Genomic DNA, 72,089 nt, shown 5'->3' with positions numbered 1-72,089 from the left:
ATAATGTTCTCCCACAAAAAAAGTGAAGCCAATATCAAAGAGATTAAAGGGGAAATGCCATTCACTGAGGCAGGGATTGTAGGTTACCTCACTTAACCCTCACAACAAGGGTGTTTGCTTTGGGGTTGTACAGTGTGAGTCCTGCAACGGCCCTGGCATATGTTGCTGTATCAAACTCTGTTATTTGTGGCCATTCTTTACTCTACCTAAGTGCAGTGGAGGGTGGGTGGGAGCAAAGAGATGACACCTGCTCGATGAAAGAGGACACAGCACATGGATTTCAGAGACTTCCCCAAGTTGACGTAAAAGTCCTTTGCCACTGGGGCCAGTCAATACGTAAGACGTACAATCGGCTGCACGCCAATGATTTGCCTCTCCTTATGGCTCTTTTTCAAGTGATCCTTCCGTAGTTCCTTTTAACTTCATTTAAATCTTTCTTTCTTTTTCTTTCTTTCTTTTTTTAAATGCCATTACTTTTTCTCTGCTGGAGAATCATTTTAAATCCACCCACTCGTCTATCCACATTTTGGACAAGTTACATGGAAACTTCCTCCTCAGCCACGTACAAAGTACATTTATGCTATTCCAGTTCTGAAGACAAAATAGATCTACTCTCTTTTTCTAGAACAAAAAAGAATAGGAAAAAATGAGCAAGTGTGGTAAAAGGTATGTTAACTTATCATGAATGAGAAATGTTGGAAATGCTTTCAAGTGAGAGAGCACAGAATGGACACGTTACTTGCCAGGTCACATTTACACACAGTTCATACCTAGAGGATTATCCAAGTTGTCACTGACCTTGGCAATGAGGCAAGAGTAACATTTTTTAAAGGATAAAATGTTCTTGAAAAATATCCCAGAAGAAGGAGATGGATCCCCATTTTTTTTTCATCACTCCCCATGGTACTTTGCCTATTTCTCTTCCTCAGCCAAGAAATAGGGAGTCTTATAGAAGAAAGGTAGGAAAAATGTCATCCCTGACTCTATCTCCATGTCTTGGATTACTGTTAATACTTAATAGAGACATCATGGAAATAATCTGAAAATGTGCATGTATTTTACTTCTCTTGAGGTTGAATGGCGGAAAAAGACTGTAAATAGAGAACAGAACGAGCCACAAAATTCTCAGCTTAATCCACTGGGAGAAATTTTGTGTGTGTGTGTGTGTGTGTGTGTTTTAATGTTTATTTTTTTGAGAGAGAGAGAGAGAGAGAGCGGAGGGAAGGGCAGAGAGAGAGGGAGACACAGAATCTGAAGCAGGCCAACAAAGGGCTTGAACTCGTGAACCACAAGATCATGACCTGAGACGAGGTCAGACATTCAACGGACTGAGCCGCCCAGGCGCCCCTGTGTTTGTTTATTTTAATGTCAGTGATCCACAGACCTATCTTGTTCATGAGAAAAGATTTCATGAAATGAAATAAACGAATGGTTAGTTCAATTAAACAATTAACGTATACAGAGATAAATAGGAATATATAAAAAGTACAAGTAGTGTTAACTTTATGATTTTCCCTTCTTTGTAAATTATGTTCTAAGTTTGAGGGGTTGAAATGTAATATTTTAAGTGAATTCACAGTGATCTTAGATTATAGTGGCATCATAAAATATAATGACCCAGGAAAATAAAAACTAAGAAATTATATGGTCCCCATAGATTTTTTTTAAGGTGAAAAATTTTTTTTTGAAATTCAGAAAATCACATGACTCTCATCAGTAAGTTGATTTCCTTGGATCCTTGCTGAAGTAGTCACTTCTATTAATTTTTTTAAAAAAAATTTGTCATGCCTTGTTCGAGGAAGAGATTTCATGGCTAATAACAATGCAGATTAGTGGCCACCAAATGATAGCTACCCTAAGAACCACCAAGTTGTTCAGAATGAATAATTACAAAAGGGTGTTTGATTAAATGAAGCCAGTTGACTAAAAGGAAAAGACAAAAAAGAATAAAGTGGAGAGATGCTATTTTTATTATCTGGGTTGTTCAGATACCCATAGGATCTCAACGAGTAGAGAATTCACCTCATTATTGCCATCCAAGACAAGTGAATAAAAGATGGGAGAGCTTATGCTAATGAGCTTTGGGTTTTTTTTTTTTTCAATGAAGGACAGATTCTTGAGACTAAATGCTTCATGTAGGTGCCCCATAGAACACCTTGGTTCCAACGATTTATTAGACAACTATTTGTGGAGTTGTGTCAGGCATGGTGGTACAAGGGGCTAAGAATCCAAAGTGAAGAAGGAAAAGTCTCTGATTTCATGGAGCTTCTGTTCCAGTGAGAGAAAAAAGTCTAGCATCTCTCTGTGAAATTCTTTTTTTTTCAATACATGAAATTTATTGCCAAATTGGTTTCCATACAACACCCAGTGCTCATCCCAAAAGGTGCCCTCCTCAATATCCATCTCCCACCCTCCCCTCCCTCCCTCTGTGAAATTCTAACGCACCAACGATAAAGATCCTAGAAGATTCCCAAGGGGAAAAATATGACAAAAGGGTAATAATCTCACTGGCTTCCAGATTCTTTTCAATGGCCCCAAATACTTGAACATATCAGAGAAATGCCTCCAACATTCTGAGGGAAAATCATTTTGAACTGAGAATTCTATGCCCAGCTAAAGTAGCACTGAAAGATGAGCTCTGCCTTCAGGATTGTACAGGAATTCAAGATTGCAAGAAACACTCCTTCGTTCCTGCTGTCTTTTTCATTCAGTCTGAAGGTTTTCCTATGCTGGTCCCTAGAACTTCCCTGAAAGAGAGGCTATAGCATTTTGTGTCCTTTCCTACATTAAAAAACAGTCTCACTTTTAGGTATCAAAATGTTAAGTCTTAGAGTTTTGTGTCACACCTCGAAATTTCTCTCCCACATCCCACTCCTCCACCTCCGCCACCAATTCAGCTCTGACTCGGGTGGACTTAGGGAGCAGGCGGGGAACGGTGTCCTTTTTTCTCCCTCTGGTCATTCTTCCTCCTGTGCCAAACACTCCTGCTCTTTTGAAAACTCCAAGTTGAGTAAAGGAAAACTAACTGGGGTGATACTGTCTGATAACAATACATGTTGCTTCCTGACTGCGACAGACTATTTCTCTGCTCCCATTAGTTAAAGTGACAACATTTATGTGTGCTTTTACGAAGAGAACCAGAAAGTTAATCTTATTCCGTGAACAACACTAGTTCACCGGCACAATATATCAGCGCAACAGCAGATTCTGGTCCGGGGCTTTGCAGTCTGGAAGACCTTCACATTTGTACTCACTTGCCCTGCACATCCCTGTGAAAGGGGCAGACCAGATCCTATTATTTCTATATTATATAATAAACCAGCTTTCAGCTGGTTCTATGACCCGCCAACAACCACAGACAGGGAAATACGGAGCAGAAATTTAGCTCTGCACTTTTACACTGCAAATTTTCTTTCCATTTCACAAATTTTCCCTCTTTTCACCTCACAGATCGGTATTCATATGTCATATATCATATATCAATATCAGCGACTGTCATATCAGTATTTTCCTTCACTCCAGTGTATTAGTGAATCTCTAAGTGGGTTTACCCTCAAATCCAAGAGAAAAGAAAACATTAAGCTCTGCTGTCTTCTTTCTTTCATGGTTTGAAGAAATGCCTGAAAACTTCTTACAGAAGCCCTGGAGCATGGCATGTTCATCTAAGTACAAAATGTACTTTTTATGGCAAGTACAACAATGTCCAGGATGTAATAAGTCTTTGACCTAAATGTTAACTCTAAGGAATTACATGTCTTGCTTTCTTATTCAGTGTATATTTGAGTAATAATATTTATTACGTGTATAAAGCAGTGTTCTTTACATGAGTGATTCACTCAATCTTTACAGCAACCCTAGGAGGTACTATTAACCACTCCCAGCTTACAGACAAGCGAACTGAACAGAGGCATAGAGAAGATAAGTAACCTTCCCTACGTCACACAACTTGAACCCAGTCAGTCTGGCCCCAGAACCTGCCGTCTACTCCGAACTGGTTCATTTTGTCAGCTCTCTATTCATGCTTTGCTGAGACTGTATCTATCCGTTAAATCAGACATGTATGAAAATTTGCTCACTAATTAATCTGGCTTGCTGATGGATTATTAAGGGGACCTGTGAAACCATGAAATGAACTTGGTCTTTCGCAAAGTGTTACATCACCAGCCTGCTTACATCATTGCCGCCTTTTCTTATTTGCACCTACTGCCCGAAATGCACAGAAACAGAGTCTATGAGTCAAAAGAATCTGAGACATTATTTAACCCAACATCATCCCATTATAGAAATACGTACTCCACCTTTCCTATAGCATCCAGCCACGGCTATGGGACTCTGAGAAGATGGAGATCTCTCATTGTAGAGCCAGATCATTCCATGGCTAGACCACGCTATTTACTGAAAAAAACATCCTTATACCGAGTCATCATTTTCTTCACTGTAACTTCTACTCCTCTTCCTAGTTCTGCTCTGGAAACATGAAAATAAGCACAATCTTATTGCAACATAACAATTCTACAAAAGGAAGCCCAGGATGGCCTGACTTCCAGACCTGTTCGTTTTCCTATGAATGCACAGAGTACGATCCTCAATATCCACAATGTTCAATAATCACGGCTGTCCAGCCATGACAAGAACTGTTTTGTACAAAGCAATGCCTCACTCTTCTCTACATAATTTTATGTATCGGTCCTCAGTTAAGGCACATTAAGCTGAATGAGTTATCTTGGTGGCCACAATCTGCCACTGACTAATGTTGATCTCAGAGAGTGGTTTTTAGAATGAAATGACTTCATGGCCTACAACGAATTAGCTCAGGGCCTAACAAACAGGAAATACTCAGTAACTGGTAACTAGTTTTATGACGACCTGAATTGCATGATTTGGAATTTGACTCATTATTTCACCACGCTGATCCTGCAACATATTAATTTTTCCTGACATTTTGTCATTCTGAAATGTTTAAGTATGCCTTATACGGCTTCATCTGAGCTGACAACTAAGACAGTGAATATGTCAGGGCCAGTGACCAAGCACAAAGACCTGCTCTCGGGAGGGCCCTCGCAGGCCCAGGCTTCTTCCCTGAAAGCATCGGTGGTTAATGGGGCTTTCACCTCATGCTCAGTCATGTCTAAGAGAGAAAGAGAAACATCTTATAAAGAGAGGACCAGATGCCATAGAGGTAGGACTCAGCTTTGGGTGGACCTTCGAGCACAGCCTACTCTCCCTCACACCGCTCTGGTTCTAACATAGCACTGATGTCAGCGTGTGTGTGTGTGTGTGTGCGCGCACAGACACATATCAGACAGCAAAAAGTATTGAAGACAAACGAGCTAAGGTTCATTTCAAAAGGCAACAGAATAAACATAAAAGAAAAGGAAACAGCAAAGACAGAAAGCAATAAAATGGAGTACGATGAATGACAGAACTGAATCCGTTTTCTAAAAAGAACAAAAATAGGCTAAATCCAAATAAGACAGATGAAGAAATAATTGCAAGATTAAAAAGAGAGAGAGGGACCCCCAGGTGGCACAATCAATTGAGTGTCTGACTCTTGATTTCAGCCAAGGTCATGATCCCATGGGGGTGGGATTTAGCCCTGTGTTGGGATCTGAACTGAGCATACAGCCTGCTTCAGATTCTCCCCTCACTTTCTCCCTCTGCCCCTGTCCCCCATTCATGTGTTCTCTCTCTCTCCATATATATGTGGAGAGAGAGAGAGAGAGAGAGAGAGAGAGAGTCTATATATTCTCTTTCTCTCCATTTATATATATATATATATATATATATACATATATATATATATATATGTATATATATATATATATACATATATACCCACACACACACAGAGAACAAGAAAGAAAATATATAGAGAGAGAGTCAGTCTCTCCCTCTCTCTATATATATGTATATATATATATATGTATATATATGTGTGTGTATATATATATGTATATATCGAAAGAGACAGATAAAATCAAAAATATAAGTAAAAATAGAATATTAAAATAATACTTGTTTTGCTGTAGCCACCCAACTTATGAAATCTGCACTGATGCCTTCCATACCTTCTCAAATTCCCAAGGTCACTCCTTCAAGAATCAAGGTCAGCGAGATCCACATCTTCTTTGGCTGCCAAGGGAGGGGAGAGAGGAAGGGCATGTCTTTGGAAGCAAGCTTCACAAACTGGCGGGGGGGTCCCCCAAAATGAGGAAGGGAGTACAGGTGTAGCACAGGATGAGGAGGCCATATGTCTACGAGCCTTTCTTTGTGACAGCTCCATATCCACATAGGTAATTTATCTCATATTTATACTAAAAAAAAAAGAAAATCCCTGCCTAGAACACAACTATGTCTTGTACTAAAACCAAAATCACATTTATGTCCTTTTACAGAGAAACAGCTCCAAACATCATGAGTTATTGTGTCTGACAGATTCTGAACTGAGTGTCATAAAACAAGAAAACCAGCCCTGAATGGAGTTGCTTATGCTAAGCTCCACGTCACCAAAACAAAACAACTTAGTTACAGTTTTAGTTGTCCCCAAAAGGGAACCTAAAACCAGCCACTCGGGAATGTGGTGACCGGCACTAGCCAGGTAATCTGCCTCAGGGACCCCTGTCATCCCCTGAAGTCGTCTTGTAGCGACCAACCTGATTTCCTGCCTACACTAACTTCCCTAACTTCCCTTGCTCCCATTCCATTCCCTCATTAAAAGCCTTTGATTATTTTTTTCAATATATGAAATTTATTGTCAAATTGGTTTCCATACAACACCCAGTGCTCATCCCAAAAGGTGCCCTCCTCAATACCCATCACCCACCCTCCCCTCCCTCCCACCCCCCATCAACCCTCAGTTTGTTCTCAGTTTTTAAGAGTCTCTTATGCTTTGGCTCTCTTCCACTCTAACCTCTTTTTTTTTTTTCCTTCCCCTTCCGCATGGGTTTCTGTTAAGTTTCTCAGGATCCACATGAGAGTGAAACCATATGGTATCGGTCTTTCTCTGTATAAAAGCTTTTGATTTCGTAGCGCTCCTCAGAGCTCCCTTCTGCCTGCCAGACTGGATGCTGCCCGATTCAAATTGAGTTTTGCTCAAATAAAGTGCGAAAAAGGTTGAATTTGCCTCAGTTTACCTCTTCCCACTGAACAACCGAGCAAGGTCAATCCCTCCCCAAATTCCTCTGCTTTCTCGTTTTGACGGTCTTCCAAAGACTCCGTGGTAGACCTAATAACAACAGTGGAGGGACTGAGAGGAAATAAAGAGGGAAGTAATGAACTCAGGTAAATACTCTTCTCCCCCGAGTGCTGTCACATTTGGCGTAAGAGATCGGACATGGCGAGTAATCCAACCGACGCTGCAATGTGATGACCGATGGGATCAAAAGGTGTGTTCTGATTTTTGGCTTTACCAGCCTTTTGGTGGCCTTCACGAGGTACTTTGTTAGCTTGGTCTTTGAATTTCCCTGGGGTCCCAGCTGCCCTTTGAGCTGAGAATTGAGAAATTTCAGCCCCCCGTTTTATGTTTTCTCTACTCCGCCCTGTGTCGCTGGAAGCAGGTCACTCTACCTCGAGGGTAGAAATTCCGCATGTCCTTCCTCTTCTGTGATAGTACCTGTAGCTTCCCAGGGAACTCGTATGACACCAGCACCTCCCTCCGGGTGACAACGTCCTTTTATCTCAGCGGGCCACAGGCCGCAACATTCCCTCCCCTGACCGACAACAGGATTTTTGTGGTCCCTCAGCCTCAACTGAGCTCCTGCGTCTCCTGCAAACTTTCCAACCACCCCCCCACCCCCCGCCACCTCCTCCACGTTACCCTGTGGGATGTCGCCTACACGCCTCGCCTCTGGTACCAGTTTCTCTATTAGCCAGAATTCCCGTCCACAAGCAAAAGAAATGACTCCGGCTAATTTAAGCAAAAAGTTAACCAAGCTGGGACAACAACCACAGAAAACTGCCATGAACTCAGGGAAGACCCAAGGCCGAGATCACCCACGAACAGTTTCGTTAACATGGTGATCTTAGGCGCTACACGGCATAGCTCTGATCTGGCTTTCAGTGCTCACTTCGTGTCTTTATCCCCTTGTTTTGGTCACTGAGGAGAAGGGAAAAGTTGCTCTCCCTGCTTCAGTTTCTGTAGGGGATTGATGGACCCTGCCTCCAGCATGCTTCACATCATTGTCCAAATGTGTAATGGGGGACTGAATGACACACACGTACTACACCATGACCTTGTCGGTCAGTCCCGTGTGGCACCAGCGTGTCTCTGGCATAAAACTTATTCCCGTGTGAGTAGTCTCAGTTCCTCTACCTCCGTTCTGAGACATGTGTGTTTTTGCCTCCTAAGTTTCTTGGAGATTTGTTGTGATAGGTTAGTAGGCGAAGCAGAGAACTGAAAAAAGCCAAGAGGGTAAACTGATTCACCAAAGAGGTAAAGAACTGATCAGAGAGGAAAAGAGAGGACAGAGGAGTCAGAGTGCAGCTGATATCATTTCCTGGAGACAGAGGGAGAGGAAGAATGGAGAATTGGACACTGGATATTTTGGGGAGAGGAAAACAAGGGAGATGGGTACTATGATAAGGAAGCTTTTGATGGAGGGAATCTTGGGGGTGTAATTCCTTCTTTTCAAGAGAGTGAATGAGGGCAGTTATTTTTCATGTTTTCTGTTTCTCATCTAGTTCTGGAGTTGTGGTTATACGTCTTCTTGATGAGATAACAAAAAGGCACAGTTTTATTCAGGTTAACATTTAAATCCTCTTTGTCCTGGGGTGCCTGGGTGACTCAGTGGGTTAAGCGTCTGACTTTGGCTCAGGTCAGGATCTCACAGTCTGTGAGTTCAAGCCCCACGTCGGGCTCTGCACTGACAGTTCAGAGCCTGGAGCCTGCTTCGGATTCTGTGTCTCCCCACCTCTCTCTTCCCCTCCCCCGCTCATGCTCATGCATGCTCTTTCTCTCTCAAAAATTAAAAAAAAAAAAACATTAAAAAATAAATAAATCCTCTTTGTCCTATTTAAAACCTTTGGAGTTGTGTCTACTTGGTCTGAAGTTTGATTCTTTTCATGGAAGCCGTGTGTTCTCGTTGTCTGCTGACAGCTCCATACACTTTTCTGGGTGAGGTCTTTTTTTCAGAGAGCTGCCATCACACTGGAGATTCAGGATGTTGTTCAGTTTCTATTGCAATATATTTCTTATTTCCCGGGTGTTATGTTTCACTTTGCTCAATCTCAAATGAAAGGAAATCTATCCACACTCTGGACACAGGTGAAATTTCCCCGCTGTCTGGTTCGGTGACACTATAAACTGATAGAGGTCTTGAAAAACAACCAGCCTGTGCTACAGGGCTCACACCAACCCTGGACAGAGAGCTTTTCTCACACAGCCTAGAGGTCTTGCTTGTGACAAACTACAGTCAGTCATCGTTTTCTTTGGCCGTGCTTTGACAGTTGGTCATTTGCCCAATTTTTTTTTAAACCTTTTTAAAAGAGATGCAGGGGCCGGCGTGGGGGGGGGGGGCAGGGTCTGAAGGAGGGACAAGTGTCTGAAGTTTTCTAATTGGTATAGACAACAGCGAGCAGGCAGTGTAGATGAAGGGATGGTCTTTCTAAACGATTTTGTTTTCAGTCTAGAGAGTTCACAGTCTTGCAAGTTAAAAGCACTGTGGCCCTGCAATCTTACTGACTAATCGGCTCTAGTGAGTTTAGAGTGAACTGAAGAACTTTCATCACTCTAAAATAGTTTGATTGGGATTCTTAGTTTTTGATACTATGAATTCTCTGTGCCTTCCTAAGTAATTTAGTGGGTCTTTAGAAGAGACGACATTGGGTCCACTGAGACGGACACCATTTGAAATGGCCTCAGTGATGATTTATTCACATATCACCCGCCCCCTAAACAGAAAACAAATCTATTGAGGGCAGGGATTGTGTCTTACTTTTCCTCGTGTTCCAGAACCTTTAGCAAAATCTGGCTTAGGGACCATGTTTACTGTACGTGCAACATACTCCCCAGAGAATTTCTGAACCAAAATTTTTGTTCTCATTTCCTCACCTCCCTCTTCTCACTACTGCCTGACGTTGGTCCTCACCTCCCAAATCACATAGCTGTAAGGCACCGAACGTCTTCCTTCTTGCCAAATCCAGTACCCTCTTTTGTGCTCGGCCACATGATGTTCTGATGACTACATTTGATGGCCATTCTTCCCTCCTTCAAATGACCTTCCTTTGGTTTCCAACACCACTTTTGCTTGGTTCTTCATTCGCTCCCTCCTCTTTCCCCAACGGTATCTCCGCTGCTCGATTGCTTACTTTTAGGGCTTCCGGGATTGCATGCTTGGTCCTCTGCTCCTTCCGCTCTCCTTTCTGCCCAGGACTCTGCCGAAGTGTTTTCTTCCCGTTGCTTCAGCTCTTTTTTAAGAGAGATCCCAATGGATCCTGATGTTCCTTCCTATCTTTATGAGCTCTGCCTCTATCCTCAACTCCAGACTTGTATTTCCCACAGAGCTTTTTAACCTACATATTTCACTGGAACTGCACTCTCACTATGCCCAAAACCAGATGTATTACTCTTCCCAGTACCCCTCAAATTTACCAGAACTCCCTTTCTTCCAATGTTTAAAATGCAGTTAATGGCTTTTCTCAATCCCCGTAGGTTTCTGAACCAGACCTTGAAATTATCCTTGGTTCTTCCTTGGTCTTGTTCTGGTACTATCCCCACATCCAATCTCTTACTAAACTTAGTCAAGTATATCAAACTTTCCTCAGAGGTGCCCCCTGATTTCCATCTCAACACCGCTGCTTTTCTTCAAACCCAAATCCTTTCTCTTTCTGTATAGTCCATGGATCCCTCCATCATGTCCACTTTATATGCCATCAACATTATAATTCTGATCACAGTGTATCCTCTCCTACAGCATATAGTCCAAAACTTCTAGCATGACACCAAAAACTCTTTATAATGTCCTGCAGTCGATCTTACCAACTGACCTACTCAATCCACCCTGTTGGTGTGCAGCCTTATCCTTCTCTGACCATTCTGTGGTCTCTCACACCTTGTTCCACCTACCTAATGCTGTTCCTTCTACCTAAAATGACTTGTCCTTGCCCCTCCCCCTTCTGCTAACTGGCATACCCAATGTGAAATTATTCTCTAACTTTAGCCTTGGACTTCCCTCATAATTCATGATTACGCCACATCCCGCTATCTTTTTTTTTCTTTTTTTTAAAGACGGTGACTAAGATTTCAACATGAGTCTGCATTTCCAGCGTGGCATTGCAACACCCATCATTCTGTGGCTATCTCTGAAATGCTGTGGGTCCGTGAGAAAGTGAGGGAAGCATTCTCTGGATTTCAACACAGTTGAGTTTTTCTAACAATATTTTACATAGCTCTGCACCTTAATTTGCTGACTGGATCTCCTTTCAACAAACGAGTAGAGAAGAAAACTTTTAAAGGAAATCACAATGGTTCTTTCCTTAGATGTTTTGTCTAACAACCCTTTTGAAAAGTGAGGTAGATGCTCCATTGGAAACACTGGAATCCACATCTAGATTTGCCTTGATGTGGATCAGGCTCTTTCTTCACCTAAAGAAAGGATGCTAATGAATCATGTGGTTGCCTCCACATGGAATTGTTTGAGGAAATATTGAGCTTATACACAAAAGAGTTGTTTTTTTGTAATGCACATGTGGGTACTATAATTCATTAATTCAAACATAAGGGGAATTATATTTCATATCTACATGTGATATATCAAACTCACAAACACATACTCATAAGGTTTTCAAGAAACTATTCAAAGCTTTCTAAATCAATCATAAATCCTAAAATTAATCATAAGGGGACCTGTGCCATATAAGTATTGAAGATTGTGAAAAGGTAATATATACTTTCAATCTATAATTTCAAAAAGACTTTCTATGCAACTAACCTGGAAGTAATAGTTCATTAATTTGATGTTAACTTATAAATAGCTGGTTTTAGATCCCTCCAAGATGGCATGTATTAACCCAAGAGGCAGAGAATGTGGAAGAGATTGGGGTCTTTGGTATGGGTAGACAATATCACATGGAAGGGAAACCAGGAGAGTACACTTTTATCCAAAGAACTTCTCCTACAGACCTAGCTACTACATACAACCAGAGTTTCACCCCCAGGGCATAAACTTTAGGTGATCAGAAAGAAGAGATCTGGCGCATTCCAGGACCACGTCATTATGATAAGTTGAGACTTGTCAGTAAGTTTTCCCTTCCTTGTTCAGAGACACTTCCTGTGCTCACAACTTTACATGTGGGGCTGATATGACTCTGCTACTTTGACCTTGGTTGCCTCCACACTAGTATCACTAATTTGAATTCCAAGTGGAAAATTTAGAAAATACCCTCTAAGGAAAGAGAAGACTCCAATATTTTAAATGTTTCATCATATTATATAATATTCATTATTTATTACATCCTGATTTCCTTTTGGCTGAGCGGCTCCAGACAATACATTTTTTCAAATATTTTAAAATTTTTCCTCAAAGTTCCAGTTTTAGAACTCTTAATCAAAGTGTCCTCTTTGCCCAAAAGAGAATGAATCTAAAACTAAAATGTGGTACTTATATGATAACTCATAATCTGCAAGGAGAATCTAACTTTCCTTACCTTAGGACTGAATTTGAATCCCAACTCCTACAGAGAGTTAAAATAAGGGTCTCCTGGTTGAAGGAATATGGTTCACTCCACTCCTGCAGCCATGCTCAACACTTGTTTTGGAAGCACTAAGACAATTTGTAAAACAGAGGGCATCAAATTATTAGGTTGGCTACAGTTTCCAATCAGTCCGTGTGTATCACAGATCTGTTGGTGAACTCTACGCTCGAAACATTTTGTGTGTGTGTCTCTCTACATTACAGTCTATTTATAGATTTATATTTCTGTATTTAATTGAAATCTTAATGGTAATAGTTCCTATCCTGGAAAGGTAAAATGTATGCAGGTCATCTATCTACTACTACCCTATATATCTCTACATTGTTGGCTAGGAATCAGCCACTATCTTTGTTTAGGGTTTTATGGGATTTGAAGCACTTCTTCATTTCCTACTCTGTTCATACAGTTGACTTGTAACTGACATTTCACATATTCAAAGACCTCTATGGCACTTCGTTAAGGTTTTTAAAAATTGTGTGGTTCACTTGTTTTCCTAAATTTTAAAAACAACTCCAAAAGAGCTATGTAGTCCAACATCTACCTGTTGGATAACATTAATACATTCTAAATTGAAAAAAAAAAAAAGCAAATTGATGTTATAACTCTGAAGTAAAAACTATAAAACACAACCAGTTAACAGAATATTCTTTTTTTCTGTCTTCATGCTAGCACAAAGGAAAAAGTTCTACATGAACTGAAGCCAATGCATAGATTTTGTGAAGAAACACTTAGACACAAACCATTGAAAACAAGCTCATGGTTAATCCTTTGCCTTCAGTTACAAAATAACATGAAGAATAGGGCACTTTCATGACTATTGAGTACTCATTTTCTCCAAACAGTTTCTCTTCCCATCAGCCATCTGTGGAAATTCCTCATCTGGTCACCATGACTAACCATACTTGAGGTGATTGACTCATCTCAGATCTAGTCAATGGCTATGTATGAGAGTAACTCATCAGTCCATAAGTGTAACACACACTCAACCAAGAAACATGAGTCTCGGATTCTAGTGAGTCCCCACTACTTACCTGGATGACCTCTGATAAACCACTTAAATTTTCTGGGCCTCATCGTAAAAACAAAGGGTTAAGGTTAAGTGAGGGAGATTTTAAATACATGCATATCCAAAAATATGCATGTCAAATATATGTCAGGTCAAATATAACCAATCATCTGTTAGGGTCTCATCCTGAATAAATAAAAGGTAACATGAACAGACCCAAATAACTGTATAAATTTATTCTAGGAAAACATAGCCCTGCATAACAATGGGGAAAAGACAATATTTAAGATGCTATGTTTGGGTGATTAATACTTTCTTAAAAATAACTTAATTGCATTGCTAGCTTACTTATTAGGCCAAAATAATTTCCTGATGGCCCACAAGTGTAAATTTTTAAAAAGCATAAAATCCTCAAAGAAAATATTGAAAATATCTTTATCATATCTGTGTAGGGAAATCTTTTCTAGGTGTGCCACAAAACTTCATAGAAGGAGATATTGATACATTTGATCATAATAATTTAGAAATGCCTGAATAAAACCATAGACAAAGTCAGAAATAAATAGAAAACCAAGATAAATATGGGCAATACTTATCATGTGGGGTTAACACATCACATAGGGTTTCTTTAATATGTAAAGCTGGTGACAATTCAATTAGTAAAAAATGAGTATGTTATTTTTTAAGTAGTTAATCAAAAAGATACAGTACACAGAAAAAACTATACAAACGGGCATTTGCAAAATATGATATACACCCAATCTCTCTCAAATTCAGACAAAGCATTTGGAGTTAAGGATTGAATCACTGTCATGAGTCTTTTTGTTTTTAAAGAAATTTCATTAATTGACTCCATGTTGAAACCACTGAATTAGATATTGCCTAAAATCCACTGACCTCCGAAGTTATGTGTGTTAGTCTTGCGTGTGACCCAACCTATTTTACTCTGCCATTTTCCCTCCCGGACCAGGAAGCATCCAACACTGCAGCAATCATAAAAACAGCCCTCTTCGTTTCTTAACCAAGAGGCGGTTGTGGCTGGAGGGTAAACAGTCACGTCCTGGGATTGAGACTCGTTCAAATTCATGCTTTCCAAATTGGTGGCCTCGATTACATTTTCAAGAGTGTTTGTTTTTTGGGTTTTTGGGGTTTTGTTTTTTTTTTTTGGATTTCCCTCTCACATGTACTTCAGCTTTTTACTGTGAATGACTATTTCCACTTCCGTTTTCCTCCTACTCAGACTGTGGCTTCTTCGTTTTTATGAGATGACCTCATCTCCTTAACTCACAAAGGAAATAGAGTCATTCTTCCTGGCCAGCATTCTATCCCCAAATGCAAATGTCCAAGCATCCTTAGGCCGTTTTTCTCTTTCATTTTGGTGGCAGAGGGAGATGTATGTTTTTTGTACAAAGGATGCACCTCTATCTATGCCCTAAATCTCATAACCTCTTTCTATCTCAGGATTCTGCATTATTTTTTCTCTCCTCTTCATTATATGGTCAATCTTTTCCACTGTCTTCTTCTCTAATCCAGTGGTTCTCAACAGGGAATAATTTTGCCTCCCTCCTGAGGGATTGGGCAATGTCTGGAGACATGTTTGATCGTCACAACGGGGTCTAGTGGTATCCACCACATACAGGCCAAGGATGTTGTGAAACCTCCTATGATGCACAAGACACTACCTGCCCTACCCCTCAACACACGTGCACCCAATACACTGGTATCTGGTCCAAGACGGCATCAAAACTGACAGATCCTGGAGCCTCTACACGTGTTTGATCTTCCTTCCTCCCTCCCTCCCTCCCACTCTCTCTCCCTCACCCTCTCCCTCTCTTCATTTCGTCCTTCCTTCCTTCCTTCCTGTCCCTCCCTAAGCTCCTACTTTTCTTCCTTCTCTCCTTCCCTCCCTCCCTTCCTCTTCTCTTCTCTCTCTCTCTCTCTCTCTCTCTCACACACACACACACACACACACACACACACACACTTTAAACACTTCTCCTTGACCCTTCATCTCCCTCTAACTATTCTTATCTTTCTCTTCCTTTTTTCTTGGCAAAACATTTTTTTTAAAAAATGACCAAAACCTATTGTTATCACTTGCTTATATCTCTGCCACTTAAGGCAATCTGGCTTTACTGCATTCATTCTAGCAAAGGTCACTGACGACTCCACGTTGCCAAATCCTAAAACAAGTCTCAACCTTATCTCAGAATATTTCTCTGAGGCACTTAGGCTTTGTTCTTTTTTCTTTTTTTGACAACTTCCTCTTTAAAGCTCTCTTATTGAACAAACTGAGGGTTGATGGGGGGTGGGAGGGAGGGCAGGGTGGGTGATGGGTATTGAGGAGGGCACCTTTTGGGATGAGCACTGGGTGTTGTATGGAAACCAATTTGACAGTAAATTTCATATATTAAAAAATAAAAAAAATTAAAAAAAATAAAATAAAATAAAGCTCTCTTATTATTCTATGTGTTGTCATACCTTATGTCCCCAGATCTTGGTATGAGAACATTTTCATTATCCTTTGAATGATTCTACATCTTATTTTTGACATAAGGATATTTCTTCCTCTTCTGTCTCTTATAGTCTTCTCTTCTAAGGCGATATTTTCTATTTCAAGCATACTGTACTACCACCTAAAAGCTGATGGACATAAATATGTAACTATAAACAAAACATTTCTATGGAATTCAGGTCAAATATAACCAATCATCTGTTAGGGTCTCATCCTGTATATCCCAAGGCATTTCAAATTTTATATATGGAAAAATATATAAAACATAAATATTTTTATATCCATATATATATTTTTATAGTTACAAAAATGTTCATTTTTCTGTATATTCGATATCATTACAAACAGCACCATTCAACCAATTTTCCAAGCCATACACCTGGGAGTATCCATGACTCTTCATTTACTATCACTCCTTACAATCCAATCAGTAACAAGTATCTTAAATTTACATCAGTGGAGCACCTTGCTGGCTCAGTCAATTGGGCCTCCAATCTTGGCTCAGGTCATGATCTTGTGGTTCATGGGTTCGAGCCCCATGTCGAGCTCTGTGCTAATAGCTCAGGGCCTGGAGCCTGTTTCAGATTCTGTATACTCCTCTCTCTCTGCCCCTTCCCAATTCGCGCTCTGTCTCTGTCTCTCTCAAAAATGAATAAACATTTAAAAAAATTTGTTTTTATTTACATCATTAATACGTCAAACGTGTGCTCTCCAAATATGCCACTGTCAGTGCCTTGGTTTATGCCCTGATCATTTCTCACTTGGGTAACTGTAATAGCTACTACTAATTGATTTCCCTACTTCTAGACTGTCTACCCTGCTCCAAGGGTCAGGTTTTAAGTGCTTGCTCTATCATGGCCTCTCCTAAAACCTTCTCATAGTTCTTCGTTGCCTGAATCAGACTCCTGAGTCATTTTACAAAGGACATAACGTTTTACTAATCTGAGCCTTGCCAACTTCTTAACCCTTGTGTCTTTCAACTCTGCTCCTTCTGTTTTGTGTTCCAACAATACCAATTGCTTGCACTCTCCCACACTTGTCAAATTGTTTCCTGTCTCCTTGCCTTTGAAACTTTTATTCTTGGTGCTAGAATCAACTGGCATGTTCCATCTCGAAAACTTCTATTCTGCTTTCAAGACTCAGTTGTCCTTCTAGAAAACATTCTTTCACATTCTTTGAAAATGAATTGCTCTCTCTCCTCATTGCCGTTTTGCTTTGTATCTGCTTTAAGTGTTACCTTTGTTACGGTGTATTACAATTTTAAAATACACATTTCTGGGGTGTCTGGGTGGCTCGGTTGATTAAGGGTCCAACTTCAGCTGAGGTCATGATTTCACGGTTCATGGGTTCGAGCCCCACATCGAGCCCCGCATCGGTTCATGGGTTCGAGCTGTGCTGACAGCTCGGAGCCTGGAGCCCGCTTCGGGTTCTGTGTCTCCCTCTCTCTGCCCCTCCCTTACTCGTGATCTCTGTCTATCCAAAATAAATAAATGTTTTAAAAAATGAGTAAAAGTAAAAATAAAATATACGTTTGCTTCTACTAAATCGTAGCTTGTTTAGGAAGGATCTGTGTCACAGTTGTCAATGACATAACACTAGAGCTTAGAAGAGTACTGAGGACTAGGCCTTCAATGGATGTTTGCTGAAGGAGGAAAGAAAAGTGGTAAGGACTATAATTTTGATTAACAAACTACAACACACAGCATATAAATAGTTTAACCTCAGCGTCAGAAGCATTTATGGAGTACCTCCATGCCCGTGGGGGTACATTAAGCACCATACAAGGCTTTCTAATGTAACTGGTGACGCGTGTTTTAGGCAAATATGAAATCAGTAACTACTACTTGATATTGCTGAGTGTGATGCAGTTCGATCACCAAGGTAGCACACGCCAGGAATTCCCACAGCTGTGACATTTCCCTTTCTCTGGGGTCTCGGTGGACCTTTCCTTTCTTCGGTTAATTTTGGCTCTTTAAAAACAAGAACCAAATGTCTTTCAGCTTTTTCCAAGGACGCTTGTCCTAAGGGGTGTCCTCATATAGAAGGGTCTCGTGGTCAGTCCCATGTGTGCCACATACATGTCCTATCTTTCTGTTGGAGATGGAGAATATACATTAGCACAGTAAAAGTTCTGAGAATGTTTTGTAGTGAGAAAATCTGCTCTATTTGTTGAATATAATATTTCACAAACTCATCTAATCATGGAGCCTTTTTCATGCCTCATCTACAACAGCTCGTGTAACTGGTGTTCTCTGCAATGAGCTTTGGGGAACACTGGGTGGACGGGTGGTTTAAGAAGCACCCAAAGTTCACCCCATTCTCCAGCCACTGTTCCTCCCCCGCTCCATGGGCTCAGGTGGGCACTGGGCTGGGAGTGACGGCTGGGGGATGTACGTATAATAATTCCCAGAATCCCAAATAAATTCCATATTTATTCAGAGTCACTTAGCCCAAATTTGCTTAATCACCGTGGAAATTATTCCACACTTTAAAACAAAAAGTTTGGGGGGCCTGGGTGGCTCAGTCAGTTGAACGTCCAACTCTTGATTTTGGTTCTTCTCATGATCCCAGGGTCATGGAATCAAGCCCTGCATTGGACCCTGTGCTGAGCGTGAAGCCTGCTGGAGATTCCCTCTCTTTCTATCCTCTGTCCCTCACCCACTCATGCGTGCACGCTTGCTCTCTCTCTCTCTTTCTCAAAAAAGTTTGATATTCCTTTTTCATAACATATCATAGAAGGAAAATAACACCATTATCTTGCTAGGAGAAGTAGTAGGCAAAGAGAGGTGCCTTAAAGTCACTTGAAAGGGTTTTCATCCAAATCAATTATCTGGAAATAAAGTGAATAAGAAGCTAAGGAGCCTGTCTCTTAATTAGGTAGTAGGACAGCAGGCTTTTCTGTCTCCTGGGGAACGTGTACCATATAGGTACAACAAATTCGTGTGCTGAAACGAATTTAGATAGCTGTTAACTCAGCCACTTAATTTCACCAGCGAGGATGCTGAAGCCCAGAGAAGATAAATAACTTATCAAATATTATTTGTATACGCAGAGGGGTGGAAAACACAGGGCTCGTGATGTTCATTTCAGTGACTTTCCTGCATTTCACTTCCTGCTAATGAATTTAAGTCGAGGGAAGGAGTCCAGGATTGGAATCAAATGAAATGTACGTGGAGAGTTTCACACTGCTTATAAATGTTGTCACGTTCATTATCGCATTTGACAGCCCCGTCTACACTGCAAGATGGGTCGGGCTGTCCTTGTCTCCTTCTACAAGGAACTACAACCTTAGCGCTAAGTGAGACATTTCCTGTTCCTGGGAGAGGATGCCACCTTAAAATCCAGAGGAGCTTAGTTGTGCTTTCCAGGGATAGAGCCAGGAATAATTTTTGTAGACCAAAGACGGGGTAGATGCTCTTCGGTCGAAAGTGTGGTTCAGAGAAAATTGTGGCAAACCGGAGGCCCGTTAGCCTCTTTTCTGCGATTGCACAGTACAGGCAGACTTTCCAAAAGTCCCATGGCTAAAAATACACACTTGCAGAAACCCAAAGTGTTTAGTTTGAAGCGACTCTAAAGTAAAAACAAGTGGTCTAGGACACACAGAATGCCTCCAAAGCCACCCTCTGCAAGACAAGGAAAACACGATCGGCCCTGAAATGGAGCCATTCTCTAAACAGCTCTCACCAACTGGAACAGAGGCCTCGCTACATGCACACAATTAGAGCTTCACGGAAGATTAGAAGACACTCTACTGCAAACAGCACTCCCAGACCCCGAAACCAGGCCACTACTATGTAAACATTTTGCACCACTTTGTAAACAGATAAAAATATCAAGTCAGTTTGGTGTAAACAGACCGACAGCAGGAGAAGCCAGCATCCCTCCCGGATGGATCCTTCCCTGGGCTCTGTGGACAAGCAGAGATACAGTATTAACGGATTTGGAACTGCTTTGGGCTGTTCTCATTTAAGTGACTACTTTTTTGAAACCTGGCCCGTTGGTTGAGAAGCTGGTGGCAGGGTGAGGATACATTCGGGGTGGCCCCCAGCAAGCTGCACACGGTCGTCCGGAACTTGTAGTTCTGCCTCTCGGAAACTGGGAGCCCCTCACATTGTAATTTACAACAGGAGCCAAGCAGTGTGGACATGAAAACCACAGATGACCGAGCTCTCAGGCAAGCAGTGAGGACAATGAGACAGGAAAATGAGGGAAAGCACAGCCCGGACATGAGCTAACCCCATACGCTGGGGTCAGGACACGTGACTTACGGAGGCGCTACTCTGTTTTGGCGAAGTATTTCCTTCCCTTCTAATGTACCGCAAATCCTACCCACCCCGCCTTTCTGCCTTTACACTTACCAGAGGCAGAGAGGAAAGTAATAATGCACAGAGAAGGGTTGACCCCCTCCAACCTGTATGGCATTGAAAGGAATGGTTGGATTGGAGTCACCTTCCTGTTTAGTGTCTTTGAAGATCTTTTTCATTTACACCTGTGATTAAATATTTATGGAGTTCCTTTGATTGCCTGTCCCCCTACTAAGTATGTAAACGGTGAAACAGATAAAACGGTTTCTGCTCTCAAGGAGAGCACTTTATATATTCAAATATATTTTTTTTTTAATTTTTTTTTTAATGTATTTTATTTTTTATTTTTGGGACAGAGAGACAGCATGAATGGGGGAGGGGCAGAGAGAGAGGGAGACACAGAATCGGAAACAGGCTCCAGGCTCCGAGCCATCAGCCCAGAGCCTGACGCGGGGCTCGAACTCACGGACCGCGAGATCGTGACCTGGCTGAAGTCGGATGCTTAACCGACTGTGCCACCCAGGTGCCCCTCAAATATATTTTTAACTTGGGGAACATTTAAAAATATATGCCCATTTAGAACCCCTTCATCCTGTGATGACAGGCACTAGAAGAAAGGCAGATCAAAGACATATTAAATATCATGCAGCACTCACACTCACCCATCAGTATGTGACTCGGGTGATAAACTGTGAGTTTTCCAGAATTACGGACCTGACCCTCTTGTGTCCGAGTTCTCTTGGCCTCGCATTCAGCTACAGCTGTAGTGACAAACTCCATGGGAGCCTCCGCCATCTTTGCTCAGGTGGGGCTGGGCAACGCCTCATCTCAGGCACCTGCTACTCTCTCTGGCTTCCATCCCAGGGTCTTCTCAGACCATGTGGCCTGGGAAACCCACAGAACCATTGATGACCAGCAGGACAATCCTTAAAGAATGGAGGAGGGAGACTGACAGAGAAGTGCATTTTTTTTCATCCTTCAGACAGATAGCTCTGAGATGCGTGCCATGAAGTTTCTCAGAAAGTCATGGTGTAATCATGTGTCTGTGTCACATGCAGTGATGACCAACTCAACAACACATCCTGTACTGATATTCCCTCCTTCCTGGTTTCACTCCATCTGTCCCTCACTTCTGCTCCTTGGGAGCACTCTCTCTATCAAAGGTTGATCTCAGGTCTGCTTTGGGCGACAGCCAGATTATAACAGTGTGAGGGCTTTCTCATCACTTAGCTGTTTAATGGTGTTCAGTGCAACTGAAATTGTTTGCTTTCCTCAGTGATCCTTCCCCTGGACACATAATTTTAGGAATCTAGAGAAGATGTCATTCAAAGATTATTTACTATCTTTCACAAAGTTTCTCCTTTAATTGACACCTTCATTATTTACACAGAGCTAGATCTAAGCATTGATCAAAGAAAAACAGGAGAAAGAAAGAGAGAGAGAGAGAGAGAGAGAGAGAGAGAGAGAGAAGGAAGAAAGGAAAGAGGGAAGAAAAGGAAGGAAGAAAGGAAGGGTCAAAACAGATTTGTTAACTCTTTTAAGGAATCTGAGAACCCATGGCATTTTGGGGAAGTCATTTCTTGGGATTACATTTTGGCAACAACAAAGAACTCTACAATGTTATTTAAAAATATGCTTCATTTGTTTTCATTTACCTTTCTGCTTCCTCATTTTCCAGTTTCTACCACTCTTCTTTCTGTCAGCTGTGTGGTGAGAAACAAGGCAGAGAATCAGGGCTGGAACAGAGGGAAAGGATTGGAGACAGAGTCCATCTGAAGGTTGGTCCATGCATGCACTTGGGGGGCAGGGATCATGTCAGGCACACACGCTAGAGCTAAAACAAAACTTCCTTTTGTGTGTTTTTAGAAAGCTCATAAATGGAACATACTACATATGTTCCTGCAAATTCGATTTCCCACTTGTTATTCGTGGAAACTATCTATCTACTCTGTTCTCTTACAGAACAGCATAAATATTCCTTAGTATAATGATGCTACATTTTACTTAGTCATTTTTCCTGCTGAAGGATAGTTCAGCCTCTTTGGATACGCATCAAACTGACAGTTATTTCTGGGAAGGGACTAGGATTGTCCTGGTAATCAAAGGAAGATTAACCTGTGTCTATAAAATTTTAAAGTCTTACAAGCAGAACTTATTCATTACTTGAGAAACTTTAAAGTAATAATTTTTTAAAACTCTCATGCAGTTTACATGAAGAGGCAGGTCAACAGATGATACAGGAAAATGTCTTCCCTATTTTCACAATCTCCACAGATCCCTTGCTGTGCTTTGGGACAACCCTTCCCTTTCTGTACTTCCCTTTAGTCCCAACATTTGCATCTTGTTTTTGGTGTTAATCATAATCTAATTATGTCTATACAAGGATAACCACGCAGAACACCGTTGCCTCCACCTTACCTGCTCGCTTACCTGCCATCTCTAGTCCCATATCTGCCCCTACCGTAGTCTGCGAACCACATGCCCCACATGCCCTCTTCAGTTGGCTTCCTGTTCAGTTCTACCCTTTGAAAGCATGGTCAAGAGATCAGAAAGCAGGAGGAAGAGACAGGTTTCTATTTGTGGTTCCCACAACACTGGACATCGCTGGCATCAGTGGTTGGCTGTTGCCATCGGGGCAGAGGGGACGGGCTGGTGTCAGCAGCCTCAGCTGGTGTCCGCAGCTCTGGAAGTGCAGAATCTCTCAAAAGAGCTTCAGGTGCAAGTTCAGGAGCTCTGACCTGGGAACGTGAGCAGATTCCTGATCTCTGCATCTCACTCCTTCCTTGGCATTCCCTTGGCACCCCCTTCCTTCTCTCTTTTCCTCCTCCAGTCCTTACCAGTCCTTTGTATCCAGCCCCCTCTACTTGAAATACTTAGCATGGTTTTGTTTTCCTCACTGGACACTGCCTGACACACTACTGTTAGCCCTACCAACCTCCAATAGAGTTTTTGGTATAGAGGTATTTACCTAAACTATGCTAACTTCTCGTTGAGACTGGACTTTAAGCCTTGACGTCAGCAAAGAGCAATACCTTTTGAATTCACTCAGCACATGCTATAATACATGAGATTGATTGGAGCTTAGAAAGTAATAATGGGTGCCCCAAAGCAGAGAATCCTATTTTATAAGTGTAAAGAGGGAGCATGTCAGTAAAACACAAAAACATCAGGATGTCAGAGAGAAGTTTTTGTCCATCAACCAGATGTTTTACGCCCTTGATGCAAAGCGTCTAAGGGTTTGGAAACACCTAGATGATTGGCTAAGACTTCCCAGGTTGCTTGACATTATGTGTCCACAGCTTTGGAAAGATCTCTGAGACCTGCAACAGTTTTAAGAGTTGTGTTTTTAGCAGATGGGAGCAAAGTGCCGAAAATACAGCATCATATTCTCACCATGTGGATCTCCATGGCAATCAGCCTATTGTGATGCTTTTAGGAAGGACAATGACGAGCCCTCTGTGGTTTCGGAGATAAGAGGTCAGCAGCCCATACTGTCAGAATCACACAGCACCAATGGAAGGCACATAAAGAATGATCAGAATACATATATTAATATGCCACAGCTAATATTTCTGCATGGTTTGTTTTCTCAGCAGTATTTTGCTATCTAGGGACCCAAAATAATGTGCTTTGCTTTACAAGTGAGACATGATTGATGCTTTACTGGGACAGACTTTTCATAATGCAACAGATGTCTCCTGACAAGAAAGTTATTGGTAGAAGCAAACTGTGTTATTACAATAATGTTAAGGTTCAGACTTAAGCAAAAGATCCTAAGAGAATGTTGCGGAGGGCGGTGGGAGAGAGAGAAAGCAAATACGAGCAAGAGAGAGAGATACAGTTTGGTCTGAGTCAACATCCTTAGCCCACCATATTGACGTACTCTGTGATCTATGCAGGCAGCACAGAGCTCTCCGGAGGCTAACATATGCAAGCTTTAAAAAGGCCAATCTCCGCACACATTCATCTGTCAATATCTTAGCAGCAAGCACTTCTCTTTATTCCAGAATCTCTTAACTTGAGCATAGCAAAATGGTTTTTACTTGCAAATTAAAGGTGATATTTCTCCCATCCCATCATGGCAGATTCATAGAATCCCGCTAGGTACAGAATATTGAATCACTTAGAATTTTATTCTTGCTCTAATTTAACTGCAATATTTTTTTTCATCATTATCAATTTGTACAGAACGTAAGTCTAGGAGAATTAAGAGGACAGGTTTTAAAACTAACAGGCTTTCTGGGTAGAGTGGAGCAGGAAACAAGAGCTATATGCCTCCATAAGAAATGGAAGCTCTACCCTTAAAACAAAATAAGAAAAAAATCCAAGAGCTTAGAGTTTAGTGTGTAAGCTGAATAACAGATCCAAATGGCATGAATTTACTTCAGAAACTTGATTACGTAGTTTCATGAAAATCTGCTTTTACTCAGTTGAGTAAAATACCAGATACAATTATGAAGATCTTTAATATATAGCGATCATCCTATTCAAGCATGTTACCATATAGGTGTATGGTTCCAGGAGGAAAGATAGTGGTGTTTTCTACCCTATGGAAAGTCATCCATTGCTTGGTCTGTGATCTGCTCTCAGGATACTTTTCAACAAGCTAACATTGTTTGCCTCAGGATACTTTTCAACAAGCTAACATTGTTTGCCTCTCTCTCTCTCTCTCTCTCTCTCTCTCTCTCTCTCTCTCAGATTCATGGCCTAATTATGTCCACAAGTCATCTGTCCCAGGTTGACTGCTACAGGCTACTGTTCTTAGTTTCTGCCACCATTCAATGTAGTCGGGGTTATATTTTAGGGAAACTTGATCACATTTTTCCTCCATACCCTGCTTGTAATCATTCCATTTCTCATCACACTGCAGTGCTTTAGAATTACCTGACCCCCTTCCTCTTCTGCAGATGTCCTGTCAGGCCAAGGCCAAGCAGCACATGACGAGGATGCCTTCAGTGACGCATGAATGGTCTTGTCTTGCTGTGCAATACCAGTTCATAATCGTATGTGCCAAGCCAAATAAACCACTCCCAGAAATGCTTTCTTTAGGATTTTGTCAATCAAAACTCTGCAGTCACTTAACAGATTAAACATGTTCGGGATTGGTAGGCCTTCAGTTGTCTGGGTAATCGATGCCAATATCTCAAGCACCCACGAAAGCATTTGGAATCAATGACATGTCTTTCGACTTCTTAGTTGATTAAAACAGGATTTTAACACACTCTGATGATGAATTTGGGTCTGGTGTCTCTGGTGACAGAAACCAGTCTCAGTGTTGGCTTCTCTAGTTAATAAATAAGCTTTTAAAACTGTATTATCTTCTTGAACACAGACTATTAATATGTAACAGATTATGGTAATCTCTCAAGGACTTTGATGATAGTCCTAGCATATTGAATGTTAAGTATTTTCTTCCAGAGGAATGTAAACATGTTATACACTGAAGTATGGAGAGGACGAAAAACAGATTGTGGGGTTTCCTCCAGGTATCTTTCTGTGAACGTGAGGTTTGGAAGTTGCTTGAGAATGTAAAAACGACAACAATAACAGCAAAAACCTTGTATCTTTACAACTTGGAAGAGTTAACAGAATGTGCTGAATTAATCAGGTCCCACAGCCAAATACTGCTGTTGTAGCTCACGTGACATCTTAGGGTGTAATGGTAACCCTCGTTATAATGAACAAAAAATTCAGGAGGGCAAAAAACATAAAAACATGCACAGGGATTTCTCTGAACCCTTGCTACCAGGATGGATGTTAAATTGTGCAAAAGAACAAGAATCTTGACGTGGGTGGATTTATACTTTACAAATTGTACTTCCAGCCAAGAGGGAACTCTTCTCATGAGAAATGTGGACAGCGTCCTCTTTGCCGCAGGGAGGCAAGCAGACGGACAGGGCTGAGAAGGAAGCTCGCCGAGGCAGAGTCCTTGGAACACAGCCATTCCCATGATAATGCTCTCCATTTGGCAACCAGCACTCTCCAGAGCACTTTAAATTTGTATAAAATGTTATTAATAAATGTTTAATATTTGAGGCAAGCTGAGCAATTGCATCAACAGAGATGGAGAGCCTGAAAATAGTTATAAGGGCGCTGGATGCAAAGAGATTAATGTATTGGCTGTAGAGGACAGACAAGAATCCGAATGGAAGAGGCCAGAAGGCCAGGGCCATCTCTCAATCATGATGACAAACTTATTACCGCGAGGTCCCAGTGAAGAGGAAATGGAAACCCTATCAGAATGACATGGTGTAGCCTTTTGGTTCTCTTTCTAGAGTGTAAGGATAGACCTCCTCAGAGAACCTTTTTACGTATTTTTCTGTAGTCCTTTGCACCAGGAACCTGGAAATGCCTGCTCAGATAGATCTGCATGTCCCTGAGTACCCTTTATGTCCTTGAGAGGATCTTTTGTAACCAGGACAGATTTTAATTTGGTTTTAAAAACTAATATTTGATTTACTAAAATCAAATTAAAAATTTTAAGTTTCTGAAATCCTTGAAGTTCAGCTAGTAAATCATTTTATTGTAGTCAGTAATCTGGTAAATTTTAGAAGCATCAACAGAGGCATTTTAGTAACAATGTTTAATTGCATCTATTAGTTTGTGTACTTGATTTTCTTTTGAAATACTTCAAATGCCTCATAAACAAAACCTTTTAAGTACTTAAGCATCCTCATAAATCTAATAAATTTGACTTACAAATACAGTGAGCATCAAGTCATTCTAAACTTTTAACACTGTTCAAGAACAATAGAAATTTCTCATACTTTCTAACTTAAAGTCACGAGGCTAAGTCATTTCTCCTATTATAAATTGAAACATAAGTCAAATCTCCTACATTCTCTAAAATGCCAAATTCTGTTACTATAATACTTAAATGTCACATAAACCGAGGTAATTTCCAAACTTACCACAAAATTATGAATATTTTGCACTTATCTTACAATTTCTATACTACCATCAGGCTGGAATTTAACTATATGCCCAATGTACTACTTAGGGAATAAACGGAGTTGATGTTCAATTAGAATACACTGATGCAGAAGAAATTATTATTTATAACCAGTCTCTATTCCTACTGTATTAGCATCCATTCTGATTAGCTGGTTCCAGAGGTTTGGTAAACTAGGTCTCCAGACCTAATGTCTCTGTTGCGGCATTTGCCAATTTCTGTGGTATACACACTCACCAATGGGTGATTTCAAAGTACCAAAGACTTAATAACTGGATGATCAAATTCCTGAATATTTAATAATTGGCTCTCGAGAGCCAGTTTAAGGAGACCAGCAGAATACTGGTTGTTTTCGATGCTGTATTAGTTTTTAAATACTTTGATTCTCACTTGTGGGCAGAAGTTCAGTTGTATGACAGATACTTCAAGACACAGTTCAGATATTTATGTATATAATTCCCATTATATGCAAAGGAATGCATTCCTCTGTCTGCACACTGCTCTTGGAATATATTTCAACAAGCTAACATTGGTTGTCTATCTCTTAGATTCATGGTCTAAATATGGTCATAAGTCATCTGTCCCTGATTTCTTTATTCAACTATATATATTATGTGATAATTACTGGTGGGAACATAAAAAAATGCTACAGCCTCTTTGGAAACGGTTTCCCAGTTCCTCAGGAAACTACACCAAATACAGCTAAGGGTTATGTGTACTTGAACACAAAAGGGCCAGGAGTGACATCCTGTAGTGCTGCTTCTCAATCACAGCCGCAAAGATCCCTCCACTATCCGTGATTATCACGATCAGGATCTTGGCTCCCAAGTGTGCAAAACCAGATAAGAACCATCGTTTAGTAATTGCTAGCTTCAAGCTTATATTGTCCTCTGTAGACCACAGTCAAGGTCATTTTTTTTTTACAGTAAGGACAAAATGTGTTAATTGACAAAAATCAAAATTAGCCATTGCTATTTAATATGCTCAAGGGGTGCCTTCCTATGTTATCCTTGTTGCCAAAGGTATGGAAAGATCACTTTGATAATTATCTCTGGTTTCTTCAACAATGATTCTTCTAGCTCATTAGTGTCTCAAGTTATAAATGAAAAGCATCTGGGTTACTGATCATCCCCTCATTCTTTCTTGTTAGGATTATGCACAGTTACTGGACAGCCACTTATAGCCTGGGCACCATTAATAACATGTTTGACCTAGTTATTGTCCTAACTCCTTTAGACCCTTTCCTCAAAATGGAAGAGATAAAATATGGCACAGGATGATAGCGAGTGCTAAGCTAAAATATAAAATATAAAATATAAAATACTTAGCACATGGTAGATTCCCTAAAATGTAGGCAATTATTATTTTTCAAATGACAATTTGAATGTTCTGAGAGAAATCTCTGCCAAATATGGTGATTTATCACTGAAGAAAAATAACACTCTTTTTTTAGGAAAAAACAACAACAACAACCCACCATGTCCAGAATTTTTCTTAGTATGTCTAATGATCCATCATATATAAGTAAACAATCATATTTGTATTAAATGTGGCAATAGCTTCCTCTTTATTTCAATTCCTGTCTTTTTTCCTGGTGTCCCGTATTATGGGATTCATCTCTTCTGTGTTGAGTGGGGTTTTCCTGGTCTTCCTCCAGGGATCTTGGTTTGATAAAAGTGGAAGATGATTAGGACATCACCTTTCTTCTCTCTTTCTCATTTGAAGTAACTCTTGGGCCCCAACCAGGGGTCTGAGGACCTGTAGCACTACAGGATGTCACTCCTGGCCCTTTTGTGTTCAAGTACACACAAGTACACATAACCCTCAGTCGTTTTTGGCACACCATGAGCAGAGGGCTTGTGCCTTATGACTCACTTTGCAAGTAACAGCATTTCTGAGAATTTCCATATCGATGGAATATTCTCTTGTGGGTTTCTACATTGAAAACAGTCCCTGTTCTTCATGCATGGCATATGCCAGTGTCAACCAAGGTAGCCTCATTAGTAAGACAAATTATTTGATTCTCCACAAAGATCTAGACATCGGGTACAGAAAATGCAAGAACGATCTGAAAATTAGCATGTGTGAGACAGTATCTATTATCTGTCTGCCTACTATTTTTTAATCTCTCTATAGACATATCCCCACATGTAAAATACCTTCTTACAACTGCAAACACAAGCAGGTGTGTGTTTGTATGTATTTGATGCCTGATTTATATACAGAGGCAAAATTCAGGAGAAACAGAAATTTTTAAAGAAAATTAAGGGCTATATTGTATTATTCAAGGGACTGGAATTCAGACATTTTCTTTCTCTGAAACATGTGGTGTTTTCGCTTTTATCCATTGATTCCACGTGGCTATCCTTTCCTAGATAGCCAAAGAGTGAAAATACCAAACTGCTTTCAACCAAAGCAGATTGAACAAATACCCATGAACCATACATTTCTAACTCAAGAACTACAAAACTGCTAAATCAAACTACTAAGTCAAGAACTACAAATTTCCTTTTAATCGGCAATAGAATTTGACTCAAATTCCTGCATTTGAAACAAATTAAAAAACTCATATCCCCCAGAATTGCCTGATCTGCCAATGTCAGACCTATGACCTAGTCAGCCAAAGAAAGGGTCATCTTGGTAGGAAGTGGAGTCCTGGTGGCTGTCAGTCCCACGGTTGCAGGAGAAAGAGGCACGGGGACCTCATGCCATTCTTCCGGAGTTCGTGGGTCAGCAGTGTCTGCAAGGCATCAGACAGAAACACAGAGTTAAAGGAGTCATTTAATTCACAATCTCAAAATGACAGCAAATTATGGATGAAAAATCAAATGCTCTAATCATGTATGCCATGGCTTTCTAATTTCATAGCTTGTAAGTATCAGAAGAGAAACAAATAAATGTCTAAGATAATGGCTACATACACTGACAGACAAGAAAACATCGGTAGAACTTCCAACACTGAGTAAATTCCATATTGTAACCTAGATGTTCCTGGTATGCTAAAGTCGACATTATCTGCAAAAGAGAAAATTATAGCTGAAAAAAGAAATTCATGTACCTAAAGGCATATTGGTACAGCATCAGTAAGGCAGAACTAACCTTGAACTTGAAGTCAGGGTGTGATCTTCTGGAGAGTGACTACGATTCTGAGAAAAATAAGAAAACTAGTGTATGTGGAGCACATTCTCCAAGCCCTGAGCAGGATGTTATATATATTGTTATGCTATTTAATCATCTTAAAACCTCTGTGAGTTACATAAATTACCGCTATTTTATAGCTGAAAAGAAGTTCCACATGGTTATTGGCTGTGTTGGAAGAGAATCAAAGAACAGATTTCTCAACCTGTTTAAGTCATTTTTTTTTGGTAGGCAGAAAAGATTTTCATCTGGGCCCTACCACATGACATGTTTAGTATTGTCATTTTAAGATAATTTCTAGTACCTTGATGCCCATCTTGCACACATATTTGCTAAAAGCTTAAAATCAAATGCACTTCGCTTTTTATGTTGAAGTTAACACATAACTTGGGAATCCCTACGTCTCTTGGATAATGGTATGAAAACCATTGGTTTTAGTTCTCTGAGTCAGTGATTCTGTGTATTAGCAGAAAAATAATAAATGGAATGTTTTCAAATAAGAAATATAAATAGCACTTAGCCTGTATATAAGAAAAGCTACTGTTAATTAATAATTTATAATATCAATAGTTTATATATGATTATGTTGAATACCTTAGCAAATGAGAATAAGCATCCGGGTGGGAAACCAGTTTTCCTTACTCTCAGATCCCTTATTCTGACCTAAGAGTAAGGGGAAATCAAATCTCAGTTATATAATAAATCCTTTAAGATATGATGCCCTGGTCACATTATCAGAAAGAATAATGTCTTATATGAGCCAACTTATTTTCTAAAGGCCTTCTATGACTCATAGTTTGTATATGAGTCACAGATGTCACATTTCAATCAGTTGATTGCACAGAGATTAAGAGAGACAGAGTTTATACAATGATGTATGTCAGTTATTTCTCAATAAAACTGGAAAAAATTATTATTTATTTGTTGTTTACTTTTTATTTTTCGAAGTGGGGGCAGAGGGTGAGGGAGAATGAGAATCTTAACCAGGCTCCATGACCTGTGCAAAGCTTGGTGCAGGGCTCCACTTCAAGACCATGAGATCGTGACCTGAGCCGAAATCAAGAGTCATACTTTAACCAACGGAGCCATCCAGGCGCCCCATGGAGAACATATTTTAAAGAGACAGAGTTAAGGTAAATGAGGGGCAGTGAACATCAAAACTCTCACCCATCGGCTTGAAGGGGCAAAGAAAGGAAGTGATTACCAGATGCCTGTCAAGAGCTGTGCCTTAGGGGGAGAAACGCAGCTGTGGCCAACCCATGACTTGGCCTAGAGGGAGAATAAATACCGCTACTTTTCCCTTACCTTTGTATTTCTTGTTGTCCTTCCTACTGGCCATGCCACCTGGAAGGCAGAGGAAAGAATGACTGATGTGATCAGTAGAGATCGACTTCTCAGGGTCCAGGGCAGTGTGCTGAAGGGTGGAGAGCACACTGAGTATCCAAACAAATGCTTTTCTAAGAGTAACTGACTTGTTCATTCTTTGATGCTTTCAACGCATGCACATTTGTGAGCACCAATTACATTTGAGATGTAGTATTTTACGTAAACTTTGATATAGGAAGAAGAAGGAGAAGGAAATGCATAAGAAATGGCATGTTCCCAAGGAGTTTAGAGGATAATAAGAAAGGTATGTGAAGAATGCAGGGCAGAGAATGATAGAGTATGGAGTTGTTACAGGAACTGCACGTAAAGGAGGAAGGATTGAAGCAATTGGAAAGGGTTTCGCGGAAGGCACAGCATTTGAAATTGGGCCTGCACGATGGGCAAAATGTAGACAGAAACAGGTGATGAAGAGATATCCCACATGGAGGAAAATAGTAGGAACGAGGAGGGAGCAGGAGGTAAGCCTTGCCCAGGGAAGTCTAATTGGAACTGAGTGCTCCTTTCATGAAGTCATGAGCAATAAAATCAGAGACAAAACCAGACAAAACCAGAATACCAGCCCAGTCCCAAACACATCCATATGCTCACGTGCACACACCCACACGCTTACTAAAACAAGGCTCTGTTAGTGCAAAACTTCAGCCAGTCATTTCCGCACAAAATGCAAATGCGGTGAAAGTGAATTATATAATCTTATATTAGCGTTTCCTCTGATGGAAGACAAAATCCACTATGCACCCTGAGCATGCCTTCCTTTATTCTAACTTTATTCTAGCAGGGTTTCCAGGGCACGATCGCAATTGGGATAACAGCACCATCTAGTGTGTTCCGGTCTTACGTTAAGCTCAAGGACTTCTGATCTGTTTCTAATGTTATTCGACAGAATCATTACAAAAGGACCAAAACAAGAACTGAAAAAGCCCTCCCATCCATTGTTGGCTTTAAAACGTGCAGTTTAATACATTGGGATTTGTTGCAATTTACAGTGTTTCTAAAGAATCCCCCTAAAAGAAAATTTCCCTGCGTCATCAGTATCTGAGATGAGAAAAGTAGAAAAAGTCATTTCTCATCACCTTGGGGTTTGTCCAGTCTGGCAGCTAAAATATAAAGAACAATAGTCATTAATTTTTAGTGGAGAACAAATGGCACTTTTATGTCTACGTATAATTTTAAGCATATAAATTAAACAATGCATATCACATACATTAAATATCAATGATCGCCGTTTAATTGCAGAATGTAAAACTTAATATAAAAGCTACAAGGACTATTTATTTTAGTAATCAGAATATGAAGATGACCTTTGAGCCATCCATCATAAACTAACTCTGGAAAATAATCAGAGCGTGAACCCGGAAAACTGACACTCAGGAGAATCTTGATTGCGTCTTGCTGCTCCCGGTACCAGGAGAAAACCAAGAGAATGATGGGAAGTGGACCCAAGCCCCAGGCTGAGGAGGAAGCACAAAAGGGAAAATGAAAAACAACAGTAGGGATTCAGGAAGGAAGGAAGGAAAGTCACACTTCCCGTCTCCCCATTTCCCATCCTTTAGAAGTCTAAATTTCAACATCAGACCTGCACATCCACAAAGTTTTGGTTTTTTTTTTTTTAACTAAGTCAATAGTTCATTTGTTTATCATCATTAAAAATATAACAGAACAGCCAAAAAGAATATGCCTAAGCAAATAATACTCAACAGAGACAACGTCCACCCTTCTGCTGGCTGCTCTACAATGTACCCAGACAGAGTTCAAGGAAAGAACACAGACTGTCCTTTGGTGCCTCTCCCAACTATGCTTGTTGCCACATCGGAGAAGGGCGGATACTGACTCCAGTGAAAGCCAATCCAGCATTTCCTGAAGGTGACGAATATGGAGACCGAATATCTCACGTGGCGAATGTGGAGACCGAATGTTAACAAAGAGCAAGGGTACGGAGGCTGTATTTCCCAGGGCTGTATAGATCTATGCTTCCAGGATCACTGAATGGACAGGAACATGCCCTTCATTAGAGTAAGCTGCTGTGACCCACGTGGACAATGGCTGCCTCGGTTACGGCCTCACATGGCCATGTGTTGTCATCGGTTGGATTAACTGGGAGAAAATTTCCACTTTCTCAATCAAATACATTTGAAGCACATAAACATGCCTTAAAGGTCACAGAATCTAGTACTCCACACATTTTCACTCTAGGGGGTCCAGTCCCCAGGCTTCGCTTCAGGGGACACACCAATCTCCTGGGGAGTTTATTAGCAATGCAAAGCCCAGAGCCTCATTTTCAGACCCACTGAATCAGAATCTCCTTGGGTAGGGTCAAGGATTTGGTATTTTCAACAGGCACACCAGGTGATTTTCAGGGGAAGAGAGGCTTTTATGAAAGCAATGTGAAACCTGTGTTTTTTTATTTTCTCGACCAATAGAAGATTCTTCTGTTTACTTCATGCAACTGTTGTTTGCTCTTTGAACAAGAGGTCACATATATCGATAGATTAATATTGCATAATTGTTAGCAACTGTCTTGTGATTTCTCATACATTTACTCTAATCAAGTGTTCAAAGTTCAAAATCTGAAATCGTCCATTTGAAACTCTGAAAGCATTTCTTTTACTAAAAACTACATAAGATTTTAACAAAGATATCAAGTATTTTATCCAGGGCCCACCTGGATTTTCCCCTTCCTAGGGCCTCACTCCTCTCCAGTCACCAAGAACAATTAGCATTCAACTGCCCTCAAGGGTCACTTCATTCCTCTGTGTCTCTCTTCCTATTGCTGCCTCTAGTAGAAGGTTCTACTCTCCTCACACCCCTCTGCCTAGCAAACTTCAACAATCTCTAAAGACACAGATCAAATGTCACCTTTCTTGTGAATCCTTTCATGAGTTCCACAGGACTGACCACTTCCGACCACATCCCCTCCCCGGGGCCCCTGAACACAGAGAACATTGAATTGCGTCTATCTGTTACATGTCTCTCTACAAACCAAGCGATAAGCCCTTTGAGTCAATCAGGATGGTTTCTTAGTCATTTGACCGTCTAGTAGCCAGCCCACAGCAGATAGTGTTCATAAACCATCAACAAGTGTTTCTAGATTAGATGCAAAGCCAATTCTAAGCACCTGGTCATCTTGAAATCTGGAGCAAAGTGAATTTTTTTTCTAATGTAGTAGTTTCAAGTATCGTGGAAAAACACCAAGTATCTCAATAGTGAAAAAACCAAAGTCATTTGGCCTCAATATCATTTACTTGAAAACAGTTCCTTGCTTCTTAATCGATTTCTAATTTAAAAGGATATATATTTGAGGTAAATAAAAATGCGTGTGAAATGGTAGAGAACGTAGAGGCAGCGTCTCTCAATTTATTCCCTAATAACACTCATCTGAGATTCTTTAAGATGCTTTATTTTGTGTTCTTTCATGTCTAGATAACAAAGTTGCTCAGAGCTGCTGCTATTTGGGGGATAAGAAAATCTATCACCCCCTATTCACCATTTCCCAGTCAGTTATAGGAACCTCCAGAATTCTTGTTTCTTTTTGTTTTTAATTTTTATATTTATTTATTTATGATTTGAAAACCAGAGAGAGCAAGCAGGGGAAGGGCAGCGGAGAGGGAGAGAGAGAATCCCAAGCAGGCTCCGCACTGTCAGCACAGAGCCAGGCACGGGGCTCCAATTCACCAACTGTGGGACCCTAACCTGATCCGAAACCAAGAATCGGACACTTAACCGACTGAGCCCCCCAGGCGCCCCTCTTCATTGCTTCTTAGAACAAGAAACGTACCAGAAATGAGAGGAGAGATCTCTCAAGAGCATGAGTAGGCCCCAAAGTCTGCCAGACAAATACAGCAGAGGGCCTACCGTGCCATGTGTCCTCCAGATATTTGCTGAAATAAACCTAAAACACTTCTAAAAGTAAAGATATTTTTTAAAGAGTAGACCTATTTGTTATAGATGAACACGCAGTAAAATACTGTATAAAATTTTCCATTGCAAAGTACCATGAGGGCTTTTCGCAGTAAATGAGTCAGTAATAAAGACTAACCAGAAGGGGTAGTCAGCAAAGATCCCCTGTCTGTTTACATTGTTAGAAACCACACGGGACCTTGGGTTTTGAGGCACAATAGCACTGATTGAGAGAGCGTTTTAAAAAGCACACACGTGGGGCACCTGGGTGGCTCGGTCGGTTGAGCGTCCGACTTCGGCTCAGGTCATGATCTCACGGTCCGTGAGTTCGAGCCCCGCGTCGGGCTCTGGGCTGACTGCTCAGAGCCTGGAGCCCGTTTCGGATTCTGTGTCTCCCTCTCTCTCTGACCCTCCCCCGTTCATGCTCTATCTCTCTCTGTCTCAAAAATAAATAAACGTTAAAAAAAAAAAAAAATTAAAAAAAAAAAAAAAAGCACACACGTATGCTGCACTTCATCTTTTACCATGGGGAGTTCCCATCAGCATGTAAGAAAAGAAGAGCTGTCTGTACCTTACATTGTGCCAAGGATGAGACGATTACCACTTCTTGGCCTCAGAAACGGACTCGCTGCAGCAGGAACATGTGCACTCCGTCATCTATTTATCACTTACTTATACCTGTAACCGCAAATAGAAACACATCTGAGATGAAGAGACGTTTCCCTTGCAATTGTTTCTAGTGGCCCAGACAAATATGCTATAATCACCAGCAGAATTCACAAGCGTCTATGCCAGTCACGGTGAAGCTTAAGTTTATCAATACTAATCAACTTGAAGCAAGAAAAGATAAAAGTTAGTGATTTTATGATGAGTAGGTTTAGCATTTTCACATTCGTATTATCAGCCCTCTGATGTCATTGCAGAAAACTCGTGGGGAAAATATCACTGCTTAGGATATGTATCCTATAAGAGTAGTTGGGGTGAAGGTTTTTAAATCTATTTTTCATGTTTCTTTATTGCGAGCATATTGGGAATACGCTCTACTTACAAAAGAAAGAAATATTTTTTTTTTAAATTTTTTTTCAACGTTTTTATTTATTTTTGGGACAGAGAGAGACAGAGCATGAACGGGGGAGGGGCAGAGAGAGAGAGAGACACAGAATCGGAAACAGGCTCCAGGCTCCGAGCCCTCAGCCCAGAGCCTGACACGGGGCTCGAACTCACAGACCGCGAGATCGTGACCTGGCTGAAGTCGGACGCTTTAACCGACTGCGCCACCCAGGCGCCCCAAGAAAGAAATATTTTAAAAGGTAAGTTTCCTGAACGCTAAGTGTATCAATGATAGTTACTTTAGAAAACGAGAATCATAATTCAATGCTGGAAAGCAACTATAGAGTAGCAAGACCAATGATTAACAGTTTTATAGATAACCCTCCAATTATATCTCTATTGTACATATTATATATATTTATCAATTATATATTTATATATATAATACATATTATAAATCATCATATATAAATATATATCATATATAAATCTGTATACATATTATATATATTTATCAATTATATATTACATAATATTTATTATATATATTATAATTATATATGATAAATATAATATAAATCTATAAATACATATTATACATATTTATTAATTATATATTACATATTTATTATATATAATTATATATATGATAAATATAAATCTATACATATATATTTATCCATTACATATATTACAGTATACATTATAAATTATTATATATATTATAAATAAACATATATATAATAATATACAATGTTTCAGTTTGCTGTCTGTATAGTATATATAATAGATGTTAGAGATACCTATAAAACATCTATATCTCCTCATATACAGAAGATCACGTGCCTTCCTTTGGCCTCACCACACACACCCTGTGTCTTCTCGATTCCTTCAGTTGCCTTTTCACAAAGCACAACACTTCGGGTTCTGCTCGTATGCAGGGTCATACCATATTTATTTACTTATGTGATCCCAGTGGCCTGGATGTGTCAATGTTATCTGCTAGTAAGCTAAGTGTCCAGGTCAGGGCTGGACAAAAACATGCTGCACATTGTCTATAGAAGTGTGGATTCAGAGAATGCCCCCTTCCCACTCCATGCTGTACCTTGACAGGCAACTGAATTCCAGTGGGCGTATTCTTTTAGCCACTCTGAATGATCTTAAAAATACAGCCCCTTGTTTGAAAAATATAAATAGAAACATACAAATACAAATGTATATGTATGTATGTATTGCTCTTGTTTGGAAGTTTCCCAAAGATTTGACACGGAATTCACAAGAGCCCTGGCTTCAGGCTACATTCAGACAAAGCAGCTTCTGCCTGTTGTAAGCTGTTATTTTTATTTCACTTAACAAAATTTTTAATGCTTGTTTATTTTTGAGAGAGACAGAGACAGAACGTGAGTGGGAAGGGGCAGAGAGATGGAGACACGGAATGTGAAGCACGCTCCAGGCTCCGAGCTGTCAGCACAGAACCTGACGCGGGGCTCGAACCCACGAGCCGTAAGATCATGACCTGAGCCGAAGTTGGACACTCAACCAACTGAGCTACCTAGGCGCCCCTCATTTCATTTTAAATATGAAGGGGAAGGGACATCAAGGGAAAAAGAGATAGGAACCGAGGACAGGAAAATCAGTGATGCTATGTAACTGGGCTCTCACATTTGCATTTGCTAAGTGAAGGGCCTAATCAGACTATGACTTATTGCTTCACTATTGTTATTTTAGATCCATAGTTATACGTCAATTCTTAATCTGTCATCCATACAGGATAGGTTCACTGAAGACTGCCTGGTAAGTAATTTGATCTTTGTGGAGAATTATTTGTATAGGATCAGATTACAATAATTAATAAAATACTTAGAAATGTTTTTCCAAGCTTGTTAAATAGTTTTTGCTGTGAAATGGTCCACTATCACTAAACATCCTCCTCAAATCAGTTCCATATTCATTTATTTTTCAAATACAAATACCAATATCTCTCAGTAAGTATGAAAATCATCAAATTAATCAAATTAGATTGGAGCACAATAACCCCAAAGAGCTTTATAATAAGAAGCAAATGAGATCTCATTTTTTTTTATCCAGGATAAATTATATGTAGGGACATAATGAGTTCCGAGAATACATTCCATAAAAAAAAAAAGAAAGAAAGAAAAAAGAAAGAAAGAAAACAGAAGAGCTAAACTTTGAAAGAGACATTTAGTATAACACTTAAAATCATTAGTGATCTTGTGACACTCCAGAGTTTAAAAGAATGTATACCCTTTAAAGAAATAGATCTTTGTATTCATAATGACAGTAAATGGCTCGGATTAAAAATCTGCCTGTAGCCCCTCATTCCAAAGGGTGTTTGGTAATTCACAAGCCTGACAATTTCCAGAGTGCACTGTATTATAATGGTACATTGTGCACTAATCCAAACTCAAAATTTCCCACATAAACTTAAGCTTCTGTTCTTTGCCCTCATCTCATTTTTACAGAACAATTATCTTCGACAAGAAGTAGTATATCCACTTTTTAAAAGACATTCCTTGTATTGTATACTTGAAAGTTGCTAAGGGGGTAGATTTTCAGTGTGCTTACCAAAAATATATATATAATTATTTGAGGTGATGGATGTCTTAACTAACTTTATTGTGGTAACCATGTAACTATCTATAGGTGTATTGATCACATTGTACACCTTAAACTTACACAATGTTATATGTTAACTCTATCTCAATAAAGTTGGTGGGGAAAAGAAATTCACACATGGAAAAGTATAGCCTTCCATAGAAATCAATCACAATGTATAACATACCTCTCTGACAAAGATTTATTTTCATCCATATCTCACATGGTACAATTGTGAACCAATTTCCTAAAAGAACATGGCTTAAAGGAAAGGCTGGATCAAAAGCCAACATGCTTGAGTTATCGGGAACACCAACCCATGTAAAACAGCACGGCACTTGACAAGAACAAAGATTCATTATTTATTAAAAATAAAGATCTTTCACTTAGAAAATTATGCCTTTAATTTCAAGATGAACAAGAACGTATTAAAATATGAAAGGCAGTCATTTGACATTTTAAGGTAATTGATTTTCTGAAAATTAACATGAAATGAATTGAATAAAAACTGAGCAATAACTTTCGGTTGGCCAGAATTAGGAGTATACCAAAATGAAGAAAACAGGCTTCTCTCAAATTTTCTTCATCTAAAGTATGGCTTTTCAATCTTTTGATCTATGACTCTCAACAAATACAAAAATTCCACACCTTTCTTTGATGTCATTCAAAACTCCAAAGTATATCACAGTCTATAAATTCAACACAAATCCAAAACACATATCATTTTAATATTTTTTTTAATTTTTAAAATAACCTGAGGCATAAATTATACACAATATGATGGACACATTATAACTGCATAGCTGTTGACAACTTTTGGCAAATAACCCTATAATCACTACCCCATTCAAGATTTCCATCGTTGCTAGACTTTCCCTCATGCCCCTTTGCAATCAATCCACTCCATTTTCTGCCCCAGGCAACCACTTTCTGATTAGTCTGGATGGATTCGTTCTGCCTGTTCTGGAACACCCTATAGAGGCACCTGGGTGACTCAGTCGGTTGACCATCCAATTCTTGATTTTGGGTCAGGTCGTGATCCCAGAATTATAGGACTGAGCCCCCCATCATGGGGCCTATTTAAGATTCTCACTCTCTCTCTCTCTCTCATAAAAAATAAAATAATAAAACAATAGAATACCCTATAAATGGAATCATAAAGTGTGTATACTTTTTACTCTGGCTCTTGCTTAGCATAATCTTTTTGAGAATAACCATGTTGTTGCTTTTCTTCCTTGTTACTCTTCAGAAGCATTCTATTATATGTATATATAATACAATTTTTAATCTATTCATCAGTTGGTAGATAATTTCCAATTTGGGGCTTTTATAAATAAAGCTATCATGACTGGTCCTGCACAAATCTTTTTGATAATTGCTGTGGTTGATTTTAACCTTATAAGCTTATTTATTTTCCACCTGTCCCTTATGTTTTGGGTTCCTTTCTACCCTTCTTTAGAGTTGGCCAAATAGTTTTAGTGACTGTTTTCTTTACTGGCTTCTTAGTTACCTTTTATTTTTTACTTGTTATTCTAGGGCTAACAGCATGCATCATTTTAATCACCGCCCCATAACAGTATACATCTTATCAATCTTACTTAAGGTCAGTATGACACCCCTTTATATTTCACACTTTAAACTTCACAATTCCTTCTTCTCTATCATCCCTCATGACACTCAACACAAACTTACCCCTTTCTGCCTCTGCTCTGACTTCCCACTTCGCAAATGTGCCTCCCTTGCAACAGGATCATTCTATTGGTTTGCCACTGTGCCCGTTTTCAACTGTCTTTCTTTTCTACATGTGTTATAAATATGAGTCTAGAGTATTATTGATTTTAAAGTATGTTATGTGAAGAAAGACAACACAGCCATCTCTATTCCCCCACTAAATTGTCATTTTCAGTTCTTCCTTATTGTTCTTTGTAGATTTGGATTTCCAGCTGTTACATTTTCTTTTGACCTACAGGACAGCTTTTAACATATCTTGTGGTCCGGGTCTATTGGTGGTGAATTTTACCTCTTCTTCCTCCCTCCTTCCTTTCTTCCTCCCTCCCTCCCTCCTCTCTTTCCTTTATTTTCTTTCATTCTTTCTTCCAGTGCTCCACAAAACCCTTTAGAGTCGCCTCTCTGCACATCTCCCAGTGCCCCACTCCATAGATTTAAGCTGCTTGAGACGCCCTGACCTCTGATCTCTGCCTCCTCTTTTCACTGGAGGACCATCATTCTCTCCTCAGTCTTGAGCTCATTGCCACATAGGGAAGAGTTGGGGAATCACGGGAGCATTTGGTCTCTCTTCTTCTACGTCCTTGAGGTTGAGAGTTACGTGGTTCATTTGAGATATTTCTTCTTTTTTAATGTAAGTGTTTAGTGCTCTAAACTTTCCTTTCCATATTACTTCTGTTATATCCCATAAGTTTTGGTGTGTTATGTTTTCGTTTGCTTGTCTCAAGATATATTCTAACGTCCCTTTTCATTTCTTCTTTGAGCCATTGGTTGTTTAAGAGTGATGTATAATTTCCACCTATTTGTGACTTTTCCAGCTTTCCTTTTCTGTTGATTTCCAGATTCATTCCATTGTGGTCAGAAAAGATACTCTATGTGATTGCAATATTCTTAAATTTGTGAAGACTTGTTTTGTGATACAACATGCACTCTATCCTGGAGAATGTCCTGCATGCACTTGAGAAGAATGTGCATTCTGTTGCTATTGGATGGAATGTTCTGTATATGTCTGTGAGGTCTGTTTGTGTATAGTTTTGTTTCTTTTTTTTTTTTAATGTTTATTTTTGAGAGCATGAATGGGGGAAGGGCAGAGAGAGATGGAGACACAGAATCTGAAGCAGGTTCCAGACTTTGAGCTGTCAGCACAGAGCCTGATGTGGGGCTTGTACTCACGGACCAAGGAATCATGATCTGAGCCGAAGTCAAATGCTTAATCGACTGAGCCACCCAGATGCCCCTATAGTTTTGATCTTTTTCTTTGATCTTCTGGCTGAATGTTCTATCCATATTGACAGTGGAGTATTGAAATTGCCTACTCTTACTGTAATAATAGATATATTAATAACTATATATACTAATTTATAGTAATGTAGTACTATAATAATAGATATATATTAATATATAATAGATGATGCTCTCATTTCTTCCTTCAGTTCTGCCAATATTTGTTTCATATATCTAGGTGCTGGGATGTTGGCTGCATATATATTTATAATGTTTATACCTCCCTGGTAAATTGGCCCTTTTGTCATTATTTAATGTCCTATTTTTGTCTCTTGTGACAGCTTTTACTTAAAGTCTATTTAGCCTAATATGACCCTGGCCACCCCTGCTCTCTTTTAGTCACCATTTGCATAGAATATCTTTTTCCACCCTTTCACTTTCAGCCTATGTCTGCCTTAAATCTAAAGGAAGTCTCATGAGGACAGTTGGATCTTGTTTTTTGTTTTTTTTTTTTTATTCTTTCAGCCACTCTATGTATTTTGATTGAGTTTAATCCATTTACATTTAAAGGAATTATTGATAAGGAAGGGCTTACTATTGTCATTTCTTGGTTGCTTCCTGCCTGTCTGGTTGCTGGTTTCCAGATTTCTCACAAAGGGAAAGGTGCTGAATTGCTGTCTGTGGAAGAGTGACTCTGGGACTGCTTATCAGCCATCCCGCCAGTTTCCTGCAAAGATCCACTTTTTATTAGTCGGGATTATTTCAGGTTTGCAGCGGTATTCAAGCTGAAGCTAGCTTACATGAAAATAACAGGTGCAAACAACCAAAAACTAGTGGCAATGAGCTTTTTAAGGAAGGTAAGGTTTAAATAATAGAGCTCAGGGCTCTATCTTTTTCTCCACATTCAGGCAGTTTCGCTCCTAACACTGAGCAAAGTTGCCTGTCAGTTGAGCAGCCTGAATGAAAAGCTCCACCTGGAAATTTCTCTGACTGCCATGCCTGCACCTTGTGTCTTTCCCTGGACCAGTCACAGTTTCCAGGAAAACGAGGTGCCAGCAGTCTGAAACCCACACCACCGTGCGCTCACTGCAAGGCCGGCAGTGATTCCAATGACGTAATGAAACGGATTCCCCGCAGAAAATGGGCTTCCATTTCCACGAAGTGGGAAGACCCAGAAGCTGCAAAAACAAGATTTTCTGCCTATCCCGCTTGTGAAGACGAGCGTTACGACACAAAACTGCTTAGGGCATCGTTATCTATAATGTCTAAAACCTTAAAATACACTAAAATACCCAGTATTGGGGATGGCTACTGCATGGTGACACACGCCTGACCCCTGAACTATGTAGAGGTTAGAAGCACTGACCCCCATGCGGTCAAAAATTCGCATGTAACTTTTGACTCCCCCCAAAATTAACTAGGAATAACCTACTGTTGAATGAAAGCCTTACCAGTAACATAAACAGTCGATTAACCTCTATTTTGCATACTATATGCATTATATATTATATTCTTACAATAAAGTAAGCAAAAGAAAAGAAAATGTTATTAAGAAAATTGTAAGAGAGGAACATGTGGGTGGCTCAGTCGGTTCAGCGTCCGACTTCGGCTCAGGTCATGATCTTGCAGTTCATGAGTTCAAGCCCCACATTGGGCTCTGTGCTGACAGCTCTGAGCTTTGGATTCTGTGTCTCCCACCCCCCTGCCTCACTCGTACTCTGTCTTTTTCTCTCAAAAATAAACATTTAAAAAAAAAGAAAATTATAAGAGGAAGTACATTTACAGTACTGTGCTGTATATATATAATAAAAACACCATATATAAATGGACCCATGCAATTCAAACCCATAATGTTAAAAGGACAACTGTATTCATATGACCATCAAATTTTGCATACAAAGAGTTTTATTAATGTGGAGAAATGTGTTAATGTTAAATGACAAAATAAGGATACAACTCAAAAGACTCTAGCAGAGCAAAAGGTTGTAAAACACATAGGAAAATGTCTAGAAATGTTACAGTAGAAAGAGTAGATACATCTGGGTGTAAAACAAATTTTTCCTCTCCTTTTGTTTGTATTTCTCTATTCTTCTAAAATGCATAGATTTTATATTTCGAAGATAATCAAAATTTTAAATTAAGTAGAGACACAAAAGAAAGTTGTATGTTTACCAGCATTTATATTTGAAGATGTGTCTTGAAATTAGGATTCCCGTATCACAGGGGGAATTACGCGGTGTGATAAATGCTTGAAAGTAGAGGTTTAAACCAATTGTATTTCAAGCAAGTGAATGGAGTTTTCATTTCTTCTGTAAAATGGAAAGACTGTATTAGGCATTCGGGGATTTGGAATGCTTTCAACACATGACACCAAGACGCCTTTCTTAATTTTCTCTGTAAGTAGTGCAGGCTATATTGGCACCTCGTTTAAGAAGCTGGGGTGTGTTCACTGTTATATACAGCCTATGGTCAAGTTTTAATAGATGTAGAAAAGGATGCCTCCGTTCATTAACTCCACGGGGCTCACATTTGGCCTAGAACTTCAATAAAACCAAGAAATAAATGAGACTCTGAAATAAAACTGCATGAACACTGGAAAGGTATCTGTCCATGATGCGGCACTAAATAAAGTAGGATTTCTTTTAACTGTACCTGCTTCTAAGTGAAGTTAGAACCCATGATTCTTAGGGTGTGAGAGACTAATTTCAGAAAACACCTTCCATCTGGATTCTTGCTGTTACCATTCTCGCTATTTTAATTAAAAAATTTTATATTGATCTGTTTACTTATTACAAGTAGCAAATATATTTCAGATGTAATTGTTAACACCTTAATTACTCTACTGCGAACGGATGCCCCCCACTTCCCCCTCTGTTCTTTGTAGGCAAGCGAGCTTGGCACGCTGCCAGTAACAGGCCATGCATTTTCCTGCACGGTACCGTCCAAGTAGAAAAGAGGCAAATAATTATGAAAACATATACATATTAATTTGGCAAAGGAGTAGAATCTGCGATTTAAAGATCTTAACCTACAATGTGTACTACAGCTACGAATTCACGTACATAGGTGCTTCCTCGTCAGCTGCTATGTTCTAGCTAGCTGTTATGCCTGTGTCCAAAGAACTGGACAAGGTCTCTGCTCTCAAAGACCTTACAAGGCTGTTGCAGAAATGAACATATGAACCACTATGATGAGGTTAAAAAGCGGCAAGGACAGTAAGAGGAGAATCTGCTAATTAAGCAGAAGGGAAAGGAATTTTAGCTTATATCTGCAACCGGGTAGAGAACTTCAGGTTGAGGGAGGTTTTTGTTTGTTTAGTTTTGTTTGCAGCAACGTCACGGGGTTAGGAAAGTACACTCGGGAACAGTCAAGAGTCCGGTGTGACTGCAGCCTACGCGTGTGATGAGGAAAGCAGGTTGTAAGCAGATGACTGAGAGCCTGGATGCCGTGCTAGGGACCGAACATTTTCTTGTAGAGGATGAGGAGTCGCTGGAGCATTACAGCAACAGAGTGTGGCATGACTAGCTCTGGGCTTTAGCAAGAGAAAGCGTGTGACAGTATGAATGATGGATCTAAAGGGTGAGAAACTATGAAAAAGGAGGCCGGTCAGACGCAATAATCCACATGAGACAACAAAAGGAAATAAACTAAGGCAGCGGCAGCAGAAAGAAAGGAAGGGCACACAATCAAAAGACAGTCCAGAGTTAGAACCAACGCATTCATGGTAGTGAAATACACACACTGACTTCTCTGCGCCCGTTACTGGACTGAGGACTCCACGCACTCTCATCTCATTAAATCTTCCTAACGGCCCTGGGGGCTATGCTCTGCTTATTATGCCTGTTTTCCAGATGTCAGAATTGAGGCTCAGAGAGGTTAAGTAGCTTGTTCAAGGTCACATAGCTAGGAAATGGTAGATCAAGGACTGAACCCAGGTCTGACTGAGTCCAGAGTATGACAAATCCCTGTAATACACACCGTCATCTGGTGACCACGGTCAGCGAGGAAGTGGTCACAAAAGATGACCATATTGGTTCTGGCATCAGTGACTTCAAGAATGGAGATCTCATTGACAGAGGTAAGGAATATATGAAGGAGAGCAGGTTCTGGTAAAAAAAAGTTTTATATATATATATATATACATATATATATACACACATAAATATATATATACACACACATATATACACACACATATATACACATATATATAACTTTTATATATATAATATATATTATATATAATATAACTATTTATATATATATAATATATATTTATAACTATAATTTATATAATTACATATAAATTATACAGATAAATTACATAGATGAATTATCTATCATTTATAGTGTGTTTACATCTTCTGTAATGTATAATGTGTTGGATACATTTACCTTGAATATTGAAAATAATGTAGGGGCGCCTGGGTGGCTTGGTCGGTTAAGCATCCGACTTCGGCTCAGGTCATGATCTCACAGCTTGTGGGTTCGAGCCCCACATCAGGCTCTGTGCTGACAGCTCAGAGCCTGGAGCCTGCTTCGAATTCTGTGTCCCCCTCTCTCTCTGCCCCTCCCCTGCTCATACTCTGTCTCTGTCTCAAAAATAAATAAAACATTTAAAAAAAAAAAAAAAAAAGAAAAGAATGTATATTCAGTAGGAAGCTCCAAGTTTAGTTTAGGACTAGTGAGTGGCTCTCATGGAGACTGACACAGAAACCAGAGCCGAGGGCAAAGCCAAGGCATAGCACATGGTGAGGGGACACCAGCCCTGGGAGCTGGCACTTGCGGATCCCTTCTTTAAGGATGCACAAAGGACGATGACTCTGAGGAGAGGGAAGGATCTGTCAGAGAAACAGATGGAGACTCTGGAGAATGCAGGGTTAAGGAAGCCAAGAGAGACAAGAGTGCTGACAACGAGATACAGAAAAATGAGACACACCATTTCAAAAAGCTGAGTCTCAAATATCAAAGTGAGAGCACGTTGGAGGGGAAGGTGAGGCATGTCTGTTGGATTTAGCCTTGGGAAGATCCCCTCTGACATCTGAGAAGGTGGTTGAAAGAAGCCAGGCGTCCCGCAGGGAGGGCTGGGGGTGCCGAGAAGGGCAGGTGAGGAAGAGGGTCACCTTTCTCTGACAAAACTGATTCTTTTCTGATGAGTGAGCTCCTCTCTTCCTCAAACCCCACAGTGGAAATACTGCAAAGCAAGAGCTACACTTTTACAGGGACATTCAACACACTCCTAGTCTAAGAGAGGTGTTTCTCTCCTTTCAGCCTAACAGAGGCTCTGAATGGTTTTGTTAAAGAGAAAACAGTGGTGTTTTCTTCCTCTGGAGGGTATTCAATTGGCCAAAGCCACTGCTGGCTTGTTTCTGCCCCTTGACGACTCAAACACAAGCTCCGCGAAGCATCTGGGCCTGCTCAGCCCCACGTCTTTGGGAACCACGTCTGAGCAGAAAGGGCCCAATCACAGAGGCTCTTCCTGGGTGGAGTGAGGGCCTCCTGTCATTGGCTGGGGGGGGAGGGGGGGCTGCCATTTTGGGGCAGAGCCGTAAGGACACCAACGTGTGGTGTAATGGCTGGAAACTCAGAAATGACACGCAAGGAGGCACAGCTGAGGAGAAGGAGGACTTTTAACTGGGGCTGAGACACACAGTTTGGAATCCTCACCGTTAAGTCCTGCAGTGAAGGCTCTGAGGTCTGTAATGGCTTCTATTGGGCCAATTTTAAATTTTTTTTTCCAACGTTTTTTATTTATTTTTGGGACAGAGAGAGACAGAGCATGAACGGGGGAGGGGCAGAGAGAGGGAGACACAGAATCGGAAACAGGCTCCAGGCTCCGAGCCATCAGCCCAGAGCCCGACGCGGGGCTCGAACTCACGGACCGTGAGATCGTGACCTGGCTGAAGTCGGACACTTAACCGACTGCGCCACCCAGGCGCCCCTATTGGGCCAATTTTAATTGTGGATGGGCCAGCCCCCTTAGATTCAGGGCATATCTGGGTCAATAAAGGCAGACTGTGGTATATTTCTGTTTGGGAAAGCACCTGTCTATGGAGGTAGGTCTAGACAGGCCTTGACAGAGATCCATGAGGCAGTGAAAGGCGTCACCAGGCACGGGCAGTTTCGAAACAAAGTTCTTGTTTCTTGACCTTGAAATACACGTGTATACAATACATGCATGCACAGCCCACAGCAGATGCCAGCCTCTGCAGAGGACAGCTGAGGCAAGACTGAAATCATAGACACAACTGGAGTGTTTCTATAAATTTGTGGACCCTGATATAAAGTTGCTTTTAAACTACCGGGTGGCTGAATTTCACAGGTGAATGGAGTACCTGTGAAGTTCTGTCTTTACCTTCTTGGTGTGAGCCTTTACTAAGCCCCAGTGGATCAATGATCAATTGCCCTGAATTATTCTCTCCAGCCAGGGTCAAGAAAAGGACTGTAGATTTATGAGGATGTCCACAGGCTCAAATGGAAACTGCTCAGAGCAACAGAGGATAGGTTCCAAGGTGATAGAGTTACTGTATGGGACTTTCAACGGTCTTGCTAGATTATGAGGGAACCAGGTTGAGGAACTTCCAGAATCCACAAGCAGAGGAAAGACGGTGTCCTGAGGAGCATATGGCAGAGCCCACGTGGCACAGGCTCAGAAGCATGCACGCGAGTTTTATCTCAGGAAAATGTTGCAAATATTTTTTCTGGTTGAAGTAAATACAGGGACAAGATGTAAAGCCATCACTAAGAAGCAAATTTCTTGGGCTTAAGCAACTCTATCACAAGAGGCAGCTGCATCAGCCACTGTGGCACAGGACTGAAAATGTGTTTCTAGAAGATTCACGGTGGCTATACGACCAGAGTTCATTGTCTACACAGCACCTAAGTGCCAAGAACACAGCACTCAAAGAGGAAATGGAGATTAAGAAGCTATGCCTGGGCAGATCTCTCTACCAGAAGTGGTGGGTGCATTGTACTAAATCTTTTTGCTGGAGGTTTACCCCTATTAAATTTAAATTAACAAGTCATTGGGGCGCCTGGGTGGCGCAGTCGGTCGAGCGTCCGACTTCAGCCAGGTCACGATCTCGCGGTCCGTGAGTTCGAGCCCCGCGTCAGGCTCTGGGCTGATGGCTCGGAGCCTGGAGCCTGTTTCCGATTCTGTGTCTCCCTCTCTCTCTGCCCCTCCCCCGTTCATGCTCTGTCTCTCTCTGTCCCAAAAAAATAAATAAAAAACGTTGAAAAAAAAATTAAAAAAAAACAAAAAAACAAAAAAAAACGTTGGATAAATTAACAAGTCATAGAGTCTACTATACCCACTGACCAGCGGCATCTTGGTGAGAATAAAAATTAAGATTTCTAATTAAGATTTCCTTTTTTGGGGGAACCAGTACCCAAGACGGCCCCCAGTGTTCCCTGCCTCCTAGTACCAAAAACCTTGTATAATACTCTCTGTTGAGGGTATTACTGTACTGAGTCACTCATTTCTTTCTTTTTATTTTTAGAGAGAGAGTGTGTAAGCAGGAGATGGGCAGAGAGAAAGAGAAACTTAAGCAGGCCCCCCTCCTTAGCATGGTGCCCTACAGGGAGTTCAATCTCATGACCATGAGACCATGACCTGAGCCAAAATCAAGAGCCGGATGCTTAAGTGACTGAGCCACACAGGCACCCTGAGTGACTGATTTCTGAGAAACCGATTAAGACAGAAGACAGAGTGCATGATTCAGAAGTTAGGACATAAATGACATACAGTATCACTCTTCCTCTTCCTTTCTCCCAGACCACTGGCTCTGAGGGAAGCCAAGTGCCATGTCCTGAGGACACTCTGGCAGCCTATGGACAGGCTCAACGTGAGGTGTGTGGCCAATGGCCGGTGAGAAGCTGTCGCCTGCCTGCTGCCACATGAGTGAGTTCGGAAATGATGACTACAGCCCCGAATGGCAGCTGGACACAGCCTCATGAGAGCCTCTGAGTCCGAACCAACGAGAAAAAGTGCTCCTGGATTCCTGGACCACAGACACTGGGAGATGACACATTGGTTGTTTTAAGCTGCTAAGTTTTGGGGTGATCTGTCATATAGCGATAAATTATTGTGTCTTCCGTCATTTAGAAAGAACTGAGCTTTTACTGCAGTTTTAGGTAATATTAAACAATGAGTTCGAGGGACTTTTACCTGGGAAAAATGTGCTAGCGGGGATAATGTAATTATAGACCCACAGGTTCTAGTAACTCTGTGGACTCTAGAGAGACAGAGCAGATACCCTGTGTTAAATTAATAAAATATACGAGATCCTGAGGAAATAACCCCCATTCTCATCTATCCAGATAAATTAAGAAAAACATCTAGCAGAATAAATATTGGACATTACTTTAAATTCTAACTTGTAACTCATACTATTAAGAGAATTAAATTTTAGGGGCACCTGGGTGGCTCAGTCGGTTAAGCATCTGACTTCGGCTCAGGTCATGATCTCACAGATCATGGGTTCAAGCCCCGTGTAGAGCTCTGTGCTGACAGCTCAGAGCCTGGAGCCTGCTTCAGATTCTGTGTCTCCCCTCTCTGCCCCTCTCCCACTCACTCTCTCTCTCTCAAAAATAAACATCAGCAAAAGAGGGCTTCTATCGGTTTTCTGGGATATTATTGTAGTGTTTGTATATTTTATTTTTAATAATGTCAGTAAATCTCAGTGTAGAACCAGTGATCTGTTAAGTTGGACAGCACGGCTGGACATAACTTGGGATGGAAAATAGAAACAGTGAGTAAAAATGTTCAACTTTAAGAACAGCCCTGGGGTAGATTAATTAACCAAGTAGAAGACTCATTTCAGAGCCTTCTCAGGGCAAAACGTACCTTTCCTATGAGTGGTGACAAGAGGATAGTAAAGGAACAGTCATTCGTCTTTGACAGAAGGTAAGGGGCGGCCTTGTGAACATGGTTAGCAGCTCATCTCCTGGACAGAGAAACCCCCATAACCACACACAGGCTGAGAAACTAAGCCAGTTTGGTAGGGGAACTAAAACAAGGCAAACCTGGAGGGTGTTAAAGGGAATGCTACGTTTCCCTCCTCTGAAGGTAGTTCCATTACCGTAAAACCTATCTCGTGTCTGACCCTGTACTCTGCCCAGAGCGGATGGACTGCCTTATCTGACTGATACACTTCAAAAGCAAGCACTGGGTGGGCAAAGCCGGCCCAAGTTTCCCTCCTGAGAGCTACTGGCTCCCAGCTGTAGACTCTCTATTGCTCCGGGGGTCAGGCTTTCCCCTAATTGGTGGTCCCTAATGCTTTGACTGGGTGGGTAAGTCTGATTAATTCTGGACTCATTTACCAGGCTTATTTAGCCCTTACAACTTAGCCTTTATCACTTGTTGGGTGTTTCTGGTTGTGATTGTTGTTGTGTTTTGGTTTTGTTTTTTGTTTTTTTTTTTGGCGGGGGGTGGGAGGTTAAGCAACATTTTCATTTTCCGTATACATTACTCTTCATCTCAGTTCTCAATTTGTTTTGAGCCTGGACAAGGAAGACAGCAGTTAGACAAGGAAAACCAACATGTCCATCAAAATTCAAATCACTGAAAGGATTTACCCTGCAACATCTAAAGGTAATGATACAAAATTCCCTTTCAATGGTACGTTTCCACCCCCATCTAAGATGATTCAAGTGTTCACAGGATGTCCCCTTGGCGTATATATTTTCCTCGTGTACAGAGCAACAAAGAACATGGGGAAAGTGGGGTAAATGTGGCCGATCTATCCTGTAGTCACATCCAGTTTTGGAGCAGGTCTCGATGACTTCTTCTTTTTTTTTTTTTTAAACGTTTATTTATTTTTGAGACAGAGACAGAGCATGAGCAGGGGAAGGGCAGAGAGAGAAGGAGACACAGAATCCCAAGCAGGCTCCAGGCTCTGAGCTGTCAGCACAGAGCCCGACGCAGGGCTCGAACTCACGGACCGCGAGATCATGACCTGAGCCGAAGTCGGCCGCTTAACCGACTGAGCCACCCAGGCGCCCCACGGTCTGGATGACTTCTGACCGACCCCAAGTCTGGCAAATCACAAAACCTCACTGAAGCCTGTTTCTTCCCTGCATCCACACCTTCCTGTGTTCAGGAAGGATCAGCGGCTGCTCTCCAGGGTGGATGCGAAGGCCGGAGGAGACACAGTGCCCACGCCATGTCAAGCAGGAGCGCAGTATGTGACATGCAACCTGTGCCCAGGGTCTAAGAGCCGTGACAATTGTATCCTAAGGGCTATTTGCTTTCACTGCATAATAATTCACCAGGGGCAAAACCTCACACCATTTTTTTACCCAGAGGACTGTTACATCGTAAAGAAATGTCCTGAAATTGTGATTTCCTTAAGATAGCTTTATTCCCACCAACACTTTCTCCGTTAAGCTTGCAATTAGTGAGTCCGTAACTTGAGGCAAGTGCGAATTCACCTTCTCTCCTTCTGCTTTATGCTCATAATGTGTCGTCTGAAGGTAAGTCAAACATTTTGTCAGCTTCCACCACTTAATTTGTATGAATGTGAGATCCAGGGGCAAAGTAAGGTCAAGGAATAAAAGTCCCTGTGGATATTGCTGTAAAAAAATCTTTTAATACTTTCAATATTAGATTTGCTTGTAGAATGTCCATGGTCCAATTTAATAAATTCTGGGTTTGTTGCCTCAGTAAAAACTGTCTTGTATCAGTCCTTCAGGACTTCTTTGGATAGATTCCCTTTTTTGGTTAAATTATCCCATTAGCTGAACTGTCCACTGTTGAGAGACACTGCTGTGAAAATGAGACTTTAATAACTCTAAGTGTCTAAAATTGATCTCCGTCCCCGCATATAGATGCCAAGCTATAAAAGAATCCTTACCTCGCATCTTGTGCCCAAGGGAATCTTCTGGGCTCAACTTTCCAAAGTCGCTCATAGGTACCCTGTAACATACTTCACTTGGGCTCCTGTTGTTTGCACTGATTGTATAGACTTAAATGCTCAGACATTTCCCAGCTTCCAGCTTTTTCTCTTCTTCCAGCAGCTCTCCATTTCTCTTTGTTCCGTGCCCTAAATCCTCGGGCAACACAAACCACTCTCCAGACAGGTCCCTCTTACAGAGTTCCCTGGGACCACACTCAGTGTGAGGGAGGAAGTGCTTATTGAATGCGGGAAGGCTACATTTCTACCGACAAATTTCCAGCATAATGCCATTAAAAATGATAAACAACAGTACTCAAACCTGGGCTCCGTCGTACCAGAGCATCTTATTTGTATTTTTTTTCATTTCAAACTTTTGCTATACGGAATGTAATAATATTTAGATTTAGGGCTTTAGGAAATGAATGTTCCCTTTCAAAGAAGGAAAATCAAACAAAAGATTTCCTCATTAAACATTAAAGAGAATATATAAAAAGAAACGTACCTGATATTGGAACTGTAATGTATTCCTTAAACTCTGAGTTACTATAACATAGAACACATTTTATATTTCCCTCGCAGAATACACAAAATCTTCTCAGATATTGAAAACAAGTCCTTGCCAGAGGTAAACTTACTCAATGGTGGAAAGGAGCTGTAGAATTATGTCAGGGGCACCTGGGTGGTGCAGCAGGTTGAGTGTCCAACTGTTGATTTTGGCTCAGGTCATGATCCCAGCGTCATGGGTTCAAGCCCCACATTGGGCTCCACACTGAGCACAGAGCCTGCTTGGGATATTCTCTCTCTCTCTCTGTCTCTCTCTCTGTCTCTCTCTCTGTCTCTCTCTCCCAGGCCCCCACTTGTGTCCTCTCTCTGTCTCTCTCTCTCTCTCTCTGCCTCTCTCCTCCACTTGTGTTCTCTTTCTCTCTCTAAAAATAAAAAAAAAAAAAGGATATCAGATGCTTTCTTTTTTTTTAATTTATTTATTTTTGAGAGACACAGAGGAGAGAGCAGGGGAGGGGCAAAGAGAGAGGGAGAGAGAGAACCCCAAGCAGGCTCCACACTGTCAGTGCAGAGCCCGGTGTGGGGCTCCATTTCATGACCATGAAATCATGACCTGAGCCGAAATCAAGAGTTGGACCCTTAACTGACTGAGCCACCCAGGAGCCCCGAATTATGGTAAATTTTTAGTGGTAGACTTTCCTTACAGAGCTGAGAATGCTGGCACGCTAGTTTAAATTCAATAACTTGATTGAGGTAGAATCATGGATATGGCTATGAAGCGTATGCCAATCCTGCAAGTTCCCCTCCCCCATTTCATTTTAAACATACCTGATGAATCCGAACAACAGAAACAGTACATGAGAGGGTGGTTACCAGTCAGAAAGAATCCTGGGTCCAGTCTTACTTCTCTGCTTAGAAACTCTGTGACCACTACTTCTCACTCTCTCATTGCTAAACAAGAATTAAAATAAAGTTTCTACCTCATTAGGTTGCTGTGAAAATTAAATGGGAAAATATGTAACGTAATTGGCACAGTAGCTGGAATATAGTAAGTGCTCAATACACATGAGCTCTTATCATCAGAAAAAGGGAATGTTTAGTAATAGGTTATGCTGTAGACACTGAGCAAGAGGGCTTATAAACTATCTAATTTAGTCCTGTATTGGCCATATTGAAACAAATTTTTTTTCAGTTTAATTTCCTTTGAACACAGTTGTTCTACAAGCTCAAACATGTACACTGAATTCCTCCTGACATTTCATTTACTATGACATTCCTTGGGCTAACAGCAGGTTTTTAATCTCAAACAGATTTTCCTGCCTCAATCATCCTAAAACATTTGCTGAAAGTAGCATTAAAAGAAACTAATATAGCAACACTAACATGCTTTAGATAGAGATTTTCATCCCACACAGTGTGGGAAACAATTTTTGATCAGACCATTTTCAACCTAAGGTACATATGGAACCAAACAGATTTATTTGGGGGCTCTCGTAACAGCTTCCTTGGTAACAAATTCAATCCCTGCCCGGCTTCTAAAGTTAACCAGAAGCAGTATCATTTTTCCACTGCTATTTAAGTTTTCTTTCTTAGTTTTTACTGTTCAAGATCTCGGGTCTCACAGAAAAAAACAAATTGCTTCCATTTCAACCAAATACTCTTTAATCCCAGTGGCCTAGATACCTCATTTAATTTCCATGTTTTCCTTCTGTGTTATCTTCATCCTAGAATCTTTTAACTTCGTAAAACAAGTCCTGTTTATGTTCTCTCTTTTTTTAAAAAAAAATTTTAATGTTTATTTTTGAGAGAGAGAGACAGAGCAAGCAGGGGAGGGGCAGAGAGAGAGAGGGAGACCCAGAATCCGAAGCAGGCTCCAGGCTCTGAGCTGTCGGCACAGAACCTGACATGGGGCCTGAACTCACAAACTGCGAGTTCATGACCTGAGCCAAAGTCAGACGCTTAACTGACTGAGCCACCCAGGCACCCCTGTTCTTTCTTTTTAATTGTTAAATATTATCAAAGCCACTCTTGCCACTGCTTTCTGAAGCTTCGTTCATGAGTCTGTTCTTTCACTTCCACATAAATATGAATTACTTTGTGAAGTCTCATCACTGTCAGTTTTTAATGTTTATTTTGGGGGGGGGAGAGAGAAAGAGAGAGAGAGAGACAGAGAGAGAGAGCGCGCGAGCATGCACGAGTGGGGGAAGGGCAGATAGAGAGGGAGACAGAGAATCTGAAGTAGGCTCCACCCTGTCAGCACAGAGCTAAATGTGGGGCTCGAACCCACAGCCCACAAGATCATGACCTGAGCCAAGGTCTGCTGCTCAACTGACTGAGCCACCTGGGAACCCCTTGTAACCATCATTTTTATCTTTACCCAGAAGTTGGTCCTTTCCTCTTAGATTCTCCTCTGACCGTGTTCTTCTTCAATCTTCCAGCTGACTCCTAATTAATTTCTAGTGGAAAATAATTGCTATTGCTTTATATTTCTAGAGTACTTCATTTAAATCTCTAATTATGCTCCTAACACGTATGGCTTGGTATTACAGTTGGTTGGACTCAAGTTTACCTGCCCATCAGATGATAGCCCTGTTCAGTATAGCGTTAGAATAACTATTCCTCCTACAGCCCCTAGCACATGATTTGAAATAATAGACACTCGCTCCACGTTATTTGAATTGAATATCCTCATTGACATGAATATTACTGAATCAGCTCCTTATGTTTCCTGGCCACATATTATGTGCCAACCACCTTACTAGGAAACAGTGCTCTAACATAGCTAATGCTCTAACAGCGGAGTTACAGGGGTAAGCTCAACAAGCATGGTTATCAATCTCCTGGGGGTTCATGGGCATCTCCTCTGTGTCCAACTTTATCCAAAATATTATTGCAATGTTTATAAGTACCTTCGAGGTAATTAAAGGAAAGCAAATGAGGGCTTCTACATTCCAATTTTTTGTGCCAAAAATGTTTCACTCTAATTCCCAGTCTCCTCTGTAGCTGGGATTGGTCACACTGTACAGTTCCAGACAGGACACATGTTGATAGACGCAAGGGAGCTTCTGGGAAATCCTCCATTTATTTATTTAATTTTCTGCTAAAAGGGACAGGCATCAGTGACATCATTCCTTTACCCCATAACCAGCCTTGAACACGGACACAATGTCTGGAGCTGTGGTAGCCACCTTATAATGGTGAGGAAAGGACACCCTCATCCCTGGAGTCACTGCCCGTGATTGCCCAACTCCTGACTTGTAGTTGCTAGAAAATGAAACCCTCATATGCTTGCGTTGCTCTTTCTTGAATCTCATCCTCATTCACAGAAAGGCATTGTTACCCTGTTTTCTCAAAAAAGGAAAGAGTGACTCAGAGAGGCTAAGCAGAGCATCTAAATGTCTAAGTCTGTGCATTTGTTGTGCGGTACGGTGGGGCAAAGTTTAACAAGGAATGCAGAACTTGACTTTTATACAAACCACTATTCAAGGGTTCCAGACGAGAAGTTGGGCAACCTGAACACTATGTATACTTTCTTATATGTTGTAACATTTTATAGGAGTTGCAACATTTCAAGCCACTCACTGCCCAATCTTACCTTTGAATCTTTCCCTTGGGGTATAATTTGTTTCTTAACCATGTTCAAATAATGTGGCCAAGCAAGGAGTGTTAGAAATACATTTCTTTGGACAGCAACATGCAGAAGATTGAAACTAGACCACTTTCTCACACCATTCACAAAAATAAACTCAAAATGGATAAAGGACCTGAATGTGAGACAGGAAACCATCAAAACCCTAGAGGAGAAAGCAGGAAAAGACCTCTCTGACCTCAGCCATAGCAATCTCTTACTCGACACATCCCCAAAGGCAAGGGAATTAAAAGCAAAAATTAATTACTGGGACTTTATGAAGATAAAAAGCTTCTGCACAGCAAAGGAAACAACCAACAAAACTAAAAGGCAACCAACGGAATGGGAAAGGATATTTGCAAATGACATATCGGACAAAGGGCTAGTATCCAAAATCTATAAAGAGCTCATCAAACTCCACACCCGAAAAACGAATAACCTAGTGAAGAAATGGGCAGAAAACATGAATAGACACTTCTCTAAAGAAGACATCCTGATGGCCAACAGGCACATGAAAAGATGCTCAACGTCGCTCCTTATCAGGGAAATACAAATCAAAACCACACTCAGATATCACCTCACGCCAGTCAGAGTGGCCAAAATGAACAAATCAGGAGACTATAGATGCTGGAGAGGATGTGGAGAAACAGGAACCCTCTTGCACTGTTGGCGGGAATGCAAACTGGTGCAGCCGCTCTGGAAAACAGTGTGGAGGTTCCTCAAAAAATTAAAAATAGATCTACCCTATGGCCCAGCAATAGCACTGCTAGGAATTTACCCAAGGGATACAGGAGTACTGATGCACAGGGGCACTTGTACGCCAATGTTTATAGCAGCACTCTCAACAATAGCCAAATTATGGAAAGAGCCTAAATGTCCATCAACTGATGAATGGATAAAGAAATTGTGGTTTATATACACAATGGAGTACTACGTGGCAATGAGAAAGAACGAAATATGGCCCTTTGTAACAACGTGGATGGAACTGGAGAGTGTGATGCAAAGTGAAATAAGCCATACAGAGAAAGACAGATACCATATGTTTTCACTCTTGTGTGGATCCTGAGAAACTTAACAGAAACCCATGGGGGAGGGGAAGGAAAAAAAAAAAAAGTGGTTAGAGTGGGAGAGAGCCAAAGCATAAGAGATTCTTAAAAACTGAGAACAAACTGAGGGTTGATGGGGAGTGGGAGGGAGGGGAGAGTGGGTGATGGGTATTGAGGAGGGCACCTTTTGGGATGAGCACTGGGTGTTGTATGGAAACCAATTTGACAATAAATTTCATATATTAAAAAAAAAAAAGAAATACATTTCTTTCACTTTATCTATGGTTTGTCCTACTTCAAACGAAAGCACACTGGAAATTTGACCCACCAAGGCAAAATCAGAATGCCCCCTCTGGAAACTTCCCTTCAAAATGGCAGAAACCAATGTCATAAAACAATGGGTGGGTGTTATTCCCATAGATAAGGCCCTACTATACAAAATGCCGTGTACAAATTTACAGCCAAAATGTTGGTTTTCCCTCATGAAAACACTGCCCCTGAATTCCAATCGTTCTGAAAAACAATTAACCTGTCAAGTTTAAAGTTTTTGTTCATAATTTGGACTGTATCCTGCCATTGATATTTATTTTAATCTCCTACTGATTTCTGTGGGAATTCTTCTTGTAGAATTTAGGCAGGATATAGCCCCAAAGGAATTTCTGCAAAGTAGCTTCCCACTTTCAACTCTTTGTGTTTGATTTTTATTAAGTTTAGGTCATGACGCTGTATAACTAAAAATAGGTCTATAATAAAGTCTTCTATTTATAGAATCAGGCTGAAAGGTCAATGAGAACACTAAAGTCTCACAGGAACAAATACATTACAAATGATTTTTAACCATATGTTTTTGGTCCAGTTTAAAAAAAAATTGGAATATATTATTTAAAAATGTCTTTTTTACTTCATATGTTCCTAAATGTCTATCTGCTATGAGATTCATTTTTAAAATGCCCATTTAAACCATGCTTAAAATATCTGAAAAGAGTAGATATCATAGAAGACAGTCATTAAACATTATAGTAATGACAACTATAGAATTATGGAGCTTGGAAATTCTTTAGAATGGTGTAGAGTTTTTAAAAAGCAAAGTAGAAAATGATATATACAAATATTTGCAGTAACGTAAAAAATGTACCTAAATAAAGATTGGGTGTTAATAGAAATTTAAATTTTGTGTTAAACACTTAGTGAGTTTTATGTCTTATCGAATTTCCTAATGTTTTGGATTTTATATATTAAAATTAAAATGCCAACAAATAATATCATTCTCCTTAAATTCATCAAATTCATGTGAACTTAAAGTCATGACAAAAACTGAAAGAAATGTGGGGTGCCTGGGTGGCTCAGTCGGTTAAGCGTCCAACTTCGGCTCAGGTCATGATCTCACGGTTCGTGAGTTCAAGCCCCACATCGGGCTCTGTGCTGACAGCTAAGAGCCTAGAGCCTACTTCAGATTCTGTGTCTTCCTCTCTCTCTGACCTCCCCCCACTTGTGCTCTGTCTCTCTCTGTCTCTCAAAAATAAATAAATGTAAAAAACAAAATTTTAAAAAAACTGAAACAAGTGGGAGAAATGTCACTAAGAATATGGTGGTAAGCAGAGCTTAATGTATAGACTTGTCAAATCACTATGTTGTTACCTGAAACTAATGTAACATTGTGGGTCAACTATACTTCAAGAAAAGAAAAAAAGAATGTGCTGGTACGTCAGTAATTTAAAAAAAATTAGTGCTCCCTGGATCACTTCTAGAGCAACTAAGGGCATCTCTGGTCGTGTGTTAATCTTTTTTTTTTTTTTTTCCTGGTGTCATGAAAATAACTTTAGAAGTTACAAGATACCCATAAAAGTTGCCCAAGAGAATTTTTGCCACTGCTCTGTCTACCTGATAGGGTTTTCTGTGGACCAGATGAGATGATGTTTATCTAAGCACTTTGAAAAGTACACACGAAAAGCAGAAGAGTAATTTTCAGCATTACCCCAAATATTTTCCAGATTAGATCTGTAATTTGATCTCAATTGTATAAGGAAGAAATAAGATGAAATGAAACAACTATGAAACAAGTCTCTGAAGAGTCATTGTAACACAGACTCACACTGTTCTTTGTCCCTTAAGAAGAAACAGATGCTAAAATGACTTATTATTTTGAGGGGAACCTGGGTGGCTCAGTTGGTTGAGCATCAGACTTCGGCTCAGATCATGGTCTCTCAGTTGGAGAGTTTGAGCCCCGCATCAGGCTCTGTGCTGACAGCTCAGAGCCTGGAGCCTGCTTCGGATTCTGTGTCTCCCTTGCTCTCCGCCCCTCCCCCACTCACATTCATTCTCCCTCCCTCTCTCTCTCTCTCTCTCAAAAATAAAACATTAAAAATTTTTCAAATAAAATAAAAATAAATAAGTAAATAAGATGATTTATTATGTTGAGGCCAACCTCCAACACAGGCTTGGTTTGGGAAGCTCTGATGCTGCAGAGGCAACATCCTGGGTCCATTATACAAACTGCAGATGGCCCTCACGGAGCGGTCAGCAGACGGGGTGGCCACCAAGGCCCCTAGTGTCAGGATGCTCCCGCATGACGACGGATGTTGGAGCGAGGCTCAAGTACCAAGTCCTCGCCGCTTCCTGCCAACTGGCAAACTGTCTACCAGGAAGACCTTGCTCTGGAGCTCCCCACTGGCTGCCAGGGATTCTGTCAGATTCATCAAGGCCTGACGGCTCCTGCAGTTCGACCTCGCTTCCTCTCCCCTCTCACAAAAGCCTCCAGTAGTCCTGTCTCCATCCCAGCATCTGCTTCCCAGAACCCGACTGACTCCAAGAATAGTCCAAGAAAGATGGCAGGAAAGACGTGGTTCCCAGACTGGACCGCCAACCACAGGTCGGATGCTGAGGACCCCATCCCAAGCTGTGTGTGAGCCACGCACGGACCCCCACACAAAGAGATAGCCCAATTACTAAAGAGTCACTGACGTGACTCGAGAGACTATTCTTGTGGCAGGAAACGCCATGACTGGGGAATCTACCAAGAATTGGAAACGGCCTGCAAAAGAACAGTGGAATCAGTTGGTTGCCACTAAGTCATGGCAGTGTCCTTCCTAATGAAAAGCTGATACTACTTAACAAATAATTGAGAATCGAGTGTAAAGACCAGGGTCCTTGGTGGGAGCCTAAAAGACATCGATTTTCTCTCTTGCAAGAACATAAAAGGCCTAAGACAAAACTGAGGAGTTACGTTATAGTCACTTGTCTTCAAAGACAGTCGAAGCCTCGGCTGAAGCAGGTCTGTCCTGCCGAGCTTGGAATCCAGGCTGGGTACACCTGGAGCCTTGGCAATTGAAATGAGAATATCTGGGTAGATGTCCCTTGAGGTTTGGGTTCCAAAGACTCTTTACATTAATAAGCTTAATTTTTTAGAGCAGTTTTAGATTCACAGCAAACTCGAGGGGAAAGTACACAACGTCCCCATGCATACACAGCCTCCCCCATCAACATCCAGACCCTTCTGAGCTCTCAGAGCCTACCCAGGGGAACCACCCCTTTCCAGCAAAACCTAGCCCCACTCCCAGGGAGGAAGAAAGCACAGTGCTGGTCCTCTGCAGAGCCTCAGGGGTTCTCTCATGATGTTGACCATCCCAACAGGTAAGCCACAGCATAACCCAACCAGGGACATGCTAGCTGTCCCAAAGGTAGGAAGAGCCTCTGTCACGAAGGAACTCGAGACTTAGCCAGCACATCCCAGCAGCACACTGGTATTCTGGGAGTCAGGGATTTTGTGGCTAGTCCATCCACAAAACATCACATGGATCCACCGTATGAGTGACAATATGCTAATTTGACGAGATGAGCAAGGAGGCTTGGTGAAGACACAGAATCTCTCCAGATTGCTTTCAGAGGTCTCTTGATCAAGGGGACTGGAAAATAAGGGAGAGTTTCCTGACTTAGAGCATTCTCTTGTGATATGGGCCTTAACACCCTGCCAGAGCCCCCTGGGGAAGATCCAACCTAGGTGGTAGGAGCCATCCTAGGTGGTGAATGGTGGGTGGTGAACACAACTGAAATTCCTGAATGGCGACGGTAGATTGTGGGGAACTGATTAAAAGGCTCAGAAACGTGACCATGCTAGAGTGGTAATATTGTGGTGAGGCCAGCAAATCGTTTGGTGTTGTCTCCTCCTCCCCCAACCGAGGAATGTTCAGAGTCACAGGAGACTGAGAGGCTCAAGAATTAGCTGATAACACAGGCAACAGCTTCGCTAAGAGTCAGCAGTGACTGCCCCATGCGAGCCAGGTCTGAGAGAGGAGAAGTGGTAAGAGAACTGGCCTCACCAAAAGCAACAGAGAGGCTGAGGCCAGAAGCAATGAAGCCAGGGGCTTTTAAATGTGTGTTACATTTATTTTTTTAAAGTTTATTTATTTTTGAGAGAGAGAGCAAGCGAGCATGGGAGAGGCGGGGGGAGGGGTGGAGAGAGAGAATCTCAAGCAGGCTCCAGCTGTCAGCTCAGAGCCTAATGCACAGCTAGAATTTATGAACCGTGAGATCATGACCTGAGCCAAAACTAAGAGTCAGACGCTTAACCACTTAACTGACTGAGCCACGCAGGCACCCTGCTAGAGGCTTTTAAACACCAGAATCTAGGAGGCAGGGGCTCACAATGATCATAATAACCATCCAGGCCACAGTGGCAGCTGATGGGGTTTGCTTCACGGGGAGGTATGGAGGTGATGAACACGACAAGGCTTCCTTAGCAGAAAGACAGATGTGCAACCAATGAGGTCACGCTCCCACATATAATCAAAAGAAAGCAAGAACGGATGAGTAGAGGATGGTCACTGCCTGTAAAGAACCACAATCCTGAGGCAGTTTTCAAAGCTGGGGGCCATTAACTGAAGAGAGAGCTGTGTCCATAGGAGGCAAAACCCTACAAAAACATGGCAAATGCATATTGTAACCATGCCTCCACTTGTTCCCCAGAAGAACCTAAAGCAATTTGCTCAGGTAACTGTTCACTGAGGAGGGGGCAATACGCAGGCATTTCAAGGACTGGTAGACACAGGTCTGAATTGATATGGATACCCAGATAACTAAACTATCTGCTCGCCTCCCCCCCCATGATAATGGGAACATAGGGGTTCTAGGTAATAAATGGACTCCCGGAATAAATCCAATTTATAGTGAGACTATGGGTCTACAAATCTACCCGAATAAATCCAACCTATAGTGAGACTATGGGTCTATAAATCTACCCGAAGTTCTTTTCTAAAGTTCCCAAGTAGATATTTGACTTGCTTGAAAATCAGAGTAACCTTCACAATGGGTTCGTGGGCTGTGTGGTAAGAGCTATGATATCAGGGAAATCTCCGACATCACTCCCACCCAGTCAAGAGAGTCAACAGAAGATATATACCAGAAAAGACAACAGATTCATGCCATCTTCACAGATCTAAAAGACAGCGAGGTCCTGGTGACTATTACAGCTCCATTTTATTTGTCTGGCTGGATCCTGCAAGTAATGGATGGATCCTGGAGAATGATTACAGACTTCAAGTCATAGGCTGACCAGCTGCCATGACAGGGTTAGCATCATTGCAAGAGCAAATATGGCCTCAACTATATATCATGCAGCTACTGACTTAATTAATACATGCTTTCTTTCCCAATCAACAATGAAGATCAGAAACCATTAGCTTTCTCTTGGAAAAAAATAAGTTACAACATTCACAGTTTTCCCCAAGGCTTTCTTGACAATCCCACTCCGTCATAATATAGTCCGAAGAGATCTAGATTTTGTGGGTAGTCCACAAAATGTTACATGGATCCACTGTATCAGTGACATCATGCTAATTTGACAAGATGAGCAAGGAGATTTCGTGAAGACACAGAATCGCTCCAGGGGACAGGGTGGCGATTCCGTGAGCATTCAGAGACATGTCCCTGCAGGAAAGATTTGGGGGCTCCAGTGATCAAGCATGTGCCAGGACATTCCCTTCAAAGTAAAAGGCAAACTGTTGCATTTTGAACACCTACCACTCGGAACAAAGGACGGCTCTAGGTAGGTGTCCTCATTTTGGAGGCAACATGGCCAATACTTGGGAACACGGCTCTGCCCATTCGTGGGGCGAGCCAGACATCAATGAGGAAGGCGCCCCACAAGCCCTGGAATTAACACCTGCAGGCACTGCAGCACCAGCTCAAGAGCAAAACTCTGTGAGGATGGGCCCCCATCTTCCAGGACAGGCTACTTACACTGAATTAGAAACTTCTATATGGCGCTGTGGACCCCCATATGAAGAGTACATGGGCTTGGGTGCAGGAGTGAACCATCATCATCCCCAGTATTCACCCTCACAACTCTGGGCTCTACAGGGTTACGGGTCCTGTTCCTCCAAGGAGAACAGAAATTCTAACAGTTAACATTTAATAAACCCTTATTATATGACAGAAACTATTGTTTGTGGTCTGCAGGTGCCAAACCATTTAATCCCATCAAAACATTGAGGAGTATTTACTATCGTCAACCTCTGGTTAATGTGGAAACCAAAGCACAACAAGGAATCTTGCCCAAGCTCACATACTTACTAAGTGTAAAACTCAACCACTATGAATACCAAAATTTATGACACAGTGAGTCAGATAACATTCCGCTGATACTGGACAGCCAAGATCTAACGGTCACATGAGACATTACTGTCAGGCCTTGACTATGTAGTCAGGCTCAGAGGCAAGTCAAGAGCTATTTACTTGTAGCAAAGCCATGTCATGCTTCCAAAATCATCAGAGCTCCCTCTGTCTCTCTTAGCACAGGGCCTATACAACATGTGTAGGACCCACTGAGCCAGAAGGGCCAGATGTAAGGGTTGCTTGCATGGCATATGCACCAATTGGGGAACATTCCTGTTTTCAGGTCAAACTGGCAGTCGTTTGGGGCCACTGTATATAGGTCAGCTTCATTTTTATGCTTCATTTTTCTTTCAAAGTCAAAGAGGTTTTTTGTTTGTTTGTTTGTTTTCCATTTTGAAGAGGAGCTACCTTAGATCATAGGACTCTCACAAGCTTTATGGAAGCGAAATATCCTTGCACTTCTATGACATTTATTTTCCAGGTTGGGTACTCATGTATCTTACCAAGGGAGTAGGGACCCTGCTATGTTTCCATTCTATGTGTCAGTAGGGTGATGGCCAGGATGATGTCCTGAGCATTGATGAAGTAATTACTTATCCCTGCAGAATGACTTGGGACACAGAACAGGACAAGTGATACCACCGTGTGACAAGGCAGTGAAGATGTACAGCTGTCTGTGTCACATGAAAATAAACTTTCTGTGATTTACTGCTTTTGGTGATAGAGAAAAAACAACGTTTGTCAAATCAGCGGGTGCTAAGGAAGGGCCATATTGATTCGTTCCAGTGAAGAGACCACATCTTGTACAAAACTGCAATATTGAATCCCCACTTGATTAAACTTCTGATAATCTACTGTCGTTCTCTGTGATCTATTTGTCTTTTTCACTAGCTGAACTGGACAGCTCAGAGAATCTCCACCCCTACATCTTTCAAGCCTTAAATGATATTGCAAATATTTGTAATTTCTCCAGGTCTGCAGTAATGTCTTTGATTTATTCCCATTGTGGGTGGGGAAAACCCCAGAAGCTTCCACTTGGCTGTTCTTAACAATAATAATAGCAAAACTTCCATGATTTTTGGTACTATCCATACACTATCCATACTACTATCCATAAATTATGAAATTTACCTATATTAATTCATCTAACCTCAAAACAACCTGAGAGGTACATGGTATTATCATCCAATTTCACATGAGGAATTATAACAGGTCAAGGAAACAATGTGGATTCTATACGTCAATGGAAACACCTTCAGTCAATTCTTGTTATTCATGGTAGTTTATAAAGTCGCCCTTGGGGTGCCTGGGTGGCTCAGTGGGTTAAGCACCCAACTATATATGAAGGGTGAAGGATCTAAGACTATGTACAGTAAGGCTTCAGAGACAGCATTCACTGGACAAACCCCAGGGTAAAGGCAACAGCAAGTGTATGATCTTCTGTGGCCCTCTGAATTCTGGAACAGCACAGATAGATCTTACAGGACCCAACAAACAATATTAAGAAATGATTTCCGACTCTGAGACTCTTAAGCTCCATGATTAGAGAAGTACCAGCCTCAACCCTGGCATAATCAAAGGCTGATGTTCAAGCCTTATAGTTATGGTAATATAACAAAGCAGAGTATTGGCGTCCAAGTTCCCACCCTGGTATGATCAGGGACCTGGAGACTAGAAGTTGTAGCCTGAGTCTACTTTCTCAGTACTTACAAGCCTTAATTTCTGGGAAAATGTGACTAGAGCAATATCCAGAGAGATCTGCAGGAGGCTAGTCTACAAGGAGTAAGGGTTAGACAGGTTTAAACTTAAAGATATTCTGACCATAAAGATCGAGGTATTTCTCTTTTCCTCTTTCTGGGTATTCTTGAGATAACCATAGAGTCCTCTGAGGAATGCTAATCAGGAGATTCAAAAAATATTATTGGGTTGCTATTGCACAGCTTTTTGTATGCACTCCTGGCTTCTCCTTCAAACAAAGGACCCTGAGTGTGGAATCAAAGGAAGGGTCGCCATTACGATTATGTCCATGCCAGAGCTCTGCTCACCTGACCTGTCCTTGCTCAGATATACAAATCAAGTAAGACCTTAATGGGCTCACCGTCTGTTTTCACCCTCAGAATCTCAGGTGATGCAGCCACCACCATGGATGGACCTTGCAGACCAGACCAGAGCACTGTGATGACCAACCACACCACGCCTGATGCCTATTATGGTAAGCACATCTATCTTGCTTTGGGGGATTCATTGCGACAACTTGGTTCCATCACTTCAGCAATGTACCTTATCCATTGCAATCAGGGAGTCGCTTCAATTGTGTCTTCCTCCAGCGCCTTGAGCCGACAGACAGCTGGGAGCAGAGCACCTCTGAAGGCGCTCACGAAGGCTGTGTCTTCAGAGCCCTCTCTGGCCAAAGCGAGTGGGGAGAAGTGAGATGCATATGTTAAACTTACTCCAACATATTTTATCTCCCAAACCTTGGGATTTCTTCCCTAATTCCATCCCAAGCATTTTCTGCCTTCCCAGTCTGATTTGGCAAGAGCCACCTGAGACTTTATTTTAGTTACTCAACCAAACCATTATCATTACTGCCAGCTGTTAAAGCCACCCTGCACCCAGAATTCTGGCACGCGTGTGGATCGATTCAGCCCAATCTGAAACTCTGTTTCCCCTCTTTGCTCAAGCAGGCCCAGACACGTTCCCCAGATCCTTCCTGACGTGAGTCAGAGTACTGCTCCAGTTCTTTCGGTGGGTAAGTCACATCCTACCAGCCTTGACTTTGTTATCCCTCCTCCCATCCCCTGCCCCCTAGTTATGGGATCTAATTTAGTCGTATATTTAGATGTAATACCGTGTGATGAGGAGGTTAACTGGTTTCCCACTGCAATAGAATTCCCTCCAGCCGGTGAGATTCTAAGTCTTTAAACGAGGCAGGAACAGACTCTTAGAAAGGAGCAAGGGGTTATTTCACCTGGTATGGAAAGTTTGTTTGGAGTTAGATGCCTCGATTCCTTTACTCCTCTAAATCCATCCTGGATAAGTCCATTCCACTGTCAGGAGTTCCATTACCACCACCCTTTGCCCTGGCTGTCCCGTCAGATTTCTGCAGAGGTTGTAAAGCATGCTGGTGTGGAGATCCACGGCTACAGAAACATACGGTACGGGTGCTTTTTAGCTATTTCGGTGCTCGGGAAAAAATGAGAGAATCATTTAGCAGTTGTAGGAAGCCCCCGAGATTTAGTCTGCACATTGAGTCAAGAACTTGAGAAATTCAGCTCATCGTTTTCTTTCTTTAATCTTTAATCTTTTCACTGTCACTAAAAGCACAACAAATGCTGTCTCTTGGCAGGGCAGCCCAGCCCCTCACATCCTAGCCTTTGATGGATACCTCAGATGATAGTTGATGAAGCTGTTTACCACTGTGTACCATGGACAGTCACGCCTCCGCCCCTGGATACTATGTAGACGCCATCTTGTGCCAGAGTAGAACCCCAGGGAGTAAAGCTGAATCATGTGGAAGCATTTTGTGAACCAATAAACCCAGGTCAAGTAACTCCCAGTTTTCCGGGGACTTCGGACTACAACTGTAATATCCACTTCTAACTCCATTAACATAGTTACATCTGGAAAAAGCAGAAACCCCTACAATGCTAGTGCCACTATCACAGGATCTCCCATAAAAGGAAATCTATAAGGAGTGTGGGCTTCGGAATCATTTAATCCCACAGAACAGGGGTGGCAACCAGGTCTCAGACTATTTGTTTCTCCTCTCCGCTTTGCACAGTGCTGGATCCATCTTAAGGCTGTTTCACCTCAAGCCTCCAGGAAGTATGCCAATAGGAATCAATGCAGGTCATGTGCGAGAAAGAGTGGCTTTCCTTGGCACTGTGTCATGAACTAAGAAGCGAAGCCAAAGCCTCGATCCAGCAGAATTTCCTCAGGTTTTTTGCCATGTGGATGAGTTAAAGTCTTTAATGTGCATTCACAATTATGGATTCTGCTTACAGGTAATTTTTTGCACTTGAAACAACTCTCTTTCCTCTCTGGATTTTTTACTCTGGTACTACAATAAGGCCAGGTTAGGATAAACTCTATGAAGACAGGCTCTTAATTTTATAATTTTTTTTCACTGTGATGTTTCTCGTGTTCGGGAAGCACTCAATAAGCATATGCGCAATGGGTGAGAAAGACTCCCTTTGAGAAATCTTCCCCGTGGCAGCCGGAGATGCCTAAGGGGAGACAATCCTAGCCGATATCGGCGGTGCTCTGGATTTTGGAGTATAAAATAATCTTTCCCTCCGTGTCATTTTTGTTAGCTTTATTTTCCTTTGCCTCTTGTGATCTGAGTGGCCTACCAGTGGCCAGGGTTTGGATGTGGATAAAAAGAAGTAAATAAAGCCTATTTTTAGCCTAGACTCCCTTAATCTGTCTAGTTTATACAAATGAAGTCACCCAGGTTCTTAGGTTTCCAGCAAATGAGAGATTGATCTCATGCAGGAGCTGCATTAAGCTGAGACTCCAGGAACACTGAAATCCCCTGATTCCTGCCTTGGCTAGCCATGCTTCCTCCTCAAAAGACCCTGTACGTACAATTGTGGCAACGAAGGAAATACAGGACTCTCCCATTAACTAGATTTTGTGCCAGAGTAGAACCCCAGTGAGTAAAGTTGAATCATGTGGAAGTATTTTATTTTTCCTATACTAGTTAGCTGTAAATATTCCCGAATCAAAGAGGCCCTACGCCTGCTGTTTTTCTCCCCAAGCTGGAACCAGAGTCTCAGAATTTACCATAACAATGAAAGGCAAAGCCCTTGCCCAAATGAGAAATGGAGACCGTGTTTCCTTCGCAGATAAGTCACTGCCCCTAGGCAGGTGGCGTCAGTGAGCACCCCTGCAATCTCACCAACCCAACTCTTTGCCTTTCCTCCTCAGGGCAAAGATGAGACTGGAGAGAAGGATAGGGTTTCCTTCCCCCAGGAGCCAGCACAGGCCAGCTCGCAAAAGCTGAGCCCTCCACGCTGAGGACTGGAAGCCAAAAACTTAAAATAGTAAACAGCATACTCGGTTTGCAGTTTCCCTTCCCGCCGGTCGCCTTCGTGCACCCGGACGGATGACAAAAGGCAGCTGATGGAGAATCCGCGGGCTCCGGATTCCAGCCGCACCTCTCCTTGGAGTCACATCTCATAGGAGAGATCGATTCCCATTCAAATGTGCACAAAACCATATTGCCGTGTGTTTGGAAATGGAAGGACGTGATGCAAGGTAGTTGTGAAGTGCCACGTCCAGCCTGTGCTCCCGCTCCTGCCCTCGAGTCCTTCTGAGAACCTCGTTATGTATAATTTCCCTCGGGCTCTGGAGTCAAGGGGAGTCTGGGGTTGTGCTAGAAACAGATGCGGAGAGAGGGACTCAAGGGCAAGTTGTTGATGTGGGACGTGACCTCGGGAGGGAACCGCAGGCAGCAAAGGGGAAGATGGTGCCACACACGGGGCGTGTTAGTGACCAGGTGACTGCTGAGGACCTTCGCGGAGATGCTGCACTTCCTCTTCCTAAGCAGTGAGGAAGTCGGGCTATTTGCCCCCAATTCCTTTCCATCAGGGCCCACAGGCTGCTCCAGGGGCATCGACTTCTCAAGCCTGAGCATTCCAGGGAAAGCCCTTGGGCGCAGATCTCCCTGAGACTCTGGAAGGAAGGTGAGGCCGGGAATGCGGACGGGAGCATCAGCAGCTCCTATTACAATATATAAACTACCCCTGGGAAAGTCCTCTTGGAGGAACACTCTTCACCAGATCAGCTCCCTAAAATCTGTGTGAAATCCTTTCTAAAGTCTTTAGAAGACTAGAAAATAATAGTTATATTTTTCAATCTTCATCAATAGAATGACATTTCTTTATGTACAGTCCCTGGAGATTATCATGCCTCTTCTCGTCCGTTATGAAACATATTTATAAAATGCTAATAAAGACCATCTCTGCCACGAACCTGTATTATTTTTTTATACTATTTGGTGATATGCAGCATTTCTTCTATCCCCTCTCCTGACAAAAGGAACGTTGGGTAAGATTTTTTTGAAAACTTACGACATCCCAGGCACCGTCTTGAAGGGCAGGCATGATTTAAATCACTAAATCCTCACAATAAACTAGTGAAGGAGGGGCCTTCATTCACAGATGAGGAAAATAAGGAAATGAGGGGCTAGTTCTTAGAGCAGGAAAGAAGAATCCAGCAGGCAGGCTGGCTTCAGTACCTCCTGCGATCATCATCTCTGGCCTATTTCACCAGTACAAGGGTCATGCCGCTGATTCTGAGTTCTGTTCTTTATATGAAATGTCACAGTATGATTCTTATACTTTTTGAGCTCAGTGCAGTTTCTGCGAGTCACGACCACAGATGGGCATCCTTGTGACTGAAAAGTCAGCCCTGTTGTATTTGTGCAGCCTGACGTATAGTAAGGGACTTTCCCCTTGGTCCTTATGATCTATGTTCTGTTTATATTTGCCAAGGTCAACAACATCTAATCTCTTTTGGTCGGCTTTTTTGTTTGTTTGTTTTAACATGTTATGTATTAGGTCTCCCCGTTCTGTGATAAGACAAGATTACCAGAAGGATCAGAGAAGCTTCTCTCACTATAATAAGTGCTCTTAGGATGCCCAGTGCTGCTATCTTGGGCTATTCCATTTTGATGATAATAGGGCTAGAATATTTATCAAACTGCTATTTAGTTCTTACGGATGAATCTCTGGGATTAGAATTGGATTAAGAGATTTATGGGAAATGATAAGGGCTCCGAATCCCCACATTCACAGGAAGATAGTCGGCACTAGAATAATGGCAGGAAATAAAAAGGTTTTGAAGTATTGCATATAAAAAACAGAGTATCACCGATAATGTATTTCAGGAGTCAGATACCCAT

Source organism: Neofelis nebulosa, chromosome 3, assembly GCF_028018385.1.
Source record: "Neofelis nebulosa isolate mNeoNeb1 chromosome 3, mNeoNeb1.pri, whole genome shotgun sequence".
Lineage (NCBI taxonomy): Eukaryota > Metazoa > Chordata > Mammalia > Carnivora > Felidae > Neofelis > Neofelis nebulosa.
This window is presented reverse-complemented; position numbering follows the sequence as displayed.